At 45.5% G+C, this 60,948-nt stretch overlaps 1 protein-coding gene, 1 long non-coding RNA gene and 1 other non-coding gene across 3 annotated transcripts; 1 reads left to right on the forward strand and 2 right to left on the reverse strand.

The window, feature by feature from the left end:
- Positions 1-6,964: 6,964 nt before the first annotated feature.
- On the reverse strand, positions 6,965-30,578 carry LOC121142795. Its single transcript, XR_005879901.1, has 2 exons — positions 30,455-30,578; positions 6,965-7,583 (listed from the first exon to the last, which is right to left on the reverse strand). It is a non-coding gene; the product is annotated as an uncharacterized LOC121142795 (long non-coding RNA).
- Positions 30,579-44,375: 13,797 nt separating this feature from the next.
- LOC121143023 lies at positions 44,376-44,482 on the forward strand. The gene has a single exon (XR_005880160.1). It is a non-coding gene; the product is annotated as a U6 spliceosomal RNA (small nuclear RNA).
- Positions 44,483-53,640: 9,158 nt separating this feature from the next.
- Positions 53,641-56,178, reverse strand: Rpl37a (ribosomal protein L37a). Its single transcript, XM_005070511.4, has 4 exons — positions 56,060-56,178; positions 55,586-55,714; positions 55,125-55,207; positions 53,641-53,758 (listed from the first exon to the last, which is right to left on the reverse strand). Exons 1-4 carry the CDS (start codon positions 56,060-56,062, stop codon positions 53,695-53,697), a joined length of 279 nt encoding a protein of 92 aa, XP_005070568.1. The 5' UTR covers positions 56,063-56,178; the 3' UTR covers positions 53,641-53,694.
- Positions 56,179-60,948: the final 4,770 nt, after the last annotated feature.

Below are 60,948 nucleotides of genomic sequence, written 5' to 3' on the forward strand. Positions count from 1 at the left end.
ACCCCACACTTAAGGCCAACTCCAGAGTAGATGATCAACACAAAATGAACTCAATAGCATTTTTAGAGGTTCTTTGTCTTGTAAATGCATTGTCTGAGCTTTTTTTAACTTTGCAGGGTTTTGCATATATATTATAGCTTCCAATTGTGTTTTTGTGGGCTTGTGTGTGTAAATGTGTGTATGTGTGTGTGTGTGTGTGCATCTGTGTGTTTCTTGTGCTTTTTCTTTTGCTCTTTTTTTGTTTTGTCCTATTCCAGTTTGTTTGTTTTTATTTTATCTTATTTTATTATTATTATTTCTAGGTGCCAGATTGTTTTCTTTCCTCCTCCTCCTCCTCCTCCTCATGTTGCTCCTCTTCCTCCTCCTCCTCCTTCTCTACATCTCTCTCTTTTTTGTTGTTGTTTTGTTTTTGAGACAGGGTTTCTCTGGAACTCATCCTGTAGACCAGGCTGGTCTCGAACTCAGAGATCCACCTGCCTCTTCCTCCCAAGTTTTGGGATTGAAGGCCTGCACCTCCATCACCTGTAAACCATTTTTGTTTTCTAATAAGAGTGGGAAAGAAAGGTATAGTTTTAGGTGGGTGGGGAGGCGTAGAGGATCTGGAAGGGATGAGGGGAAACCATAATCTGAATGTATTGTATGAGAAAGATCTATCTTCAACTAAAAGAAATGAATGAATGAGTTGACTGATTTGAGCAGTTTGAGAGTGTGCTTGCTAATCAGTGGCGATGTGCACGCTGCAATCTCAGTCGTAATTGACTCTAGACGCCTTCAAATCTTTCAATCCAGTAAGATAGCCATTTTCTCCCTTGCTCTTGAGGAGGAAGCCCAAGGCATAGGAACAACATGCATCTCTCTTTTCCTCTCGATACGAGAAGAGTGAGGGTGATGGGCCAGGCAGTGAGAAGCTACAAAACAGAAGTCATCCCAAGGTGTAGTAACCTAAACAATGACTAAAAGCAGAACACTGGGCATGATGGTGCTTGCATGTAACCCTGGGCCTAGAGAAGTAGAGGCAGGAGGATCACTAGTTCAAAGTCATCCACAGCTACATAACAACTTTGAGGCCAGCTGGGGCTATGTAAGACTCTGCCTCAATAATGATAGATAAATAGATAAACAAATAAATCAAATAAAGAACAAAAACCAAATTTAAATCAAGCCAGCTGTGCATGTTGACACACACCTTTAGTCTTAGTACTCAGGAGACAGAGACAGGTGGATCTCTGAATTTGAGAATAACCTGTACTATATAGTAAGCTCCAGGTAAGACAAGGCTTCTTAATGAGGTGTCTCAATTAATTAATTCAAACCAATGGCAATAAAACTTTTTTTCTAACTTGTGTCAGTCAAGTTTCTCAAGAAGATAACAAGGTGGGGCTTGGATGCTGCTCTGACCATTCCCCACACATACACACACACACACGCACACACACACGCACTACACATGTGTGCACATACACACATGCATACATGCACTACATACACACACATACACATGCACTACATACACACACATGCACTATATACTCACACACATGCACCACGTAAACACACATGTACACACATGCACTACATACACACACGCACATATGCACTACATGCACACACACACACACACACACACACACACACACACACACTCACGCATGCACGCAAGCAGTTTCAAGCTCCAGCGAGGCCTCACTGCTCCTGCATTAGCCCTTTGATGTTTTTCTGCAGGTTTGCCTCCTGGAGGCAATTGCTGCAGTGCTCTTGGGTCTACGTGCTGTAGGGCACCAAAGCCCCCAGACTGACCCGCATGTTTGGTGTTATGGAATCTCAAGCCTCCCCAACGGAGCTTTGGATCTAAAAACAGCATCAGTTTTCCTTTGCCCCGATTCTGCCCCCTCTAGTCTGGCTCCTGCTTGTCTCTCTCTCCAGGCTCTTTGTTTCCTCTGTCACCTTTGGCTCAGACCTGACTCTGTAGCTAAGTTTTCACCGATATGGAAGTGTCTCACAGGACTACTGTGAGGCTGTTACAGGCAGGAGCTGATGCTCTCAGCTGTTAAGAGCCATGCTAGCTACTTCCCAATGACAGAGTCTCCAAGGAAATTAGGAAGCTGGGAAATCTCAGGGTGCCAGTGTGCCAGGCACTGAACATTCTAGTTCCACTTCTGTTGCTGTAAAAAAGCACTCTGGCTCAAAGCAGCCTAAGCAAGAAAGGGGTTTATTCGTTGTGTAATCCCAGGTCCCATTCCAGCACTGATGAAATTCAAGGCTGGAACTTGAAGGCATGCCTGTTTGTTAATCCGCACAGCATTACCTCTGACCAAGGAACTCACTCCGCAGCCAAAGAATTATTGCAGGAACCATGGAGGATGCTGCCTGCTAGCTGGCTCACAGGCCCGCTTACACTCAGCTTCTTTTCTTACATAGCTCAGGACCACCTTCCTAGGGATGGTACTGCCCATGGTGGATTGGGCCTCCATCATCAGATGACAGTCAAGACAGTCTCCCACCACCACCGCCACCACCAGGCCTGCCCACAAGTCAATCTTATCCACAGTTCCTCAGTTGAGGCCTGCCTCTCAGATGACTCCGGGCTGTGAAGTTGACAGTTCAAGCTACCCAGGAGACTCTATGTAATGATTTGAGTCTGAAATAGACAAACTGCCCCTACATACCTGGGAGCATTTCATATACTTCTTCCTCTGCTAGGGGAGTTATTCTGGGAGACTGTGGAACCTTTGGGAAATGGAGGCTAGTTGATGGAAATAGATCAGTAGGGAGCAGGTCTTTGAAGATTGTAGCACGCCCAGTTGTGCTCTTTGCCTCCTGGTCTACCACCATGTGAAAGGCCTTCATTCGCTGCAGTCTCCTGCCAGCACAGACGGAACAGCTATGCCGCAGTTTCTCTGCTGTGATGAACTCAGACATTCTAAACCAGGAGCCAAAATTTTCCTCCTGTAAGTTGTTTCTGGTAGGCATTTTATTACAGTGACACAAAAGTAACTACCCACTCAGTGGTTCCCTACCTGTACAAGATTGCATTTGTTTGCTAAAATGCACATATTGAAGGCAGAAAGGAATATGCTAGCTCAAACGTAATCTGAAAATGCTAGGCTCCAATACTAATTCTTAGATCAATCAGGTCCTGATCTCTCTCTCCTTATCACCATGTGAACTCTATTGGCTTTGTCTCAGACTTATTCTCCTCAATGTAGCCATGTGGTTGCAATAGTTCAGGCTTCCAGCCCTGATTCAGTCCTAATAATAGTACCAGAATTGATCTAGGCTATCATTGACCAGGAAATGACCCTGAACTGTTGCCAAGCAGAAGGAGTAGCCTCCACCTGGTTGCTAAACAGGAAAAGAATGCTGGAGAGTGAATCACAGCAAATGCAACATTACCATCTCAGGGCTGGGGCTGCAACTCATTAGTAGACACTTATCTTGAATGCTCAAGGCTTGGATTCAGAACCCAGCACTGAAAGCAATAACTTTTTTTTTAGCATTGTGAGCACTGTATATGCATTTCACTGTATATGCACTTCACTGATTAGCATGTGTCTCATGTGATGGTATTATTATAAATATTTCATGTTTTTTTTAAATCACTGAGGACTGTGGTAGTGAGGTGAAAATTGAAGTCTCCTTGTCAGAGTGATGGGGGATGTCTTTCTGTATGCTGTGGCTATTTTTTTCTCTTATCAGTTGATGGATAAAGCTGTTTTGACCAATGGACAGGCAGGCGACCACACTGGGAGGAGGCAGGGAAGAGGAATGGGGAGAAGAGCCGCTTGAGAGATGCCGAAGGAGTGACATGCCAGAGCATTACAGGTTAGCCACAGCCTTGAGGCAATATGTGGTTTAATAGAAATGGGATACTAATTAAGAGAGAGCTAGCCAATAAGAAGCCCAAGCTATTGACCAAACACTTTATAACTAGTATAAGCCTCGGTGTGTTTATTTGGAACTGAAGGGATTAGGATCGGGCTGAACAGAAACTCCATCTACATCAGAGCCTTTCTTACTCCATTTTTGTCTTCAAGTTATTCCAGTCTATAAACCCTTAGGGTCAAATATCTGGTGTATCATCCATTTCTTTGTTCCTTTTATCCCTTGCATCCAAATGTCATTGTATATCTATTTTCATTTCTCCACACACCTACCATATACGTCAGTCTTTATTTTCTACATATCTGGCTTGTCCTGCCATCCTGCCTCCCCTGGCCTAAGTGACTGTTGTCACCACTCTCCTCAAGGATGACAGTAGATTCCTGGTGGATGTTGAAGCCTCTAGGACAGGGATCATATGTTGTCAGGTTCAGATAGAACACGGCTGTATGCCTACTTCATTTAACATGATGGCTTCTGTTTTTTGTTTTAAGTTTGAGACACCATTTATAAGTCGAATGCTTTTTTGAACATATTTCCAGTCTGAAGAACTGAAGGACCTGGCAATACTGAAGCTGACAACATCACCCCACATGAATAACAGATAAAACCATGTGGCTGCCCCTAACCCATCAAAGGCACACACTTCAGTTTGCTACTATCCTCTCCTCTTTAAAAGTTAAATCAAAATGTTTGAATAAGGGCCAGTGAGACAGCTCAGGAGAGAAATTCACTTGCAAACCTGATTACCTGTGTTCACCCCTCTGGAACCCGCAGAAAAAGGAAATATCGGTCTTCTAACCTCTGCATGCACATTATGGCATGTGTGCACCCACACACGCATGTACACACACACAGAGAGAGAGAGAGAGAGAGAGAGAGAGAGAGAGAGAGAGAGAGAGAGAGAGAGAGAGAGAGCATATTCTTTTTTATTACCCACCCCCACCCCACCCCTGTCTTTCTTCATCTTGGTTTTGAGACAGAGTCTCCTGTAACCCAGGCTGGCCTGAAACTCACCATGTAGCCCAGGATGACCTTGAATTCCTGATCGTCTTGCCTTTACTATCAAAATGCTAGGCTTATAGGCAAGCACCATCATCATGCCTGGATTCCTTTACTTTACAAACACAGGAGCCCACTTGGCTCCCTTGCTGTTTTCTCTTAGCAATATCTCTTGGAGATTATTTTATGCATGTCTACATAAAATTTACTTGTGTGTTTTATAGTTGGAAAGAATTCCATAGTGGATATACTGTCGTGTATTTAATCCAACATTGTATTGGAAGACTTAAGGGATACCTCTAGACATTTGCTGTGGGAAGCATTATATTGACAAATAATTTATTATAAACAAATGTTACCTCATTATATTGCTATACTTGCATATATGTGTACACACATATAAGAATAAATGTAGAAGTGAATTACGGGGTCAAACCGTTTATGCTAAGGTGAAGTTTTCAATTGATTAAAGACAGCTCTGGTTGTGTGCTCCATCCTCCAGTGGAGTCCTGTTGGCTTATGGCACCGCTATGTGCCATCAGGGGCACCGTCTACTTACCAGTACATCCTTAGCACCTGCCATCATGTGGTAATAAGTAGCTGCTAAAGGAAAGGAAAGACTACCTTGAATGTAGAGTAAGACCTGGGTATTATGAACTTAGATGGGTCTTGACCACCCAAGTCTCTGGTTCTGTGTTCTCATAGAAGAAGAAATCCTCATGGGCTCAGTATTTAAGAGCAAGTATTGCTCTTCCAAAGGACCTGTGTGCAATGTTATGTGTGCACTGGCTTTCTAGTACCCATATGGTAGCTCATAACCATCTGTAACTACAGTTTCATGGTACCTGATGCTTTCTTCTGGCCTCCATGGGTACCAGACAGGCATGTGGTGCACAGACACACAGGTAAGCATGCCATTCCTCAAAACCCACATGGCAGATGGAGAGAACTCACACACTCACACACAACATACATGCATGGCGACAGTGCCCATATGCCCCCTCCTTCCACACACAAAATAAAATAAAATGTAATAAAAATTAGAGTAAAAGTATAAGAAGACATCAGGCTCTTTTTCTTCTGGTGTCTAATGTCCACCAGAAGAAGAAATAGAAAAAGCAATCCACTCTACTGTTGACCTGTAGGAGAGTAAGTGTGCCTCTTTCCGAAATAAGCAATCATCTTGGGTGCACTATCTTAATGAGGCTGGGTAAGGACCACAGGGTGGGAATTAGCTCTTCTCCACTCCAAGAAAGGAGAAAACTGAGCTGACAGGAGGAGGAATGTTCCACCAGGGAGTAGACAAACCAGCCCTGTGGCCCATTTTAGCTTTCCCTAGATCCACATCTGATCTCTAATCTGACAGAAGCAGCTGATGAATGACTATCTTTCTCCTTCAGATCCCCCCTCCCCCTCCCCATGACTTCAGAGTCTCCAGATGACCATTATCTCAACAAGATGAACAAGACCTTGGTGCTAACCCAAACCCCCTTCAAACCAATATTGAGACCGTGTGTTCTTTTTGGAAACAGACACAGTAGATAAGCCCTTAGTATATGTGTGAAATCTGCTAACACACAAAAAAGCAGGATTTGGGGAATATAGAAAGAGGGCACCCAGGGTTTGGGAACCCCTTGATTCCCATACCAGTAAGTTTGAGAGGACAGAGAATAGAAGAAAAGGAGAAAGGGGGAAGGGTGGAAGGGTGGAAGGGACAGGCTCCAAGCCGAACTGCCCTAGATTCCCCCGGGATAATGGCAGGAAAGCTGAGAGGCAAGCCTTCCACATTCCAGTTCAGGAGAAGGAGTGGAAAGGAAGGGAGAGGGGATGAGAAGGAAGCAGGAAAGGAAGGCGTGCAAGACTTCAGAACATCTTCCTCCTGGACAGGAGAAGAGCGAGCCTAAATTCCCTGAGCCTCCTCAAGGCAAAGGAACATCTCCGCGAAAGACTACATGATCCCCAAGAGGCTGCCCCTAGAGAGACTGTAGACACCAAGTCTGTAGGCAGGCAGACCAGAGAGCCCTTTGGGCTATGGTTTGCCCTGGTATGTGAAAAATTTGTCCACTTAGATAGTTGGCAAACATTTTAGAGGCAAAATGGAATTTATTAACAGAAAATATTTGTGAAGGATTGTTCCCTCCCTCCCCGCTTTCTTTTTTCTTTCATCTTCTTCCCATGGTGGAGGACTTCATTAACAAGATTCTTTCATCCTTGCTGGCAGTTTGGGTCATTAAGCCTGGCTTGAAAGAAGTGGGAGTTGGCTTTAAGGAGAATGCCGCTCCCCCTGAGTCTCTTTTCTAAACACGAGCGTCAGCTTTCTGCTTTGGGGAGTTGGGAAGCCTAGATAGAAAAGGAATTGCCTTCCCAATGGAATTCATACTGTTCGCCATAGGTGGCTTTAGGCTCTGCCATTCAGGCCCACAGACCTACCAACCACTACTTGTCGGCAACGTGGCTTTCATGTTTTCCGGCTTCCATGCCCGTAGGAGTCAAGTTATGAGGACTGGATGAGGCAATGTACAGTCAGTGTCTAGTGTGGGCTCCGTCCCAAATGACACTTCAATGGATGTCAGCTCTGTTCCTCCCGATGTGCGACGAGCCTGGTGGTTACCCATTTGTGGTCGCTCAAGCAGGGATTCAGTTGTGGCTGTTTCATGGCATCTATTAGTCAAGGTGAAGGGAAACCCCGGCATCTAGGAGACCTATAGTTAACCAGAGGTTGCAGAAATAGAAGACGTTCACTGGGGTTTACTGAAGGTCAAACGCTCTATATGTGACACCAGGGTGAACTTAGTTAGCCCTTCCCCACTCTCCTACTGTTATCTACACTGTTAGGGACAAAGTTAGATGGTGACTGTACCAGCACTGGGACCAGTGGACTTTCTGAATCCACCACTTTGTAGTGGAGGAAAGGCATTCCCTTCTTGACATGAAGGAAATGTCAAGACATAGAACAAGACAGTGGACACCCCCCCCATTTATATACCTAGGAAAAGGCACTGGGTCACATTAAGCTTATCCCTGATAGGTTGAAAGGTGACAGCTCAGGGGGAGCTGCTAGAACAAGATTTTCGAAGCCAAAGCTGGGCTGTGTGTGCAGAGGTGGAGAGAAGGGGGCCTGTGACTCTTAAGAAGTCAGAAAAGATACTTGCAATGAGTTCAAGAAACCAGGATTCCATTTTCCTCATCCGGGCAGAGCTCAGCCACACTTGTACACACTTGTACACAGCCATAGCAGTGCTTAATAGTGGCAAGCTTCTGCGTTGGGAGATAATTGTTACCCTGCATCTCACTCTTGCCCTTGGTCACCTCCTCTCTCCTGGCACAGGCAGATCTCATGCCGTTCAGCAACTTAAGACTTAATGTTTGCTGCCACACAGGGCCTCTGGGAAATTCCTGCAGAACCAACCAGCTATGGGTTCAGATCAGCTGAGGATCAGACTCATCCTTACTGTCTTAAAATGGCTTAAAGGTCACACCCAGGTGAAGCTACCCACAAGGAACATGAGGCATGTGGGTCAAATCAGGCAAAGGGAACCTGAAGGGTAAGTGCGAGTTAATGGCCAGGAGACATCCTCCTGCATCAAGCTAGACTTTAAACACAGGGTTCAGATTGATACAGATGCCAACCTCCCCTTCCCACCCCTCACCCTCCCACCCCCGCCATCCACTGCCCTCTGTAGCGGTTCCTGACTCAGACTCTGAGGACAGGTCCAGCAGTCACTATCAATAGTTCTTGATCTGCCTGATTTCATGTAGCCAGTGGTGGCTACCCAGCCTCATTGCAACATGGCAAGCCTTCTGCTCTATGTACCAGGAGAATGCAGGGCAGATCATCTCAGAACCCCTCACCCAGAAGCATTGCCCAAGATCTTCCAGTCCAGCTTGAGACCTAGAAGAGGAGGCCTTCTCATATGCAGACATTTGTGATAAAGATCAGTAACTTCCAGGGGATGGTGTACCATTTCTTGGAAAGGGTTTCCCTGTAGTCATCTCATTGACTCCTGTTTCAACAGAGAAAGAGCCATTTAAGGCGAGGAAGGAGGTAAGGAGAAGGCAGGCAGAGCCTACTCTCTCTCCATCCCGGCGTTGACAGGGAAAGTCTGGGGCCAGACCAGGGGCTGATATTACTAGATGAGCCAGATCTCACTTTGGGTTCCATTCTTGCCAGCTGGCTGCCCTTGGACAAGCTGTCTAACTGCTTATGCCCCATTTTTGTCATTTATAACAAAGATAGTCTTAACTCATGGTCCTTGTGAGGACGAAATGTGGTCATATACGGATGGCATCTCTCCATGTGACCACTAATTCTCCTTTTCTCTCATTCTGATAATGAAACCAAACTGTCTCCCATGATGCTGAAATATTTATAAGCCATGCTCAAGAGTCTTTTCTGCCATCCACATTCGCATCCCATATCTTGTCCTGATCTCTGCTTGCGTTAGACTCCCCACTCCTGTTCCTACCCTGGAACAAAGCTTAGGAGATGCCCCAGGTAACAAGGAAATGGCTCCTGCAAGCCAGCATTCTGAAGGCTGGGTTCTGAAGGTTTGTGCTGTGCTATCAAGACTCAACATGAGGCACTCAGGCCCAGGGGGACATGCCTATAGCTTCAGCACTGCAGACACCGAGGAAGGCGGGTCTCATGCCCAAGGCCAGCTTGCACTATATAGCAAGAGCGTGTTTCAAAAGAACAAAGAGTAGGGCTGAGAAACATGGCTCATCAAGTAAGGGCATTCTCTGTAACAGACTGGTGACTCATGTTTGAGACCCAGAACTCACTTGAGTGGAAGGAGAGAACTGACTGACTTCCAAAGTTGTTCTCAGACCTCCACATGACATGTGTGACATACCATATAAATGTAATACTACTGCTGCTACATAATAATAATAATAATAATAATAATAATGTGCATATTATTATTAAGTAACCAATAAATTGAAAAAATTAAAATGGTGAAAACACTAAAAATGTAAAGGTTCAAAGAAGTTTATATATAAAGATGTGACATACACATATGTGTATATTTCTGTATATAAAATATGTATGCATAACACAATCTAAATATCAAATAAATCCTATTAAACAAATTAACTACATAATTGAATAAGTTATTTATGCTAGGACAATATAAATAATTCTATATATGCTAGGGCAGTATAAAGTCATTAAAATCAGGCTTGGGAAATTATTTATTGAGAGAAAGAGACTCCTAAAATATAAAGGACAGCGAGAAGTCAAGAGTCAAGACTGCATTTATAGCAGAATCTTAAACACACAGCAGATGTTTAAATACAGATGAAAGCCTGGAAGTAAATTCATCAGAATGTGAAATTTGGTGAACCGTGAACATTGGCTTTGGAAGCTAGCCAATCTATGCCCACTGTAGAAAAATTAGAAAGTGCAGAGCAACATAAACAGGAAGAGTTAAAGAGAAAAATGGCTAATTTCTAAGTGATACACACACACACACACATACACACACACACACACACACACACACACACACTCCCTGAGATTCCACTCAGACGTGCAGTGAGGGAAGCTTGTGGGAGACTGAGGCTAAGATGGTTTCTGCTAGAAAAGGGGGAGAGGAAAAACTAGGTTGTGAGGGAGAAGCAAACTGAGAAGGGAGGGTGAGGGGGCTGCTTGATCATTGCACCTTCATTCAGAGGAGTGGGGATGCTTGTGCATCTGTTTGCCAGAGAAAGATAGCTTTACAGGATCTCTGGAGTAGGGCTGATTTAGGGGAAATGTCAGTACCGTTTATAGACCTAGAGGAACCCCAGGTTCCTCCTAGCCAGAAACCCCAGGTTTCTATTGCAGTTATAAATCATCCAGAGACTCAGAGACTAAGAGGATGACCGACATCTACTGTGTACACAGATCTGAAACCTGGGCTGGGCAGTCGAATGAACGGTTTATCTCTTCTCCTTGCCTGCCAGCTGGGGCATTTGACTGGGGTGGGATACAGGATGGCTGCTCTCATAGCTGGCATCCTGATCCTAGGGATGGCCAAGTGCCTGGCCAGGCCTGTAGACTTGGAGCGCCGGCCCTCTCCACACTGGCCTTTCCTCCCCATGGGCTGCCTTGGCATCCTGTCTTCATGGTGGCCAGGTTCCAAGAGTGTCTCAAGAGACAGGAAGTGGGGGCTGCCAGTTCTGGAGGCCTGGGTCCAGAAGTTGGCATAGCACCTCTTCTACCGTATTCATCCGTCAAGGAGTCTCAAGGCCATGTTCAAGTGGTGGGGAGGCAACTGCCACATCTCGGTAAAAGGAGTCAAAGAATTGGGGGGCGTATAGTAACTACCTTTCTCACTGCTGTGACCACACACCTGAGAAAAGCAATGTAAGGGGAAATACGTACGTCTTTCGGAATCACAGTTCACAGTAATAAGCATGGTAGCCTTATCAGCTGTCTGGTGACAGGAGGTGGCTTGCTCACATCTTGGATCAGAAGGAGGACAGGGACAGGGACAGGGATGCTGGTGTTCCACTGGATTTTTCTTTGCTCCTTTTTACTCAGGGAGAGACCTCCGTTTACGGTGGGATGGTCCACATTCAAGGCGAGTCTTCTATCTTCAATTAATCCTCCTGGAAACACCCTTGCAGACACACCATCAGAATCAACCATCACAGGAGCTGTGTTTTGAAAATGCCAGAAGGGGATGGGTAAGGCCGATGCTAGGGACATTGCTCTGGGCCATGTTGTGCACAGGAAGCGGGAGTGGGATGAAGAGAGGCCTGATTTGGCTTAGGAAAGAAAAGTCCAGTTTTTCTCTTTGGTCCACCTCCCCGGTCCTTGCAACATGACTTCACCCAGCCTTTTTGGCTCCTCCTTATCCCTCTTCTGAGCCTAATCGCTGAGCAAGCCCCAGTTCCTGAAGACCGAAGATCCCTAGGTCTGTGTGAGCAAACAGAAACTCCCATCACTTCTTAGAACTTCCTCTGGCTGGGACCTCGAGACACAGCTTTAAAGACCGGAAGATGTCAGGGTGTACTCAGGCAGCCGTCTTGTTCGGTTCCCCCAGCCTTCCTCGGAGGGCACATGTCCACTCAGAAAAGATGGCACATCACACAACACCAGGAGCCTGAGTTGGGAAGTGACCCCAAGAGTGCATGATTCTACAGCCCGTTTTGTTTCTACTCTGTGTCACTTCCTATGGGACAGCCCCTTTATTTTAAGGAACTGAGTCACTTTCGTCTAAGCAGCTGCTGAATGGAGCATATTTTGTGATCATGAAAACCTGCCCACCCTTCAGCCACCATCCTTGATAAGGCGAACCACAAAGCCCCACACTTACTCACAAAATGATTCCTCACTTTCTCTTCTTCCCAAGACCCCAGAAAGGCTGTGGATTCTATGGCATAGCTGCATCTCAGAAGAGAGAGAGGTGAGTCTTCTAGGAAACTCTATTACTTTAACCTCCTCAGGTTTCTGGGCCCTTCAGTTCTCTCTTTCATGAAACCAAAGACCCTACCACCAAAAAGACACATGAGCTTGAACCTCAGAACAAGGAGCATGGTGTCATCTTTAGAAATGTTGACAGCTTATGTCAGTTCTATGGTAAGGCCTCAGCAACCTTTATTTTCTAGAGTGAGGGCCTTTGGGAATCTAGGCCATGGAGACTGAAAGTGCCTGGGGTGGGATCAGTCCCCAACATCGTGTCTCTTTGTCTACAGTAGAAAGACCAAGAGGTACACCCAGGCATCTCCTGTACTGGCCAAGTACAGCCTAGCCTTTAGCATGTCAGTCAGCAAGTTCCAGAATGATGGGCAGAAACCACTTAGCATAGGCCTTGTATCTACCTTGCTGCCGTATGGAAAGCATTGGGGAAGAGTTGATGTTTGGACCTTCCCTTCTCAGTTCACGAATCTGAGACAAATTTTCCATCTACCTAATAAGGGCTTTCACCAACTTGTTTCCCGGTTATTTTCCCTCTCTTTTCTGTCTTTTCTTCCCCTGCACATCTTCCTGGCCTGTGCCAGATCTGAGTGGCCCCTTCTGCGTGTAGCCTGATACAGTGGGGGTTAGATTCACAGTCTAATGCAGAGGGGCCTTCTTCTCTTGAGCTCTTGGGAAATTTCTCACACCTGAGAAATCTAGTTAAGGCACATGTATTTAAAATACCTAAGTTCTGTTCCTTGAATCTATTTTGTGGCCCTTTCCATTTGATTATGATATGATCTCATGCAAGATTAATTACTGTATTAACTAGTTTTCTATCATGGTAACAGAAACCTTAGGCAGATCAACTTTTGAAGAGAAAGGAGTTCCAAGGGTTCACAGTTTCAGAGTTCTCAACCCATAATCAGTTGATCTATTGTTTTTGATTGAATGGTGAGGGTATGAAGTAGATGAAGATGTTTCATAGTAAATTTAGAAGCAAAAGATAGAGGAGGTAACAGAGTCCCAAGATCCCCTTTAAGGATATGTATCTAAAGCCATCCACTAGATTTCTTGTAGGTTTCCCCATCTCCCAACAATGCCACAGGGTGTGGACTAAGCCTTTAACACATGAACCTTTGGGAAACATTTATTCAAAGTAGTAGGCCCCAGTCTTGAGAGAGACACTCGGCCAATTATCATTTCCTCCACCTTGCTTGTCTAGTTCAAAGGCAGCATCAGACATCCCCAGGCCATTTCCTACCAAGCAACACTTTAGAAGAACTACTCTCAAAGAGACACAAATACACAACTTGCCTTTTGCTTCCCTGGGGAAAAGGAACGAGCATTACAGAACATCAATTTGAAACATAAGCTTTCAGGGTGTGATGAAAATAAACACAGAAGATGGCCTGCCAAGATGGCTCAGTGGATAAGATCACTTGCTGCATAAGCCTGATGACCTGAGGTTGATCCCCAGAACCCACTTAAAAGTAAAAAGGAAGAAATGATTCTACCACATAAATGTCAGAAAATACGCATGCTCTCTCTCTCCCTCCCTCTCTCTCTCTTTCACACACATACACACACACTCTCTCTCTCACACATACACACACACTCTCTCACTCACATACACACACGTAATTAATAATTTAAATAAACACAGAAGAATTTTATTCTAACAATGGTTCTAAACATACCTTCACTTCCTGTGTCTGATTCAGGGCATTTATGAAATACATCTTGGAACAAAGGCACAGCATAGTGAAAAACATCAAGCTGTCCTTGTTGCAAATCTTGGTTCAGTCATATCACAACTATTTAAGAGATATATGAATACTTTCCTGGAATTTCCATTCTTTATCTATATGACAGGAAAAAACATTCATGCAGAACTGTCACTTTATTGAAAAGACAACACTTAGTAGAATATAATAAAATACCAAGTAGATGCTTGGCATTGGAACTAAGCAAGGGCATATAGGGGACCATTCCCAGTCTGAAGATTTCCCAGGAAAGATGGGCTTCTGCACCCTGAGAAATTGGAACAGAACTGAAGCTGGCATTTCAGGCCCAAGTGTGTGGGGAACAAGCAGGCTGACACACTTACAGAAGTGCAGGAAGACAAGACAAGACTGGCTCAAGAAGAAAATTCCTGGAACAGAACATCACAAAATGATGTGACAAGGAAGGGACAGGGTGGGGCATGTGGATGCTAGAAAGCTGGGTAGAAGGTGGTGGCCGTGATTTCACTGGAATGTGGTTAGTGGGAGGCCCTGATATTATGAAGCTGGAGTTCAATGTCTAAAAGACTTCCCTGCCACGAGACATGAGGCAGGCCAGAGGCATCAGTGGGAGAATCGTCCACAGGAGAGGGAATAGTTCAGTGCATCAATGGCTTAGATGCACAGGGTATAGGAAACAGGAATCAAGAACGCTTCCTGGCTGATGTCAGGATGGTGAAGGAAGCGTACTGACATCACTGGAGAATGGCAAGGTAGAAAGGAATGGCCTGCAGAAGAAAGGACTTCAGTCTGCTCTGAAGAAGTTCACGTTAAGTTGATGGAACCAGAGCCCTCCATGCGCACCTCTGAGAGAGCCTGGCTCATCTTGTATTCAATCTCACCCCTGCTTCTCACTATATTCCAGTGTCAGGTTTCCTAAAACTTTGATGAATACCTAGCCAAGTCTTCCTGGAGGTGGAGAGTCTTGCAAGCTCCCCAGACAAAGCCAGCAGTGAGCTCATCGCCTGTATTTTCTTAAGTTTAACTTGGGTCCCTGAAACCCATCAGCGGTTCCCCCAAATAATTAGACTTCTCCATTCTGGTGAAAAGTTTTGTTTTGTTTCACTGTTGTTTGTTTTGTTTTAGATATAATTTCACTATGAATTCAAGCTGTTCTGCAACTCTTGATCCTCCTGCCTCAGTCTCCCAAGTGCTGGGGTTACAGTCATGTGCTACCAATACCCAGTTACCTCCAACTTTTTTGCAGAGAAAGGATGCAAGTTTCTGGACTGAACCCCATAGCAGGCAGTCTGTGACTTTAGGGTAATCAGTATTACAAAGAATGAAATCATCGGGCCCCACAGTCATTTTTGTAGTTCTTTATATGCTTTTAGTAATATCTTTGCTGGGTTAAATGAATTATTACAGATTCCCCCGGTCAGTGTCCTACTTCCTCTAATGTATGCTCTGATGAACACCTAGAAGTCACAGACCGGCCTCCTTGTCCATGAATTTGGCCTCCAAGGAAGCCTACCCTTATCCGGTGTTGCAGTTTAGCAGGAATTTGGTTGGCAGAGCCGTGTGGGTCTCTAGGCACCAGAATAGCAAGCAGGCTCAGAGGCAGCCAGCATCAGGAATTGAGGAAGGAAGTTCCAGACGGAAGCAGCGGAGTGTGAAGATGCTTGATGGGAGGCCAGCGCTGCAATGGGGGGGAGAGGATAGGGGTTTGGAATGCCCCTAAAAGGCTCCAGGCTCATGGAGAAGCTGCTAGAAAAGGCTAAGCATATCGGCACACAAACCCAAAGGAACGCCTGGTATTTAGCTCCTATGTTAATAAGATTTATGGAATTATAGATTCCCAGGGTTGAAATCATCCTCACCCTAGAAATCTCTTGTCCACCATCCAGCTCTCGCCAAGATCACCAAAACACTGTCCTTGGACAGAGAAGGCAACCTGGCACTAGCCTTGTAGGGCTTTCTTTGATTCCTGAACACTTAGACTGCTTTCAAAGCAATGTTAAAAAGGACCAGAAGTCCAGCTTCAGTTCTAGATGTTTTAAAGAAAATAGACAACCACAGAGGAAATGGTTATATTAACAAAAAGATAAAAATTATGTGACAAAAGGACTGTTACTTAGGAAACAAAAATGGTGTAAGATACATAGCCTCAGTATCTTAGTGAGCCTTGAGTTCTTTCATGGAAGGGACAATGACACTGAGCCTCAGTTTCCTGGTCGATAAAACGAAAAGATTCTTCCCTAACTCACCTTTGTTAACATTACAAAGAAGAAAATCCCTTTGAGACATCAACACCCACACATTGAAAGTATCTGTAGGTTGTCCTACAAAAGGGATGAGGGAATGAGGGTTCTTTGCCCTTAGACCATCTGTAAGAAGCAGAACTGTGTGCAATATACCCCCAGGGTATAGTTCGGGTTTGTTTTGTGTGGCTTCTTTCCTTTCTCTCTCTCTCTCTCTCTCTCTCTCTCTCTCTCTCTCTCTCTCTCTCTCTCTCTCTCTCTCTCTCTCTCTCTCTCTGGCACTCCACCTGATTTTTTTTAATAGTGATTTTCTTCCACCAAAAGAACCATGCATGTTTCCAGCACTTGGGGATCCCAAACATCAAGACCACCTCCTGCCAGCCTCCATGGAGGTGTGCCCTGCTGCAAGAGACACAGAGCAGCAGTGTGTGCAGATAGAGGGAGAAGTGACAGCTGGGGCACCGGCTCACAGCCAGGCAAGCCTGAAGCAGCCCCTCAGCCTGCGGCCCTGGAGATCCCTGAAGTTCTACTGAGGTGAGCTAGTGCGAGACTGAAGGAAACCAGCAATGACTGGGGTCTCCCAGCCCCATCTTGGCCAAAATGGCTGGGATTTTTACTGCAATTGAATATGGGTACCATATATGCTTTTGTTTACAGAAAGGGATCTGTGTCACTAAAATGTTTATAAAACATTTTTCTGTACTAATAAATTTTATAATGGAAACAAAGCCTGGAGAGGAAAAATTAATCATATTTAAGACTTCTTTGGAGTCGAATTTCAAATCCAACAAAAGAATTCTACCGGGAAAGGTGCCCAAGCTATTGACCCCAAGCTAATGAAACATGCACTGGGTTTCTTACTGTGTGTCCTTACTGCTCCTTTCTTCAGCCTTCTCTATTCACTGAATCCCTAACACTGCTAAACAGGTGGGGATGCTGGTGCTTAGGACCGTGTCCACTGTGTATCCTCTGTGAGGTGCCACAGATGCTCCTCTCAGCTCTGTTGGATGCATCTGCCATGCTTGATACGCTGTGTTGCTGGTGTAGCTAGAGTATGAGCACCCAAGGGCCAGGTAGCAGTTCTAATGTCATCAATTTGGATGATCCCTGTCAAACATGGTGCCGAGAGAGAGAGAGAGAGAGAGAGAGAGAGAGAGAGAGAGACAGAGACAGAGACAGAGACAGAGAGACAGACACAGACACAGAGAGACAGAGACAGACAGAGTCAGAGACAGGCAGAGACAGAGACAGGCAGAGACAGAGACAGAGACAGACAGAGAGAGACAGAGACAGAGAGAGAGACAGAGAGATAGCATGAAAGCAGGAATTCTCTGGTCTCTCTTCTCTAAGCAAACCAACATCTTTCTACAGTTTTTCCTTCAGGTCACAAAAGGCTAATGCTATAAATTCTCTCTGGAGAAAGCTAGGCAAGATGTACTTGGGAACATAAAACAAAAAAGTAGGTTGGCATTAGAGAAGAAAAAGCCAATATATTTGGCTGCCCGTGGCATGCCAAGGCCTTATTGAGACAGAAATAGGCGGTGTAGGAGGAATCTCAATTAAATATTTTTCTAAGCAGTCGGTTCTGGGCTTTGCCTGAACATGGACTGGGGTGAAGCTCGGGACGGAAAACCCAGAGGATTTGAACGTGGCTTCTAAATCATCTCAGGACTTGAATGCTGGCAATGCAAGTGTGGTGAGCACATAATGGGGACAGTGAAAGGGTTGATCCTCCACGGTCCAGAGGCCAGGACCTCCTTGCAGGCACTTTCCAGGACCTCCTACATCAGAGAAACCAGCGGCTCCCCTCACACATACTGTGTGGTGTGGTACCATTCCTCTGAAATACACTTCCAGGCTCTACTCAACCATTTCCATTAGGCAACCATCCATGAGAATTCTGCCTCATCTAGAAAGGCCACTGGAATTATTTGAGGGGGAAACAATGATGCTTTGGGCAGGGAACCATGTCACACATTCTGCTTGTCTTTCCTCTGTTAAAACACACAGCATCTTGGTCCAGAGGCACTGATGGGGGCATGAGGATGGATTCTCACACCAGGCAAGGCAGAGATGGAGGGGTCCCTGGTAGCGGTGCAGGTGGTCTAGTCCGGTTGTCTGCTAACGCGTGAAGGATCACAGGTGCCCTCCTTTCCCCGCATTTGGGCTCATGCTGTTCTGGGAAGAGCTTTTCCCACTTAAGAACATTTCACTTACACCCACATGTAACTGAGCATTCTTTTGCCAGGTGAATTTTCACATCTATAGCGTGCAGCCTCCTTTGGGAATCACATTTTCTTGAGTCACTCTTCCAGATGTTAAGCATGTAGATTGGTTCTTGCTGTTAGCCTATTAAAATGACCACCCCTGGGGGTGAGGGCTGTGTTTTCCCCCAATCATTTCACGGGCAGGATTGTCTGGTGGGTAAGAACGAAGGCCTTGCAACTGTCCCTCACTTCAGCCTCCATGTCAGAATTCCTTCTTAGACTCAGCTCAGTTGGCTTAGCTAGACACCTTTTTGAAGAAAGGATATTTATCTTTTGGGGTTGTTTTCTTTTGTTGTTGTTTTTGTTGTTTCAAAATAGAGTTTCTCTGTGTAATAGCCCTGGCTATCCTGGAAGTCACTCTGTAGATCAGACTGGTCTCCAACTCAGAGATCCTCCTGCCTCTGCTTCCCGAGTGTCGGGATTAAAGGCATGTGCCATCACTGCTGTGCCTTTACAGAGTTGTTCTAAAAACTAAATTGGCCATTGGTTGAGAATGGACTGCCTAAACTTTGATGGTTGTGTTTTCTGAGTCATTATCTCCTTGGAGAATTTCTGGGCCAGCAAATTTGCACTTCCTAAACCCTTTGAACCACATTGAAAATGCCGTTGAGAAGGGTCACACCAATGTATATCCTTAAAGCAATTTATGAAGACACTGGGTTTCTCATGATCTCCTAAAGCCCCCTTTGAAATACTCAAAGTGTTTGTGTTTGACAGTCTAGAATTCTGTGCAGCAGTAAGATTAATTCCGTTGACCGGATTTTCTGGAATCTCTTCACTCCTGGTTTTTCGGTCCCTGCCTTCTGTATTCTTGTTATATGCCTCTACTGTCTCCTGCCTTTAACAGCTGCTTTCCTCGGAGCAGATGATCCTGAGGCAGCCGAGTCCGGACACCAGCAATCTCCTCTTTTTGTCATAGGATCCACCCAAAGTTCCCTTAGCTTTCTAATGGACACCTCTGGTTCTGGCTTGTCACTAACTTCTTCATCGCATATGGATGAACTCCATGTGGGTAGCCCACCTTGTCAAGTCTCCATTCTAAAACCAAATGGACCTGTCCTACTCAGCTGAGGTTGCCTCGATTGCAGAGCTATCCAGATCAGTGTGGCCCGTGGCCACAGCTGTGAGGAATTAATTTGTCCAGCAGCACCATCCCGAGCAGGTGGGCCCGAGCTATATAATGAAGCCAGCAGAGAGCAGAAGCCAGACAGCAAGCCAGTAAGCAGGGCTCCTCCATAGTATGGAGGTTCCTGCCTTGCCTGGGTTCCTGCTCGGACTTCCCTCAAGGATGGACTGTAAACTGTAAAGTGAAATGAACCCTGACCTCTCCACATTGCTTTTGGTTCACACAGCAACAGAAAGCCAACTGGCACACTACTCCATACTGATTCCTCTCATCCACCCCTAGCCAAGTGTGTGGTTTCCATCTTTCTAAAGCCAGCATGTGAAACTTAGAAGTAACCCTGGAGAACTTCTCCAGGATCTCAATAGCCGTCAGACCCAATGGTATTTTTGCTCTATGTCTCCTGAGCGGTCTGTCTCGCACTTTCCAGTTCTAAACTTGTCTCCATATTCAGACTTTTACCATGGAGCAAGTCCTGTAGCCAAGCAGTCCACCTCCCACCCCAAATCAGGTTGAATATGGGTGTCCCCGTGCTCCAAGCATCCTCCAAGACCTCACACCCTGAATCCAGCCCACTCACGCTCCTCACAGTGGTGCCTAAGGACTTCAAAGACCTGGCCCCCAGTCTTTCTTCTAGCACTTTCTTCTGAACATGTTTTCATAACTTGGAATGTTCATTTGTTCTACATTTTATTTGTCCTTCAAATAATTCTCCCTGAAGGCTTTCCTGACCACTGTAGCCCATAATTACCCACTGTAGTTACAACAGTTGAGTTATAACTTGTATTTCCAGAAAAGACTAGCTTAACCCATTGTGACAGGAGCTCTGTAGACAGGCTCAAGGGGCAGTCACAAACACAGCTGCAGACTTCCATCTAGTTCCCTTTCCCTTGCATAACAATAGCTCACCTTTGTTCAAGTGTTCATAGCCATAGCCTTCAGGGAGCTGGACCTCATTTATAGCCTGGGGAGAAGTTAAGGGCACAGGTACTGGAGTCAGAATTCAAAATTGAGTTCTGTTGCTTACTAGCCCAGCAGCCACTGGGAAAAGATTTAAACTCAGAGTTTCAGTCCCCTTGAGGACCCCTTCTAGAGCACTATTAGAGGTGTTTAATGAAATAATAAATGTAAAACGCATGACCAGTATAGCCATAACCAAATCCGTATTAACAGGCCATGTGCTGTTTCTACCTTGACTTGACTAACACAACCATGGAACTCCCACGCCCCTTTTATCTGCCTGGTTTAGGGTAGCCACAGATCCAGTGCTTCCTGTGTCCCCCTACCCGCACTTTCCACCCCTACCACACAATCACAAATGTCCTGAAAATCCTATCTTAATTCTTGAGGAGACCTGATATTGTCTATATTTTCTGAAGTCGAAACCTAAGGCCTGTAGGGAGTGGGGCCTATTGGTGGATGATGTCACCATGGACCTAGACTCTCATCTCTCTGTTCATGCCTCTTGCCCATGTGACTTCTCTCCTGCTTTCTCCTTGTCCTCCTTCTTCAGGAGGAAGAGTCTCAGTCCATGGTCTATTACTCCTGGGCCTGTGTTCAGATGGAGCATCATGGCGGGTCCTGCCAACCTAGTGGCAACTGGGACACAAAGAGAAGGCCATGCTGGCTTCCTCCAAGTAGCAAGTTAACCACACATTCCCAGACATCTTGTCCCAGACACAGGAATAAGCAGAAAGATGGTGTTTGTCCTTGCTGTGCAGCAAGTGCCCCTCTCCCTAAGCAGTAAGGACTGCTGAGAGATGCCTGAAAGAGACGCTCTCCAACCTGTCCACCTGCATGCAAGTTGTGAAATGCACTCCAAGTTTCCAGCCTCCATGAGCTATCATCCATGCTGGTGTTGGCTTGTGGTGGTACAGCTGTCTTTTGAGTCACTTCTGTTCCCAATAGTAACACCTCACTCATATTCCTGCAACTCCAATGAAACTCATTGGTTCACCAAGTTGGTAGTATCCTTTGATAGTATCCTTACTTTGGTCTGTCATTGGTCCCTATCTGGGATGAGTAGACATTTGTTCCCATCTCCCAGGAATAGTTTCAGACAACAGTTCTTTCCTGTGGCAGTCTTTAGGAGAGAGGATTTTTTTCACAGTTTACTCTGAAAACTGCCATTTATACCTAACTAGCTAGAACTATTTCACATGGCTTTTCTTGAACCAACATATGGTGCAGGAAATGGGATTTCCTGTAGCCCGCCCAATCAGGGTAAGCTTGGCAGTGGCAGCCGGGTCATCATTCCTGAGACAGGATTGCTCATTCTTGAAGAATTCCTACTGGTGTCTTGGTCCTTGGGCAAGGATTCCATAGGGAGCTGGGCTCTGGCTGCCAATGCTGCTCTCCGACTGAATGCCTTTGAGACGGTCACCCAGTCACCCTTGTAGCGTCCCCTTGTAAGAACCAAGAAGATTCGGAAAGCACTTTGTCAGTTTGGAGTGGCCATGCAAATGGAAACTGCTGAGTGTGCTTAGGGCCTACTCTCCTCCCTCTGAGGGACGCCATATCCCCAGTGGCAGTTCTAGAGTAGTCAGGCAGGGAATCTCTGGACTGCCAACTGCCTTCTCTCAAACCCATTCCTCCATCAAAGCCTGGCTGTGGTCCAGTATCTCGCCACCTTCTATTGTCATAGATCTCTTTTAAACAGAAGACTCTCAAAAAGGAAAATGCCCATGCCTCTCTGATACCCACTTACCAGCCCCAAGCCTCCCAGTCAGAAGCTCTGGGATGCTATCTTTTTTTTTTTTTTAACCCACACTCTGCGGTCTGTAAAGGCCAAGCAGGAAGATTTCAGAAAACAGCTGTCCAGAGCCTATGCTCCAGAATTTGCCTCAGCGTTATGATCTGAGCGGTGATGCTCAGTAGGTGGTTGATCTGAGGCAAATCATCTGGCCTCTGAGCTTCGGTTTCCTTGCCTTTAAAATGAGGAGAAAGCTATGTGCTTCAGAAGGCTGAGCTGGGAAGAGGACAACATTCAAATACTTGACACAGTGCAATGACAAGGAGCAAGAAGTAGCCACAGAGGCCAGGGCCTCCACTGTGTGTGTGACAAGTGCTGAAGAAATCCCAAAGCCCCCAAGCCTAGCTGAAAAGGTAGGAGACTTGAGAAGAGCCTGGGTTCCAGAGCTGGTACAACCATGAGTTATAACTTTCTAGTTCCTTGTTTCTTTTTGTGTTTGTTTGTTTTGTATTGTTTTGTTTTGAGACAGGCTCTTACCATATTGCCCTGGCTGACCTGGAACTTGCTATGTAGACCAGGATGACCTCCAATTTGTTGAAATCCTTTTTCTTCTGCCTCCCCAAATGCTGGGGATAGGCCTGATTCTATAACATTTCCTTGTGTATAAAGTGGCAGGGGCTGTGCAGAGTGAGCTCTGAGCTCTGTCTTCGGGTTAAGTGCTCACAGGCTTCCTTCTGTGGCTTCCTTCTGTGGCTTCCTTCTGTGGCTTCCTTCTGTGGCTTCCTTCTGTGGCTTCCTTCTGTGGCTTCCTTGCCTTCCTATGACAGGACTTCCAGGCTCTTCTCCTGTCTCTGGTTTTCATACGTGGCTCTTGAAGCCTGTGTGCCTTCTGCCACTCACTCCCAGGGGTCCTCGACACCCTCACTTTCAGTAGGTCCAGCCAACACTTCTCCATGCAGGTGCAGTTGCTCCTTCATCTTCTTCTGGGGCGGCTCTTCCGTTTCCAGGCCCCCTCTCTCTTGTGTCCTGTGCAAATTCCTGGCTCCGTGGACCAGGTAGGAAAGCAGTTTCGTTGGACCCAAGTTGGCACTTCCTCACAACCTCCCCTGCCTCTGGCACATTCCTTGTATTTGGGCAGGACCCAGAGAGCTGGAGAATTCCTCTCCTTCCTTAGCGTGGGTCCTCGTGTTGGCATGCCAACAGCCCCAAATATTTAAAGCAATCATGAAAATGAGCTCAGAGTCCCATGCCAGAGCCTTGAAAGGAATTAGGCTAAAAACAGGACAAAGGAAGAGGTGAGGCCAAACGGAAAAAGCCATGAAAGGCACTGCCCAGCATGGCTGGGGCCCAGGACTCTCCTCACTGGCTCCATTCATCTGTAGCCAGGCACTGTGCTGGGCCCTGCGGAGGCAAAGTTGAATGAATGGCTATCCCAGCACTTGAGGAGCTCCCAATCTAGCCAGGGAAGCCTCAGACAAGCACACTACAGTGTGGTAAGGGGAGATAAGAAGCCACCAAAGACACAAAGGAGCCATCACAGTAGCTCATCTCCCAGACTCTGGCCCCAGGCCTTACTTAGGGCAGGTGTCCCCGCTGAGGACAAGATGAAAGATGCGTTGCTTACAAACAGAAAGGTCCTGGCAGATGTGGAGGTATGGAAGCACACACACACACACACACACACACACACACGCACGCACGCACGCACGCATGCACACAGCAGCTTGGGAGGAAGCCTGTACAAAGCCCCAGCCTCTCCACAGGAGTGTTTATGCACATGTGTAACACACAGAACAGAACATGGAATTAGATTCAGCTTATGGTTTAAGATTTCTAAAGATGATGACAGAAATGCACACTTGAAGATAAGGAGCAAGGTTTTGAGCAGAAAGCCTTTCTCGAAAGATGCCCCCACTTCCCTTGCCCCACTCCCCCATCCCCCCACTCTCCCCGCCCTTCCACCCCCTTACCCTCCACCCACCCCCAACAGGGAGAACGGAGCAGCGGAATAGCCGCACCATCATGTGAGTAATCCAAGCAGCCCCCCTGCCGGAAGGGACATGGGTTCCCTATGTCACAGGAGTGAAGGAAGAGTATAGTTGGCACACTGGGTAAATTGGCAGCACCCTAGGCAGCCAGCACATCACCTAGGAAGGTGCCAAGGTCAGAGACAGATGCCGGAGTGAAAGTTGTAAGGAAGCCTCGGGTTACCTGGTTACCCAGAAGAGGTGGAAGAGACAGGCATGTCTAGTGCCTCACTCTGCCAGAGTACATCATAGTCCTCAAGACGGGGTGGAGGATGGCATCGACCTGAGTCTGGGATGCTGGGCAGCCACAGTCAAGCCTCATGGAGAAAAATGAGCTGATGGTCATCAGGTGCTGTAGAAGCCCATTATGATGAAGTCACCCAGTACTAACTGGTGTTCACCATCATGATCACTGACTTTTTTAAATTAAGTTTCTTCAAATGCTTCTAGCATTTACTGGGCCCTAAGGAGGCAAACTATGTTAAACCATACATGTGCTTAATTAACACAACAACTCGAAGAAACCAGAATTCTTGTTAATCCCATTTTACAGAGCAAATGATCCCCAGAAAAATCAAGATTTGGGCCATGTGCATTTAACAACAGGAGAATGGCAGGTGTCCCTCTGTGTCCCTCACAGAGTCATATGTTAAAGTCCTAACCACTAGCACTCATGGTATGGTGGCCTTTGGAGCCAGAAACTTAAGAACCATTAAGTTAGAAGGCTGTCCTTATAAGAAAAAAAATTATAACAGAGACAAGTACATAGAGACCATGTGAGCACATTGGTGTGATTCTGTCATCTATAAGCCAAAGAGACAGACTCCAGGAGGTGCCATCTTGCTGGCACTCTAGGCTTCAGAACTGTAGAGTTGGTTTCTGGTGTTAATCCCCTCAGCTGGGCCCTCTATTACAACTGTCTGTGCAGGTTATCAGGGAAAGGGATAGACAGGAGTGCCATAGAGATGGGGGAGCAGGTCTGCAGGGAGTAGGGTACCCACAAAGGACTGCCTACCAGTGCTCCCTTATTCTCAGCTGTCAGGAGCTGGAGGACCCTTACAGTCTTCACCTGGATCCTGGGAGAGGCAGGCCCAGGATGGCTTGGAGCTGGACGGCAATAGTTCCATGGTATCTTCTTTGTTAGAATCAGGGTTTGAAAGCAATGGCTTCAGCACTGGGGTTTCTAGAGATAAAAACTCAAAGCCTAGTGCAAGACAAGACCATTATAACCTTTCCACTGTGTATCTTTGTTCATTCAACCACCACAAGAAGTGAAGTCACAGGGCTGGAGAGATGGCTCAGAGGTTAAGAGCACTGACTGTTCTTCCAGAGGTCTTGAGTTCAATTCCCAGCAACCACATGGTGGCTGACAACCATCTACAATTCAATCTGGTATATATGTAATAAATAAATCTTTAAAAAAAAAAAGAAGTGAAGTCAGGGGCAGGTAATGTTTCTACCTGACTTGAGAAGTCAGACTAATGCGCCTTTCTCACATGAAGTGGGCCCTATCCTGGAGGATGAACCCTCATGGGGGACATCATTAGAATGGGTCCCTCCCTCAGTCAGCAGCCATTGCATCTAGTCTCTTGGGCTCCTCTAACCCAGGCACACATCTGGCAGAAATCGCATCTTAAGGCTTGGCCAAACTAAAACTGGTCTTCGGAGTGGGGTGAAGGAGAAGGTTCCAAGAACCCTGACCTGACTTCACTTCATACCACAGAGTGCCAGGTTGCCTTGAGGTCTTCGGTCAATGTGGAGAGGTAGTTCTGGGTCTGAAGACATGGGACAAAAGCATCCTGCTGCTTTCAAGAATTTGCATTTCTGTGATGAGAACACACTTCAACAGGCACAGGCCACTATGATAGACAGCAAGGTAGCTAAAGATGTAAGTACTTTCAGGAGGGTCCTCAGGCTCAAGGGGAAGGATATGACTCTTTCCATAAAGAATAGTGCATACTGGGGGGAGCATTGGGATAAGAATCGGGACAAAGACCTGCTGGATTTTCATTCAGAACTGTGGTACTGAGATGCAGTTCAATTGATATACGAATGTCCCATGTCTGTATTTCATCATTTCCATGCTCCCAGCTTACCATCTGCACAATGTCCAGCCAAGGGACTATGAACCAAGAGGAAATTGCACTGCTGTTCTGCATAATCTGTCTGATCCTCCGGGATATTAGTGGAGACATGTGAGTCTTCACTCATCTGAGCAGTAATGTCCTGATGGTCTCTCAGCAGGAAGTTTCTCATTTCATCTGGCTAAGAGGCAGCTCTGCGATGAGAAGAGAGTGGTAGCTTTCCGGTCTCACGGAGCTCCGCTGATGCACCTAAACCCGACCGCTCCTCAGTTGCTGCGGATGACTCTCGTGTGCTGACAGGTCACGCATTTCAAGACAAGACACTGGCCGGAGTGAGTTTGCAGTGGTGGGACGATGAAGTGTGACGGATGTTAAGTGGCAGGGTCAGGAGCCCACCCGCCCACCCTCCCCACCCCTCTCCCCTCTGCCCTGGCAGCTTCCCTCTGCAGCCTTGGAGGGGAGTGGCACATCTTAGGCAAGTCCCATAGGCTATGCAAACCCATGCTTCTTCAAAGGAAAATCGGCAGACCCAGACAGAGCTGCCCATTTATAGCGGAAGAATGGCATTTACAGGAACGAAGGCTCCTCACACAGTCCTAGGTACACAAAGAACCCTGAATGGTAACAATAGTGCTTACTAGACGCCACAAGAAGTATGCAGTATTTCAGGTACAGTAACTAACTGAATAGTCCCAGTCCTGGAAATCCAGCCTCCATCCCTGTTGTCGTCCAGAGGAAGAACCTAAGATACCAAGAGCCCCTATCACTTCCTGTGCTTGCAGAGCTGAGCTACTAATGACTTGGCCTCAGAAACCGAGTAAATAGTGAAAGCTGTCCGTCTATTGGTGGATAGACGGACAAAGATCATGAACTCCTATGAACCGCTGCAACCCAAAGGCTGGAAATGCTCATCCAGGCACCATGATGTCCAGAAAACACAGCTAAACATTTAACGCTGCTACAGAGTGCCCTTGTCTCCTTAAGTCGGAAGTGAAGTGGCTGGCCTCTCTTGCTCATCCGGCCTGGTATGCCACAGCTTGAAAGGACAGATCTGAAAGATCTACAAGCTACCTAAGTCCTAATTATACACTGAAGGAACTGAAATGAGAGAAACGACAGAGCACGGCCACACACATGTGCTGGGACCAGAGCTCTGCGCCCAGCACTGTTTCCATTCTCTTACCACTCTGCCTGTATGTCATACCATGAAAGTTGCTTCTGGATGTAGAGAAGGAATTAAGAACATAAATGAAGATTCGAAGGGTCCATGATCCTACACAGAAAATTCTTTTTCTTTCTTTTTTGTTTGTTTTTGGAGACAGGGTTTCTCTGTGTAACAGTCCTGGCTGTCCTGGAACTCACTTTGTAGATCAGGCTGGCCTTGAACTCACAGAGATCCACCTGCCTCTGCCTCCCAGGTGCTGGGATTAAAGGTGTGTGCCACCACCACCCGGCCCAAAAATTCCTTCAAAGTGAGATGGCCTTACTTTGTTACGAGGACTTTCCTACTTATGTGTATCTGACAGAGTCATTGGACCTGCCCTTCCCCTGTCTCCTGCCTGAGTTCAGATACATAGGTATCTGGGACAAAGGGCACAACTGTGTGGATCATAACCTATAGATGGACCAGGTGGCTACCACCGTTTCCCAGGCGTGCCTAACACATTCCACATCCCCACCTAGTGATATTGGCTGATGCTGTTCCCATACCTGAATCCTATCCCTAGCCCTAGGGTTCACTGAAACCAGAAGGAGGACCAGAAGGAGGCCTCAAAGCTCAAGGATCACATTGGTAGTGGGTAAAATTCTGGCTGCTGTGTTGGCCAGGCAAGGATCTCTGTGTTCTGTTCATGAAAGTATGTTTGCTGATTGCCTCACCAGTTTCCCTGTCTCCATTTCCAGCTGACCAAATGGGAATCATGATAGTCCCCTCCTGCCAAGCTCGGAAGAGTAAAACTGGAGATTCGGATTCTGGAACAAATGCTGAGTACTAGGTACAGGCCTGTTACAGATGTGACATGCTCCAGATGCCTTCATCACCCACACTTGTCCTCAAGCCACAAAGCTCCCCTATGCTCCAGACATCCTTAGACAGCATCTATATAGACAAGAGTATGTCTGCATAGGAAGACTTCAGCACAGCACTAGCTCTGTAAAGCTGGGTGTCACAATCGCCTCCCTTGGAGATCTTATGCCACATGCTGGTTTGATTTATGGTAGTTTAGATTTCATCTTAACTCTGTTGCTAAGGAGATACAGAGGTTGGCAAGGACTATGTCAGGTTCACCTTTCATCGACACATAGGAGCACATATTCAAAGACACAATACAAAGTCAAGGTAGGTGTCTTAAACCAGGGGTAATCAGAAATTTAAAAAGAGAGAAAGAGACAGATGTGGTGGTGTGCCGGTAGATCTCCGAGTCTGAGGCCAGCCTGGTCTACAGAGAAAGCTCCAGGATAGCCAGGGCTACACAGGGAAACCCTATCTCAAAAAAAATCTAAATAAATAAATGAAAGCGAGAGAGACAGAGACAGAAAGAGACAGAGAGATGTCAAAGCCTGTGGTGTCTGTCTTCATAAACTCAAATAGTTCATGCCAGGGGCATTGTGCTCTCCATTATGGTATACTATAAGTAGACACCGTTATCCCTGTATATATAGGAAAAGGGAGGAGCAGGGAGGCTAAGGTACCCATCAGAGGTCAGATGCCAAGTTTGTATCAGAGCTGAAGTTTGAGCCCAGGCCCACCTGACCCCCAGCTTTAAGCTAGGGACAGGCACACTCCCTTCTACTGTCCGGCCAAGACCCATGTTTGGTATGGTCTTAAACTAAAACGGAGTTTTTCTTTTAAGTAGTTGAAAAAAATTCATATCACATATAATTAGATCAAATAGTTTTAGTGTTCACAACTTCTATTGGGACCCAGCCCCACTTGCTCATTTATGCCGCTTCTCTGCCTTCTTGTGCTGGGAGACAAGCTGTAATGATGTCTGCCCAAGAGAAGGCATGCCCCTCCGAGCCTGGAGCCTGAGTTCTTCACAGAGGAGTTTATAGCATTTGCTGTGTGTCACACCGACCCTTCAGACAAACAGGACGTCTTCACAAGACTTTCTTACTTCAAGGAAAACTTCCACGTCCACAAAACGCACGTTTCTAAAAGGGCACACATCACCACTGCGGTAAGGATGGACATGGGGACTCTGACTTTTTCTATGTGTGCCGAACCATCCCTAATTTTTTTTTTTTTTTTTTTTTTGCCATCACTGGCTCCCAAGGGGGCTCTGAAGGCATTGCCGGGGGAAGCCAGCAGCCTCTGGGAAAGGAGGTATGACAGGCCAGAGCAAGCCTAGAAGCAAAGGCAAAGGGATTTAGAGCCCGAAGCCAGCTTAACTTCACGAATTCCTTTGCCCCTTGATTCATGGTTTCCTGCCACATCTTGTTCAGCTGTGGACATGCCTGGGCCCCAGGCAGGGACAGACAAGCTGGGATGATGAAAGCCCAGGACCTCCAGGCCTGGATCCTGAATCCTGCCTCCACCCTGACAGTTGGCAGAGCCCCACCTCAGCAGAGCCCTCCCACCAGAGTCCTCGGGTTCCTCATACGGAAAGTGAAAGGTCAGCTCAGGTGTTCTGATGTGGACACAGTGCCAGAGCTGGCTTCTTCCCACGAATAGATACTCTATTGATTGGGTAACACATTAGGGCCCTCCATTGCCTGTATTCAGGTGAGTCCAAAAAGCAGACTCTAGTCCTTCATCTAGTAATAGCTCTTGAGGATCTGCCTGTGTCTAGCTCCATAGAGATACAAAGGGAGAGTAAGGTGACCTTCTGAAACTGTTTTGGGAGCTACACAATGACCCCAGGCAAGTCAGGTCCCCAGACAGATGCTGAGGACCCAGATTAGACTCAACATGCTCCTGGTGCCTTGATTTCCATGCTTTCACCAAAGCCATAAAGCAAACCTGTGGCCCATTTTACAGGTTAGAAAGTGGAGACTCTGAAATGTTACCTGGAGGCCAAATAGCTGTTAAGAGCAGAACGAGGCTTTCAAGGCTGGTTCCACTGGTTCCAAGACTCTCCACTGGTGTCTTCTAGCATAATGTCACTGGGTGCCTGTGTGGGTACAGGGTAGACATGCTAAGATAAAGTTTGCAAAAGAAAAGAAAATATAGCCCTTCCACAGCAGCGGAAAATCTACTGAGCCAGTAATAAAACCATTCTTCTAGGACCAGCGTTCTTTACGAGCAATGTATCTCCAGATGACTCCTTTTCTTGCCCAAGTCTCAGTTTCCCTATCGTAAAACCACAGTGAGGGGCTGGGCAGCCTGACTCTGGAACACCACCAGTGTTCACAGCTCCTCTGAGTACTTGTTCATGAGTGCTATGTTGGGGTGCAGGAGTCATGTTCAGCTGCAGCCCTGAATCACAAAGCTCAACTCAGAAGACTTTGTCACCAGAACCACACAAACACAGAGAAACCCTAAGAGAACCCAATAGCCGGTCCACACTGGTCCAAACCACTAAGCTAGATTTTAAGGAAAGATGAAGGAAGATTCATGTAGATGTGGGGGTCCTTTTCTCATCCCATCCTACTTCATGTTGTCACATTTTGACACTCAGGTTTCTGTTTAGGCTTTGATTACATTTGAGTATTCCAAGACTCTTGGGACAGGATCATCAACACTTAGGAGTGGCTTTGGACGGAAGACCAGACCCAGCCTTAAGGATGGAAAGGATTTAGACAGTGTTACAAGCAAAGATTCAAAGAACTAGAAGACAGTTTAGGTATCCAGTGAGGCCAACAGTTGGTTTTGATAGGAATTATCAGGAAGTTAAGGAAAGCCAGGAAATATGAGTATCCTGAGTGCTGTCAGGAAATTTAAAATGTAATTGACCAAACAACCCCAGCACTTGGGCATGACAAAAGAGGATCATGATTTCAATGCCAGCCTCAGCTATGTAGTTAGTTCAAGCCTAGCTAATGCTATATGAGATTCGGAGTTTTTGTTTGTTTTATTTGATTTTTTTTAGAAACAGCTTTTCTCTGTGTAGCCTTGGCTAACCTGAAACTCACTCTGTAGACCAGGCTGGCCTTGAACTCATTGAGATCCACCTGTCTCTGCCTTCAGAGTACTGGGATTAAAGGTATGCACAACTATCACCTGGTGAAATTCTGTTTTGTAAAACCAAGATAAATAAAATAAAATGAAATTTAATATTCCAGTAGCAACTCAGATCTATGTTTTGAATACTAATAACAAAACAAGGGTTTCCTGCAGAAATATTTGACCCTAGTAGAACCATTAGTATACAGATAACCTGGAACAACTGTAATGTCAGAAAATAAGGAAGCAATTTTTAAAATTCTCAAAATTATCAAGTCATTGTGACATTATGGTATATATTTTATTCTATGGTTCTTACCTCATAACCCCCTCTTTAAAGAAAGCTATAGAAACTAGGATTAAGCTGGGTGTTGGTGGCACATGCCTTTAATCCCAGCACTCAGGAGGCAGAGGCAGGCGGATCTCTGTGAGTTTGAGGCCAACCTGGTCTACAGAGAGAGTTCCAAGACAGCCTCCAAAACAATACAGCGAAACCCTGTCTCGAAACACCACCCCCCAAAAAATCCCTAACCTTTGCCACCTGCCTCAGAGGTGTCTACAGAGAAATGATCCGGCCCACTGTGTTTGATGCTAGACCAGAAGACCCTGATTCAGAAAGAGTCCAGCTGCATGGGACAAATGCAGCATGAGGCTAACGAGACTCTGGACAGGCAGTTGCCAGGCCTCCCTTTTGTCCAATCACATTTCTCCAGGATCATCCCTGCTTCAGTCATACTTACTCAGGTGATGGCTCCACCACAACCCAAAGGCAGGGTTTAGAAAACTTGGCAATAGCTAAACATGCCGAGTAACCTGGAGGGTTGTACACCCCACAAATAGAAGTTCCCTGTGCTGTCCCTTACACCCATCCCAAAACATCTCTTCATTTGCACCCTGTGTAAAGTGAGGATGTCTCTGAGTTCTGTCAGCTGTTTGATTCCTCAACCCCTGGGGGCTGACCAGCTCCAGGAGGGATGGTTAGGACTTTACTGGGCTGTCAGCGCAGCTGCTGTCTGCTGCAGGTTTCATTGCTTAACCATTGGTGGGGAGACACTTCACAAACTGAGAGTCACTGGCTTGATTTTTTCCTCTATCTCCTCCTTATTGTCAAAACAAGAAAAGTCCAAGAAAATGCCATGCCTGAGAGGAGCCTGAGGAGGCACGGCAAATAAATGTAATATGGCTTCCTGGATGTGAGACTCACGTAAAAAGACAAAATTTGATGCCAGAAAAATAACATGCAATTCTTTGATACTTTAACACCAGTCTTTGCTGGAAGAAAATACATTTTACGGCCTTTTTCCAGGGCCGAAATCCAGTTATTTGTGCTTTGCTTTCAACTGTGTATATGTGACAATTACTAACATATGGGACCCATGAGCCAAAAGGACGCTGGGAAAAGCTAAGGAAATCTGAGTAAACTATGGATTTTTATCACATAGTGATGTATCAACCCTGGTTCATTAACTTTGACAACTGTAGCATACTAATGTAAGAGGTTAGTAATGGAACAGTATGCAGATGAGGGGACACACGAGAGCTTGCTATACTATCCGCTTTAACTCTCTTTTCATCTCAAATTGCTCTAAAATCTAAAGCCAACTAGAGTAAAAGTAAATTTAAGCCTGTGGCGAACCTTAGCAGACACTTTGTTAGAAATTCAGGGTGAGGCTCCTGCATCGGAACCTGCCTCCCCTGAGCCACAGATGGTGTTTGCATAAAAGAGCAAAGCCAGTTTGTACTGGCCTCAGGGACTTGCTCACAGTGAGACGATGGGCAGGATCGCTCTGTCCTTGTGCCCGTGCACACAGCCTGGCATAGAGCTACCTAACTGCGGGCTTCATCTGCCTTACCTAAGTTCCTCCGATCCAAACATCCCCGTCTGAAATCCTCTAACGCCCGAAAAGTTTCGAGTGCTGTGATGATACCATGAGTGGAAAATTCCACACCTGACCCCACGTGACTGGGTTACAGCTGGGGATAGTGGACAAGATTCCCTTTGAGTGGTGGATGTAAGGTCCAAGGTGAATATGACACACAGATTTCGTGACTCATTTTGGGTCCCATTCCCAAAGAGCTCCTCGTGTACCACTATGTGCAAATATACATAAAATACATGCACCGAAAAAGAAGTAGGGGAGGAAGGGGAGGACAGATGAAGATAAACTGTGCCCAGGAGAGAAGAAGTGGAGTTTCCAGCTTAACATTTTCACGGGAGAGAAAGCTCTCGGGCTGTTGGCTTTGTGGGCTTCGGTAGCTGTCCTCCCGCAGGCTCTGCATGATGACAAACACGTCTAAATGCAGGCATGTTTGGGACTTTGAGGTAGTGGGCACAGTTTGGTTCCCAGTACCCATGTCAGGTAGCTCACCACACCTCTGGGTTTCATGGGTATCAGCACTCACCTGCACACATCCACAGAAAGACACAAACACAACCTTTGTCCACACAGTCTCTACAGCATACTTCCAACTTAGCTCTTCAGGTTTAACTTCCAGTAACTTATGAAACATTTGGTTGCTGTCTAGGCGTAGTTGTATATCATATGCCTTTCATCCCAACTAAAGATGAGCAGAAAGACTGTGAGGTCCAGGCCAGCCTATACTACAAGCAGGACCCTATCTCAGCAAAACCCTGGATTTATAGTTGATTAAAATTCTTGGATGCACATTTGTTCTTTGTGATTCCTGAAAAAAATTGAAAACCTCAGCTAAAATATTTATGGAAAAAATATAAATGCTAAATGTAATAATCAATGGAGACGTTTAAGCTCAGCATTTTTATCCATTTTGATCTCATGATTTTCTTGTGGTTATCTTCTTTCTTCAGGACTTGGGTTTCTGGATCTGGGAAAGGCTCCTAAGAAGCAGGTTCTGTGGCCAGTGACAGCAGAGGCACAAGCTATACCCTCCACCTCCCCCAAACAAGGCACCTGCAGAGAACATCAGGGAATGGAGACATATGTCTCCCTGACCCCCCCCCACACACACACATCCTAGCACTGTCAAAGAACAGAATCCACCCCAAATGCTTGTGATGATGGAGATGACAGGAAACATGAGTCCCCCTCCTCTGTCTCAGGTCCAGAGATAACTCATAACTCACTGGGAAAGGCTGCCCCTCCCTCTTTCAACACTTCCTACCAGGCTTCTTACAACTCCATCAGTCACCAAGGCTCTATGCAAAACCCGTTCAAGGGCTCCACAGAGAACCATTATCAAGTAAAACAAATGTTTGTGTGTGCTCCTTAGAAGCTACTCCAGGCGTGATCCAAAAGAAGAACCTAAACTACAGAGTGCCGGGCTGATGCCGAGACAAACTTTGCTTTTAAGAGTGCAGCGCAGTAACTTTCCTGCAGCTGCCTTCGTATAGCCTTTGAAGTTGAACAAGGGAGGACATGTAGACATGGGTTGAAGTTGGGATGGTGCAAATGCATAAAGATGAGTTGAGGCTTGAAGCAGCCAGATGGCCAGTATGTAAAACTCATGATCACGGTCACGCCTTCCCTTCCCCTCTAGGGACCCAAGAGAGGATTGCAAATCACAAAGAGTCTGGTTTACGGGACAGGAAAGAACACTGACTACTGTGCGACTGCCCCCCACCTTCCCATCTCAGACAGCACATAGGGAACAGAACCACCCAATCAGATGTGTACCTGGTCTGGGGGCCAATGCATTATTCATTGATGGCATCTATTTAGGCACTTAATTAGTTCCTGTCACACTCAATGGCTTATGTGTATACTCTGTGTGTGCGTGTGTGTGTGTGCGCGCACTTGCATTCATGTATGTGAGTATGACACATATGTGGAGGTTAGAAGACAATCTCAGATGTCAGTCCTCACCTCCCTCCCTGTTTATTGTTTTTCTACTGTATATACAGTCAGGGTAGCTGGGCTGTTCCCATAGGTCCAGACATTTGAACACTTTCCCTAGTCAGTGGCACTGTTTGGAGTGGTTATGGGAAGTTCATCCTTGCTGGAGGAAGTACATCACTGTATGTGGGCTTTGAGAATAAAGCCTCGATTTCTGTTCCAGGTCCCAAAGAATATTAAATACTGTAACCAGTCCTCCTCTGTCTGCAAATATATATGTATGTATATACACATATACATATTCTTTGACAATTTCATACATGTATATGTATGCAGAGCATCTTCATCCTGAACCCCCAACACATCTCCCTCCCCACTTGTTTTCATCCCTCTTAAATAACACTTCTTACACACCTGACTTTTTATGTGGGTTCTTGGGATTTGAACCTGGGTCCTCCCACTTGCACAACACTTTTACCAAATAAGCCATCAGTCCAGCCCCCTTGGTTGTCTTTTGATTGTTGTGACAGGTGAGGCGGCATCCCTTGCTCATGCTCACCACAGAATGACACAGAAGTCTTCAACTGAAGTCCCTGTGCCTCTATCATGACTCTGCACACCCCTGTGGGGCTTTCACATGCAGAAGCCAGTGCTGACTCACCATAACCGGTTCCTAATGTCTCACAGCAGCCTTGTGGCGTGGAGGGTGGGGACAGGCTTTCTGTTCCCATTCAGTCAGTGAGCGAGCTGAACCTAATAGGAGTAAAGAAGCTTGTCAAAGGTCACTGCAAGAACTTACCGAAGGCTGTGGCTCATGCCCTTAGTTGCACACACCAAGCAGAGAGGGAGCTGGAGGTGAGGCAAGGCTTTAAACTCTCAAAGCCCAGCCCCAGTGATTTACTTCCTGAAACAAGGCTGCACTTTCCCAAGATCTCTCCAAATGGTGCCACCAAGGGACCAAGTGTCCAAGTGCCTGAGCCTGTAAAGGACGTTTCTCATCCGAACCATCGCAGTCTCAAAGGTGGATTTTGAAGAGGTACGTCATTTCTTAGTGATGGCTTATGATCTACCTTACACAGTCTTGGGCAGGTTGTCTATTCTCACTCCACTGTCCCCTAACTGCAAACCAAGGCTAACCTGTAAGAAGATCTATCCCCACAGCATTAGAGGAAAATCAAATGAGACAATCTGGGTTCTTTGTAAACACTAAGGCAACAGAGAGATGTCATTATCTTCACTTACTAATCATCTTTATCCCTAATTGGCTGTTCTTCATACAGTGGGTACCAGATTCTGCCATTAAATTGTTTTATTGGATGAGATGAAAGGGATGAAAGGCAACAAATGCACATGTTTGTGCATGTATACACACACACACACACACACACACACACACACACACACACCTGTTGGCCTTGGAGCAATAGTCCTGAACTGAAGTCAACATCAGCCTCCAAAGAGAAGTGTCAACTTCTTCAACCTTTGGACCATGCTACAAAAGGGCATTGGCCCTGACTCAAAGGGAACACAAATATTTTTTACTTCAATGTGTTTCTTTGTTCAATATACTCTTCCTGTTTCCTGTTACAGCTACTGTTGAGTAGCTTTCAAACTTGGGATGTGATTTTAAAAACATCTCATAGGCACTTTTTAAAAAACTTCTGGGGATTTTGATCTCACAAATCTGCATCACACACAAGGTCTCCGTGAGACTCATGTGTTCTTTGGGATTCCCGTAGGTCTTAAAGAGAAACCTATTCTTTGACAACTTCTGCTTTACCTTAGTTAAGAATGTACATTGTCCAAAGGGATTAAGACTGGGCTGGTTTAGCCCCCCAGAAACAGCTGACCTGACAAAGGTTAACTCTTGAATCCCAAGCATCAGCCTAGGAATCCAGCATGGGACTGACCAAGACCCCCCTGAATGTGGGTGTCAGTGAGGAGGCCTAGGTAATCTATTGAGCCTTGGGCAGTAGATCAGTATTCATCCCGAGTACACACACGGACTTTGGACTCCCATCCAACAATGTGAGATGCACTCTCACCCTGAACTCTTGGGGAAGGTCTAGGCCCTGCCCTGGATGAAATGACAGACTATGGACACCCCCATAGAGGGCCTAACCCTCCCTGGGGAAATGAGGGGATAATGGGGGGTTGGGGAGAGGGCACGGGAGGAGGGGAGGGAAAGGGAGAGGGACCTGGAACTGACTTGTGAAGCAATCTTGTTTCTAATCTAAATTTAAACTTATAAATAAATAAATAAATAAAAAAGAATGTACATTGTCAATACCCAACATGCAGCAAAGGCAACACTAATAATCGAGACCTGAGAAAGACTGAAACCACCTTCTAATCGCTGGAGTGGTTCCCAACATCACTTTATAATTTCAATAAGACAATTTACACCTCTTAATCAATGCTAGAAGCATTATCTTTCCTAGCTGTCTTTTCTGGACCCACCAGACTAGACTAAATGACCCTTCCTTGTGCTTACCCCACTTACAGATCACACCAGCACTCACATCTATTTGTGGACTTTACTATTAACCTTTCCACTGGAGGCCAGTTTCCCCTTTTCCCAGAACACAGACTGTGTCACCTCTGCTGTTTTCTCTGTCTGCTCTAGATCATAGGTTATCACAAAATTAGCAGAGTTCATGGAATGAACCCCGAGGAGACTGGACTAGCATAAGGTCGGTGAGAGGCTCTTTGAGATGGGAAAGGAAAGATGAGCCCTCTGTAGTGTGTGAGGGCAAAGACCTTGTCCTAGGTTAGCCATATATCTGTGAAGCTTATTTTCAGTGAGTAGGAATTTTTACTCTGATTTAGAGTATTTGGGAAATCTTTACAAGGAGTGGGCATCAGAGATGTTCTTTCAATGCTGTAGAAGGGACAGTTAGTTCTTTATACTGATGTTGACATCTTGAGCTTACATCTCATGCTAAGTTTTCTTTGCTGATGCAGCAGATTATTATAAATTATATTGCTCCACCAGATAGCTATCTCCTTGTAAGAAAACCATGCTCAGCCACATTGTGGAACTCACAACCATGTTTGAAGGGTGGGCAGCAGTGATTCCTAAGAGTCAGTTGTGTATGTCATCTGCTGACATCATAAAACGAGGACAAAGGCCGGGCGTTGGTGGCACTTTAATCCCAGCACTCGGGAGGCAGAGGCAGGCAGATCTCTGTGAGTTCGAGGCCAGCCTGGTCTACAAAGTGAGTTCTAGGACAGCCTCCAAAGCTACAGAGAAACCCTGTCTCGGAAAAAAAAAAAAAAAAAGAGGACAAAGGTAATAGCAGAGCCCATGTGGATATAGAATGTGTGGGCAACAGACATTTGGAAAGTGTTACTAAAATGTAATCTGGCCTTCCTTGGTTTATGTTCAGATGCCCACATGGCCACTTATGTTTAATCAACGAAGAAAAAAAAAAAAAAGACTAGTTATACTGACCTATGTTTGCTAGGTGTGTGTGTGTGTGTGTGTGTGTGTGTGTGTGTGTGTGTGTGTGTATGTATGTCTTCTTTAATGCCTATGAAGTGAATGAAAGAATAATATAATGATAAAAATGTCAACTAGTAATGAATGCTTATGGGCCAAACTCATTACTTTCAAAAATCATCTCATTTATCCTTATAAAGCCAATTAAGAGGCAGATTATTATTAAGTTCATCCTATAGTCCAGGAAATAGACATGGACAAGTAAGGACACCTGCCCAAGGATATCACATATACTTTGACCCTAACTAACTTAAAAGGCTGAGAACTATTGATGGAATGTGGGTGGTTGCTGACATGGGAGCCCAGCCTTTTGACGTCTCCAAGACCTTGTCTACCTAGAGTATGTCAAGATTCTGTGGCACGGCTGTGTGGTCAGTGACCTCTTGTCTTCAATTTTGAAAGTAAGACACATTTTCACCACTGCCCTGGTCTTGCGGGGTGAAGAAAACCCTGTAGGCTGTGCTCTGAATGCCTCAGAGGAGGGCCCCAAAGAAATGGAGGGTCTGTCTAGTCCACAGCAGAGGCTGGGCCTCCCTGCTGAGGCAGAGGCCCACTCCAGCTACATTCCTCCACAGAGTCACATCTTACTGTGAGAGAAATGTGCAGCCAAAGCACAAAGCCTTCCCACTCTTGCCAGGCGGCTTCTCTAAGAGGATGAAAATCACCTGCTGGAGAATGGGGGCAGGCCGGGGATGGAGGTAGCTGTGACGTATTTCTTTAGGGCTAAGGAATTTTGTTCACTTTATCCCCTTAACACTCACAGCAGGCACTGAGGAAGGACAAGGGACAAGAATGGCCCCAGAGTGGATGTCTGCTACTGTCACATGCAGCACAAGCAGGGCGCCCACAGCCTTCTCGTGTCCTGTGCCTACTGAGGCCCTTCCATGCTAGCTCCCTCTTCCGCCTGTCTGTGACAGACCATTTGTGCTCCCCTGTGAGCTCTCTGTCCCCCTCCCATCAGCCTTTTGGGAATGAAATAGATCGGAGTCCTACTGACCAGAGAAGGTACTAGGTCCTCAAGAGGAACAGAAATGTCAAACTAAGGAAGGTTCCCAGGACCTCTCAGTTCTGGGCACTAACTAGCCCTCATCCTCATTTCTACAAACTCTCCTGACCCCTGAGTCCTACTGTAGATCTCCCCTGTATTTAGTCACAGAGAAACCTCAGGATGGAAAATCTGTCATCATTGTCTGGTATGGCTGTGGGAAAGTCACTTTCCAGCATCTCCATTTTAAAATGATAGAGCTAACCACCCAGTACGATGGCACATAGCTTTAATCCTAGCAGGTGGGAGGCCAGCCAAGTCTCTATGAGTTGGAGGCCAGCCTGATCTATATCGCAAGGCCTAGGCCAAGCATGGCTACACAGTTAGAGCCTATCTCAAAATAATAGACTGATAGACGGATAGACAGATAGAGCTGAGGCTGGCAAGATGGTTCAGGGGTTAGGAGCTGGCTAAGTGCCTGGTGATCTGAGTTCAATGTGGCAGTCACAGTGGAAAAAGATAACTGATTCCCAAGACTTATCCTCTGACTTCCACACCCATGCTATGACATGGACACACACACACACACACACACACACACACACACACACGGAGGGAGGGAGGAGGAAGGGAGGGAGGGAGGGAAGGGGGAAGGGGGAAGGGGAGGAGGGAGGGAGGAAGGGAGGGAGGGAGGAGGGAGGGGTAAGGGAGGGAGGAGGGAGGGAAGAGGGAGGGAGGGAGGGAGGGAGGGAGGGGGAAGGGAGGGAGGGAGGAGGGAGGGGGAAGGGAGGGAGGAGGGAGAGGGGTAAGGGAGGGGGGAGGAAGGAGGGAGGGAAGAGGGAGGGAGGGAGGGCGAGCTAGATGAGAACAGCTATCTGACTGCAGGGTCAGGTGGGACAGCAATGGTATAACTGTCTTGCAAGGCTGTTGGGAAGAGCTGTATCCCATCTGCTCTCATCCTATGTGTTACTGAGTGGGCTCACTTTTCTCTCCCTACCTTCCAGCCACACACAGGTCTCTTCCTTTTCTCACTACTCAAGTATACCACGGATAAGGAAGTGAATGCTACTCTCCACTTGGTTTTGATTCTCAGTAGTCCTGGAAAAGTGGCGTGCCTGGCCTGTGTTTGCAGGCGTGTGGAAATTGTACTCACATGCCTTCTCTGTGTCTCCCACTGAGGAGTTCATAGAGATCTGGTTCCATTTTGTCATCTTTAACAGTGTGGAGTATGGGGCATGACTGAGAATTTTCGAGACCGTTAACATGATTTGAGTAAACTTCCAAGTTTTCCTACAAGAAAGGGTTCCCTTCACACCACAGGCCAGAGGTTTCGTTACAGCAGCCCCTTGCCCACGCTCTGTGGATACACACAATCCCTCCACTAATGCCTCACTACCATGCCTCCCTTTGAGGCACAAAGGTCTTACACCCTCCCCAGTCTCCCCAGAGTCTCCCTCCCGCCCAACCCTGCTCCCAGCTGATCTTGGCCTTGACTCATTAGTGCTGACTCAACAAAGAACAGCAGCCCCCGGGGCAGCTGGACAGTGGACCCAGGCCAGAGCCTGCAGGAGTGGGCAAGAAGGCAGGCCAGAGGCGGGGAATCCATCAATCAGCCTGTCACCAAGTCTTTGCTGAGCCCCCCTGAAGACTTGGTCCCAAGCCGAGCTGCACAATGGGGGTCCAGAGAGAGAGAGAGAGAGAGAGAAGACAGGAGCCTTGGCTTTCTTCTGTAACCGCTCAGGATTTGGGGGTGGAGCTCCTTGTATTTGGGAACCACCAAGCACAGCGTCCCGCCCACTGTCATACAGAGGTGGAGGTCACACACTGGAAGGAAAAGCCAGCTCTGGTGTGCTGTGTGCAAAGGGAAGACGAGAAGGCATCGCCCAAGGAGGGTCTTGGTGCTGTGTTTGCAAAGGTCATGTTAGCTGTTTATCACTGTGGAAGAGGGCTGAATGGAACTCCGGAGATTCTAAAGCTGCAAATCACTACTAAGCTCCACATTCCTACCTTGTAGGCCTGCTAGGTGCAGGGCATTGCCTTTAAGTTAAAGCAATGTGTTTCCACAGTGTTCTTGCCCAAACGAACCTGCTCTATTACTCTGAGAGCATCTTTTTAAAAGATGTCTTTGTAATCTTATGAATGGGAGAGTTTTGCCTGTACCTAAGTAGACCACATGTGTGCAATGCCCATAGAGGCTAGAAAAGGTCACTGGGCCACCTAGAAGTAGAGTCACAGGCCGTTCTGAACCACCACACCAGTGCTCTTAATCTCCAAGCCATCTTTCCAGCCCAAGAAAGTAGTTTTTAAGCCCCACTTGCACATGCAGAACAGGGAGAGGCCATAGGGATACAAGGGTGTGACAGGGACTTGCACGAGAAGGAAGGCTGCATTTGGAATCCTAAAATCCTAGAAATGGGAATCTTCACACCTCTCCTCGTACACAGCTGGCCAGTCATTCGGGCTTTGCTACCCTCAGGTCATGAGGAGAAAGGGCAGGAAGCCGTGCTGTTGGTGTGCTGGGGTCATTTTTGTCAAGAAAGTAATGTGTGTGCCCTGAGCAAAGTTAAGAGGGGGAAAAGCTGACAGTCTAGGATCACCAGAGAAAAAGCACTCACAGGCTTCCAAGTCCCCTAAGGCTTAGCAAGGGCGCCCCCTGCTGTTTGCCACCTGTGCTCCCTTCATGTGCTTTAGTTTGAGGACCGGAATGTGCTTGGCCCAGCAGAATTCTATTGTCACTTCATTAAAAGCATCTCATGGTAGGGGCATTTCCTCTCCATCCTATATCTCATGGTAGGGGCACTTCCTCTCCATCCTATTGTAGTTTTTTAATGTTAGATCACCATCACTTGCTTAGATTGGCCTCCAACCATCAAAATCCCTCACCAGATGCTACTCTGTACCTTGGTGTCTTCGTCTACAAAAAGAGAACAAAGCTTTTCAGATGCCCACGCTAGTAAGCAGGGAGATGAAGCTGAAGGACATAAGTCACAGATGAAGGTCATTCTTTTCCCATTCAGTGACTCCCTTTTGAAGTGGAAAAAACTGTAAACAGAAAACTGTAGACAGAAATATCCTATCCTGACTGCCTGGTCCCAAATAACCAGCTCAGAGACTGAATATGAATTATAAATGCTTGGCTGGTGGCTCTGGCTTGTTGATAGCTAACTCTTCTACTTAAAGTAACCCATATTTTTATTTATGCTTTGCCTTGTGGCTTGTAGCCTTATTACCTCATTTTTTACCCATCCTGCTTGCTCAGCGGCTGGCTGGTGCCTCTCCTGACTCTGTCCTCCTTCCCATCATTCTCAGTTTGACTTTCCCACCTAATTTCCTGCCCAGCTACTGGCTGGTCAGTTTTTTATTAACCAATGAGAGTAATTCATATTCAATATTCACAGTGTAAAATAGGATTGCTCCACAGGGGGTAAAAAAACAAAACAAAACCCTTAGACAGAAATCTGAAGCTCTCTACGAGTTCTTGTCATCTATAAAATGGGGAAGGAATCACATCCTTTTCGGGAGTTTCAAGTAAGGTAGAGAGGAGAGAGTGCAGGAGAAAAGGAAATGAATGACAGAAAGGCACTATAAATCTAACTACTTGAGGCTAGCCTGGTCTACAGAGCGAGTTCCAGGACAGCCTCCAAAACAATACAGAGAAACCCTGTCTCGAAAAAAACAAAACAAAACAAAAAATCTAACTACAGTACACTGGATCACAGAGCATGTGGCTATAGCGTGGTCGATGCTTAGGGAGTAAACGGAAGATGGCAGCAGGTGGGCGGCCTACAGACACATGCCTCATGTCACAAGAAGCTCTGTAAAGTGCGACTCTACAGTTACCCAGAGCTGAATGTTAAGCAGGTGTATCTTGCTTAAATCCTTAGAATACAGCCTGGATGATGCCATGTGGATGCATTAGCTATTCCTAAGCCTTGCCCACAAAGCCAATTGGAACCTAGAGAATGCAACAGGGCAGTATACCAGCAGAACAGAATTGAGTTGTGAGTTGACAGCAATAGTTGCTTGGTTGAATCAGGGTGTAGTGGAATACGCATGCAGCTCAGCACTCAAGAGGACTGAGAGGCAGGAAAATCAGTTCCCAGGTTAGTCTGGGCTATAGAAGGAGGCCCTCTGCAGTCACCACAATTTCCAGAAAACAAATATGCAAACAACACCTAATTAAGTGACAACAAAACAAACCCCAAGGAAATTAGAACATCAAAAAAGAGAAGACCCACATGTAACTCCAATAAATCAATATAGTACTGGCCTTAACGAGGGGACAGTTTCATGTGTGCTCATTGATATACAAACTCAGAGCAGAAACAGCCAGAAGGGCTCCCTTCAAGCTCCCTTCCACAGAGCCCAACTCTAGCTCCACCAGAAACAGGGATTCCTCCCAATCACTGCAACCTCCCGGTGCCCTTTTGGGGGCCAGAATTTTGCTTAGCTTTCCCATTTTGCCTTTGTCTTCACCACTCAGCTTATGTAGTTACAAATGTCAGAGGACAAAGTAGTTAAAAACAGTGCTCGCTTCGGCAGCACATATACGAAAATTGGAAGGATACAGAGAAGATTAGCATGGCCCCTGCACAAGGATGACATGCAAATTTGTGAAGGGCTCCATATTTTTTTAAGATGGCAACAAAAGATATAACAAGAGTGGTTTAGTTATAAAACATTAAATTTATCATGATAGGATAGGCAATGGAGGATTTTCTCCAAATATGCCAAATGCAGATGTACTGAACATTGTTTTTTCATAGTAAATTTTATTTTGGAAACAAACAAACAAAAAAAAAGTAGTTAAAACCATCCCTCCAGTACTGATGTTTTCTTCGTTATTTATTTATTTAATTATTTATAATTTGTTTTTTACTGATGTTTTCAAAGGGAAAAAAATCTGATGATCCTAACAATGTGGACCAGGGCATCTTGATTTGAGAAACTATTAACAAATCTTATTCCATGGTGCATATTTATTTTATGGTGTATTTTCACTGCAAGAGTTTTTATAATTTTTAAATTCTTAAAATCAAGGTTAAATTTTTTTTCTAACTAGCAGCTCTAGAAAACACAAGATCATCTTAATTGCATGTTGGTGGTGCATTTTTCCCAAAAGGCCTATGATTATTAACTCCTTTGAGTGTACCTCTATACCTTCGTTGGCTTGGTTACATTCTGACATCGTGGAAATCTAAAATGGATGTAGCACTTACCGGCCTGTAACTCTACACAAGCTAACTGTTTTGAGCATGAACTTATGATCCTCTAATCTTTTTCTGAGTTCTAGAGTGCTGCACCCCTTTCCTTTCCTTACTCTGTAGCACCCCCTAGCGTTCTGTATGGTGCTTGCAGTCAACACATGACATTTTCCTGCTTAGCTGAAGGGAAAAACATCTGTATGTAGGTAAGTATTTGGGGTTTACAGAGTCCCAAAGAATTTATGTAAAACTTCTAGGTTCCAAGGTCAAAGTGCACCATATAAATATTCAAAACCTAGAGGAATTGCCATCTGTACCATGACATGTTAGGAGAGTAATTTCCAAAGCCTGCTAACAAAGTAAACACATTGATGCATACATAATAATTATTGACTTTTACTGTTCAATTTTTCATGCATGCCTCAATGTTCAATACAAACATAGCAAAAAATAAAGAGGAAAGTCACAAAGCTGGAGGTAGCGCTAACCCAGCATGGAAAAAGGCTTCCGTGGTGAATCCATGGCAGCCACTGTCAATTGCTGAAACATATTAATACTTTGCTTTTGCTATGTTTAGAAATTAACTTGCAAGCTGGACAGTGGTAATGCATCTCTTTAATCCCAGCGCTTAGGTGGCAGAGGCAGGCAGATCTCTGAGTTTGAGACCAACCTATTCTACAGAGCCATTTCCAGAACAGCCAGGTAAAAAGAGCAACCCTGTCTCAAAAAAATAAAAGCAAGTTAAAAAAAAAAAAAACAAGCTCACTTCTGGTTTTAGATTACAACTGTCCCAGTTTGCTGGCTGGTCTTGTCCTTTGGCATCTGCTGTTCCACTGCTCTGAGCTCTTTGGCTCTTAGGAGCAGTGTCAGAGACATCGATACTTACAGTATTTCAGGTATTTTCAGAAATACTGAAAACTATGCAGGTGCTTTCTATTGCTTAGCAACATGAAAGTCCCTCTTTATTATTAATGACATTGTGATGTTTAATAACAGGATCATCCCAACTTCCTATTTTCAAGTTCTCTGTATCTATGCTTAGAGTGTTCTTATGGTCCTTAATTTACAACTAATTCCTTACACTTTAGGTCTTTATTCAATATATACTTTATGTAATTCATTCACCTATTTTTAGCTTTTAACTTAAGCATTTATTCTATATATAATGTTACTTGACTCATTAATATGTGTTCTTAGTTAGGATTTCTATTGCTGTGATAACACATCATAAACAAAACGTAAGTTGGGGAGGAAAGGGTTTATTTGGCTTACACTTCAGCATTGCTGTTCATCTCTGAAGGAAGTCAGGGTGGGAACTCAAACAGGGCAGGGTCCTAGAGGCAGGAGCTGATGCAAGAGACAAGTAAGAGGTAGCCTGCTCACTGGTTTGCTTGCCAACCTTCTTATAGAACAGGACCAACAGCCCAGGGATGGCACCACCCATCATAGGCTAGGCCCTCCCCCACTAATCACTATATAAGAAAATACCTTGCAGATGGATCTCAAGGAGGCATTTCCTCAGCTGAGACTCCTTCTGAAGAGATCCTAGCTGCTGTGTCAAGTTGACACACAAACCCAGCCAGTACAATATGCATGTATATATGCAGTCTACACCTTGCTATGCCCTACTTGGCCCATTAGTTTCTTGCTTTCATGTGGAAGACAGTGTTGGGGTTTGAGCCCAAGGTGTTGCCCATGCCAGGCAAGCACTCTGCCACTGAGCTGAGACCTCAGCCCTCTTTCCCTCCTTGAACTCAGAGCTGTTAATTCTGCTTCTATATTGAGTTATAGATGTTCTAATAATGATTACTAGAGATTATGTTTGATTTGTAGTTTGATCCCTTCCTGAGTACATGAAACTTAGAACATTTTGACATTATTTACCCTTTCCAAACCTACATGGTGTCATTTCAACACATCCTAATATTGCCCCTTCAAAATTATTGCTATTATTTTGAGGCAGAGTCCCTCTATTTATAGCTCTGGCTATCAAGGAACTCTAGACCAGGCTGGCCTCAAACTTACAGAGTCCACCTGCATCTCCCTCCCAATTGCTGGGATTAAAGATGAGCACCACTAACTATGTCTGGACTATTTTTTCTTAAATAACCATTTTTAGATTTACTTATTGGAAAAGGGAGCCCTTGTGTTCCATAATGTGCATAAGGAGGTCACAAAACATCTTGGAGGGGTCTATTCCTTCATTCTACAATGTGGTTTCCAAAGATGAAACTTAGGTCACCAGGCTTGGCAGCAAGTACATTTATCCAGTGAGCCATCTACCTGGCCTGGTGCTTAGTTATTTATATCTTAATATTCACTTGTGTACTTAACTTTTGGCTGACTTCCATTACTAACTGTATCGTCCAGGGCCCCTATGGACTGTTGGTTTTATGTGAGTTGTGTAAATGTTCTAGTGATGTGATCTATTTTGTTGTTAGAAACTTTTGCGGGGTTGGGAGTGGTGGATGGGGGTGTTTCTGTGTAGCCTTGGCTGTCCTGGAACTCACTCTGTGGACCAGGCTGGCCTCAAATTAAGAGATCTACCTGCCTCTGCCTCCTGAGTGCATCACACTCAGCCATTATTGTTTTTGACACAGAGTCTAATGTAGCCCAGGTTGACATCAAACCTGCTATGTACCTGAGAGTGACTTTGAATTTCTGATTCTCCCACCTCCGGTTCCCAAGTGCTGATGCTGAGATCACAGGCATACACCACTACACCAGTTTAGAATCTATCAGGAAATGGATAACCTGTGTTAGAGCTGTTACATACTGCTAGTATCATGCGTGTGCTTATGTAACATTTATGGGTTTTGTGACTTGCTGTCTTTCATTGCTTTTGAAAGATCATAGCCATCATTTTTCCTTCCCATTCTTCAACTCCAATCTCATGTGCCATCATCACAGCTCCTGTGTCAGTTGTGAGCTGCCATATGCATGTTATTAAAATCTTAAATACAAAAATCATCATTTAGGGGGCTGAACAGATGAGATGGCTCAGTGGTTAAGAGCACATACTGCTCTTCCTGAGGACCTGAGTTCAATTCCCAGCACCCACATCAGGTGTTTTACAACCTATAACCCCAGCTCCAGGGAGATCTCACACCTCTGACCTCTATGGGCACCTGCATTCATGTGCACATACCCCCACATACACATAATTAAATTAAAAAAAAATACTCACCATGTATGGTGGTACACATTTTTAATCCCAGTACTTGAGAGGCAGAGTCAGGCAGATCTCTATGAGGTAGAGGCCAGCCTGGTCTACACAACGAGTTCCAGGACAGCCAGAATTATATAGTGAGACTCTGTCTTTACAAAAAAACAACAACAACAACAACAACAGTTTATAGGAAGAGTAAATACTGGATGAGAGGAGCTTGAATATTCTCATATAACAAAATAATGCTTGAGGAACTATGCTTTCTTCCATTACACTGTATAAACTTTTTTTTTTTTAGTTTTTCGAGACAGGGTTTCTCTGTATTGTTTTGGAGGCTGTCCTGGAACTCCCTCTGTAGACCAGGCTGGCCTCGAACTCACAGAGATCTGCCTGCCTCTGCCTCCCGAGTGCTGGGATTAAAGGCGTGCGCCACCAATGCCCGGCTACACTGTATAAACTTACATCAAATTAACACACTGTCCTTACTGTAACAAAACACTTGGAACATTCAAGTTAAAGGGCAAGATTTGTTTTGGCTGGTGGTTTCAGGACACCATCAGTGGTCCAATTGTCTTAGGCCCATGGTGAAGCAGTACATGTTGGTATGTATTGTACAGCAGGGCAGAGCTGCTCACCTCAGGGCACAAAAGAGAGGAAGAGGAGGGGTGAGGATGCCAATATCCATTCAAGATCCATACCCAAAAAAATGCCACGGGCTGTAGAGTATGCTGCTTTTATCGAGTGGGCACTTGGGGGCAATGAACAGTCATCATGTAGGCGAATGCGGATACAGGGGTGACTGATACAGAAGACACCACTAGTGTAGAACAGTCTCCTTAGGGCAGCCCCCCCAAGGAACAGGGATGTCTCCTCTTGTCTGCTACATCCTCTACTGAGAAGCCAGAAGACAGAGGGACCTATTGGTACAGTCCAGCCAAGGCAGAGGATCTCCTGGAACACAAAGACTGCTACTGGAAAGATCACCTTTTCTGCCTGTGGATGGTACAGTGAGCCCCAAATTTCAATTGAAATACTATTTCAATTTAAATATAACTAAAGTAATGTTCTCTAGAAGAACATCACTTCTTTAGATGCTAGGTTTCAAGCAGGGGAAACAAAAATGCCTACAGTGCATCAGCTGATATAATTCTCAGTGGATTGGGTTCCACCTCCATCATTTGATTTCTCGTGTATCCTGGTTTGTGGGTAGACAGCACCACATACTGGTAGATTTTTAAGATACTTGCTTAATCTTGTAGAACAATATCTTAAACAGAGAATTAATCCCAAGCTGGTGCTATCATTGAGCCTCCAGAAAAACAGTAAACCTCCTGAAAGCAAGTTATCTGTATAGGTAGGAGACACACAGTAAACGAATCCTCTCCCTCTTGAGTGTGAGTCTATTGCAATTCCTCCATTATACTGTATACTATCAAAGTGATAAGCCCTTCAGTAGATATAATGCAATTAAGAAAGGCAAATCCAGCTGGGCAGTGATGGTGCACATCTTTGATCCCAGCCTCGTGTACAGAGTGAGTTCTAGGAGAGCCAAGGCTACACAGAGAAATCCTGTCTCTCAAAAAAAAAAAAAAAAAAAAAAGTAAATCCATACTTGCAACACATCAAAAACAGCATACTCTTTGGGGTAAGCGGTCAACACTAAGGAATGAACCTTGGGCCTTGTAGATGCTAACCACTTAAACACTGAATTACATATGTGCCTCATCTACCAATAAGAAGGCATGCTGCTGTCTTTGCATAGTAAAAGACATCCAATGCAATCACTTGACCAGATGATACCCCCAAAATGTTTTGTTAGCAGCTGTCTGATGAGACTCACAAACAGGGTCTATCTATGCTATCATGCTTGTTTTGTTCCTGGGCCCTAAGAACAAGTGGTGGGGGTGGAACGGCTGACATTTTCAGAATGAGTCCTTTAATGAGAGCAATGGTCTTGCAGCAACTTACTGTTGGGCATTACATGAGATTAAATATTTTCCCTCTGCACTAAGAGCGTGCCTACATTCCTTCAACAGCCTTGTCTTCATTCTTAAATCCAGTCTTCCATTCTCAGCAGGCACTGTCTGAGTCAATATACATCTCTACTTCAAGGAGTCTCTTTACATGCAGTGGACACAGCCTCAAATACTGCCTCAGTGAACTGGAGGACTTTGTTTCTCCTCTTTCAGAGTTTTCTCTGTCCACTTTCAGCTGATGCCAACAGTGTATAGATTACAAAGTCCTTTTCTTTTCCACTAGCTGTCAAAAAACTCCCTAAATGAAAACACGGCTGAAGGGAAAAATAGGCAAGACAAGCAGACTTACACATATATTCCATAGAAATCTAAGATGCCATGGTAGTTTACTTGCAGTTCTAGACCATACAACTCAACAAGAGCCATACTTTCTTGCTTTTGTGTCTTACCTGTCCATTTCTCAGGATATCAGACGGCTTAATAAAGCTTATAGTCCTGTGACCTAAAAGGTCCCTGGTCCAATTCTGTGTGACATGTCTACTTTACAGTGGAATGCTGATATATTCATCATCTGATTTGATGACTTTATAGGTCAGGGAGCGGTATTTCCATGGCATTTTGGATACACAGAAGCTTAATGCTGTGTTCATACTTTACAGAGGGGCCAATAGCAAACAAGCAACTTTTCAAATGCTTAGTTGATGTTAACAGGTCACTAACTCCAGATCCCTGTGTTGGCTGTGTACACAATGTTAACTCTGCCAGGCTGTGGTGGTGCACACGGTGCAATGCCTTTAATCCCAGCACTCGGGAGGCAGAGGCAGGCCTGGTCTACAGAGCAGTTCCAGGACAGCCTCCAAAGCAATAGAGAAACCGTCTCGGGAATGAAAATAAAAAGCTAATTCCTCCAAAACTCAGCTAAGTTTAATTTGCCATGTGACAGTAGAGGGGAACGTGAAGAGGTGCTAACATCATAACCCACCTTTACTGAATAGTAATCACTTACTTTCCCTTGCACCAAAAAGTGAACAATCTGACTTCCGTACTCACTCAAATCTTTTTCGACATAATTCACTGCTTTCATCAGTTTTTCCTAATCCCTCCTCTTCTGTCCCCACCACCACTCCCCTTCCAAAACACAGCACCAATGCCTTACATTTGTTATGTGTGGAGGTCAGAGGGCAACTTGCAGGTGTTGGTTTTCTCTTTCCACAATGTGTCATGGAACTTGAACTCAGATATAGTCACACGTGAGGAGAAGTGCCTTTACCTGTTGGGCCATCTTGTCAGCCCCACCAATGCTAATGCTGTTTAGCCTACATGTGTCTATGAACCTCATGTGCCCAGAGACCAAAAGGCACCAGAGACAATCACAGAAGGTAGTGACTGAGCTGCCATGTGGGTGCTGGAACTGAAAAGGATCCTCGGGAATAAAGCCTGTGCTCTCAACCTATCCCCAGCCCCTCAGTGGGTTTAACAAAGTGTCACTTGTTTCCTAAAACCTAGCCTCTCTAGTTGAGTAATCTAGATCCAAATTTCCTGTTGGGAGGGGCAACTACCAGATGAGAAAGGCAAACTCTGAGGATTAACTTGTCCAAATACTGCCTACTACGCTATACTTGCTCATACACTCTCAACTTTGTTCCCAAATTATATTTAAAAGCGTTTTTTGCTGAGTTCAGGAAGGAAAAGCAAATTCTGATTAGAATTCCTCTTACCCATTAAAATGCCTATGTCTCTATCACCCACAAAGCTGTAAACTATCCTGACTTGCTCTGAGTGGCCTACATGCTTATGTGTGGAGTTAATGCCATAACCTTTGACTCATTCATATACCAAAACAAAATTTTATTTCCTATCTACAAAATTAGGGCTGAAGTGCTGAGTAATAAAATCTGTTTCCCAGCAACTACAGTAAAAACTACTTAACTTTGATTCCAATATATTATAATAGCTGTTGCATTATTTCCCATCTTATTTTGGCTCATTCAAAATCTTTCCTCCAGCCAAAACCTACAATAATCCTTTAAATCAAAACTTGCCATAAATCCCTGGCTCTCTACATTACTCAACAAGACATTCTTTTTAAGGGTATATAAGATGGTCTGTAAGCCTAGTCCTAGTGACTCCACATAGCATTGCATAACTGAATGAGTACCATGAAAAGCACAAATGTAATGAAGCCAGGGTGTTTCTGAAGCGCCTGCTACACTGCATTACCACCTCCACACCTCCGCAGCTGAGCTCCCAAACACGACCTGCACTGATCGCCACACACCAGCACCATACAACTCAGACAAGGCTGTTAGGAATTTCAGGGTTCACATTAATTTATCTTTGGATTAGTTACATCATTGAGTAGTTGGCTTAAGTTTCACTTAAAATTGTTGTTCCACACTTACACAAATATATCAAAATATCCAAGATTTTACACTTATTCACGTGTTCCTGCATACAGGAACACACACAAAATAGAACTTCTAGGAGAGGTTAATTCTCTAACCTACTGCATGAGTCTCAGGAATCAAACTCAAGCTCTCAGGCTCGACAGCAAGTGCTCTATACCCACTGAGTTGCCTCATTTGACCTAAGATTTAACTCCTTATGTGAAAATGATCATCTCATTTGCATCTGTTCTTGTAAATGGAAAACAACTACCATTAAAATTTCCCTACAGCCAGATCTGAGTTCAAGGCCAACCTGGTTTACAAAACAAGTTCCAGGACAGCCAGGGCTGTTATGCAGAAACACCTCAATCCATCCCCACCTATTCCCAATAAATAAATAAATAAATGAGTGGAAAAGTAAGTTCTGGTCTGATGTGTGCCTTGCTCATTTTTAAGGATGTAAGACTTGCCGGGCGTTGGTGGCGCACGCCTTTAATCCCAGAACTCGGGAGGCAGACGGATCTCTGAGTTAGAGACCAGCCTGGACTACCAAGCGAGTTCCAGGACAGCCTCCAAAGCCACAGAAAAACCCTGTCTCAAAAAAATAAATAAATAAATAAAAGGATGTAAGACTTTGAACAGCACCAAAGGCTGAGAAAAATCTGACATTCAAAGCCAGCCTGACAGTGCTGGCACATGCCTTTAATCCCAGCACTTAGGAGTTAAGCAGTTTTGTGAGTTCAAGACCAGCCTCCAAAGCTAGAAACCCTGCCTCAAAAATACACCAAAAAGCCAGAGTTTTCCAACAGCAAAAATGTTTTTAAACTGGAAAAAAGAGCCGGGCGTTGGTGGTGCACGCCTTTAATCCCAGCACTTGGGAGGCAGAGGCAGGCGGATCTCTGTGAGTTCGAGACCAGCCTGGTCTACAGAGTGAGTTCCAGGACAGCCTCCAAAGCCACAGAGAAACCCTGTCTCGAAAAACCAAAAAAAATAAAAAAAACTGGAAAAAAGGTAGCATATGCCGAAATGTTATAATTTACCACAAACAAGTAAAGTTACGCAAATTAACCCATTTATTAGCGGCTAGTCAGGTCTCAGGCAATATACTTTTACTGGTCCTTCAGTTCCTTCAGTCTTCTGATGGCAGACTTCACTGTGACGGCAGAAGTTGTGCTGTTAAGAGAAAGTTCCCAACACAATTAAGCATGCTAACATAAAAACGAGTAAACCTGCCTCACGTGGCTCCCCTGCAACCCTGACGTTTTGACTTTCTCCTGGAAAGTTACACTGATAGTGTCCTTCAGCAATACCACGCCTCAAAGAATCCCAAGTCCTAAAGACTGCTCAGGAGTCTTAAAACCACGCAGGCACTGGCAGAACTCTAAAGTTCTGGTAAATCTGATTTCTCTAGCAATTATAAAGAAGCTGACCCAAACTCCATGAGACAGATAAGTTTAAAAAAAACTTAGGGTGTGTTCCTTTGAAGATAGGATGGCAAAGGCAGACACAAGTTTCAGGGTACACCCCTAAGTCGGGCAGCTAGCCCACAGATTATATTGTAAGCATGAGCATCCTGCTTCTGTTCTTCCTCTTGCTAGCCTAAAACTCAAAGTGCTTAAACACATCCACTCAATTCAACGCCAAGACCACTAAAAACTGTGACCAGTACATGCCATTTCTCAGCAACTAGCCACACACCACAGGAACACCCTACTCAGGGGCCAGCATACAGCCACAGGCCCTCAAGACGGCTTGAATTCTGATGCCAAGTTCTAAGGACAAAGCAATGACAGACAAGTTTCTTTCGCCTCAGCCACACCATGAGGCCCTGTCAAGGCCACAGCACTAAATATGTCCAAAGCTTGTTTTTTTAAAACAACAATAGCATGGCAGCCCAAATAGCCTCAAATTTTTCTATACAATCCCAAACCAACTAGCCTCATTTAAAAACCATTTTATAGAAACAATCTGTCAGCCAAGGTAGAGCATACACTCACATGCCAATAATGGACAGAGAGACCATAATTTTCAAAAGATCCCATGACTACAATACAGAGCAATACCACCCAAATCCCAACTCTTCCCCAGCAACGTGGGAGCCAGAGACAAACTGATCTCCGTGGGTTCGAGGTCAGCATGCTCTACAGAGCCAGTTTCAGGATAGTCAGAGCTGTCAGAGAAGCCTGTCTTTCAAAAAAGCCCCAACTTTCATCTCTTTTTTTTTTCTTTTGGTTTTTCGAGACAGGGTTTCTCTGTGGCTTTGGAGGCTGTCCTGGAACTCACTCTGTAGACCAGGCTGGTCTCGAACTCACAGAGATCCGCCTGCCTCTGCCTCCCAAGTGCTGGGATTAAAGGCGTGCACCACCAACGCCCGGCTTCATCTCTTATTTCAAAGAGCTTTCTATCCCAATTTTAGTCAAAAGAAAACCCTAAAACCCGTCATAAAAATGAAAACTAGCCCGGTATGTGCCAGACCACGAACACGGGCTGTGTTGTGTGGTCCATACACTTCCCCCACAGCACAGAGAAATGCACTCACTTGTATGTCCAGGCCCCGCCAGCCACTGTTTTCATGCAGGAACCACAGTGCCAGATGCCAACGGCTCGTCTCTTCATCTTGGTCTGTAAGTATTGTTTTTTTAGTCTTGATATGAAACATGTGAAAACATAAACCTCTACAGTTTCCAGAGTCTAAACTACATTTAAAATAAAGCCAGTTATCTATCTGCTAAACAATCAATTTCTAGTAATCCAAGCAGGACATTAGATGCAGACTAGACTACACAGTATATGTAGAAGTGTTAATAGAGCAATCATTTCCCACTGAGCCGTTCAGGATTCCACCTTTCCCCTCTCCAAAACCAGTTATCCTTCGTTTCCTCAGCTATTCCATATAATCACGGAATGCTTCGCAAAATTAACCCCAAACCCTTATGCTGTCCCACCGCGTACAGACCACCTTAAGTCACAAGCCATCCTCCCCTCCCGAGGCCAACTTACCTTGCCGCAGAAGGAGCAGGTGTACTTGGCGTGCTGGCTGATTTCAATTTTCTTCACCATTTTCCGGAGGGAGGCACCATAGCGGGTCCCGTACTTCCCGACGATCCCGACCTTCTTGGTGCGTTTAGCCTGTGAACAGAGTAAAAGACGGCGACATTTAGCGATGGGAAACAAGTCCGTGCGCGCAGCACACACACCGCTGTGCACAGATTCAGCTAGGGACGAGTTTTCGCCAAGCTCAGCCCGCAAGACCAGCGTGCACGGGGCGAGCGGGGCTCCGGAGCGGCGCCTTCACCGCCGAGCTGGGCCAAGCCCCGCCGAGCCGCCTCCGGGGCTCCAGACGCGGCGAGGACCCCAACAACAGACAGCACGCGAGACAGCACACGCTGCTCGAAGCGGGTGAGGAAGGAAAACCGGACAGAGAGCCAGATGCAAACGGATAGCGACTTCCAAAACAGCAACGCCGAGACTCACCATGTCGCCGGAACCTAAGCCCAAGCCCGGAGAGGAAGAGCCGCACTGCGCAGGCGCGGTTTTAGAGAGCGGGCGGAAGTGATGTCACGGCCCCTCTAGGCCCTGAACTCGGTGTTCTAGAGGTTTATTCGCTGTCCCCTGGCGGTGCTTTGGGGAATGTTTAGGTGGGCTGGGGTCTGATCTCTTGTTCACCACCGGAAACACACCCTTCTTAGCTTGCACATACACAAAAGGTATACAAAGCTGGTGTGAGTTTTCTTCCGTTCTGATCGAGAAAAGGCAGGTTTTAAAGTGTTTAAATCATAACGTTGTGACTGAGTCTCATTGCTTTCCCCACTCACTATGTTATACTTTGGAAAATCATCAGGATCCGCTCCCAGGCCAAGTTGCAGTTCAGCTGGGAAGACAGTTGCATTCGTCACAATTAGGAGTTACGAAATGTTGCTGATCAGAGCTCTGGGGGTAAGGTAAGAAAGAGGGGCCTCTCTCGAAAAAACCAAAAAAAAGAAGAAAAAAAAAAAAAGAGGGGCCACTTCAACCCAGACCTTAGAGCAGGGTTTCTCAGCCATGGGTCAAGACCCATTGGGGTGTCTAACGATCCTTTCACAAGAGTTGCCTAAAACCATTGGAAAATAGATATTTACGATTCAGAACAACAGTTGTGAAATAACAAGGAAAATAATTTAAGGTTGGGGATCACCACAATACCAGGACTGCCCTAGAGCCTGGAATTCTCCCAGGAAAAATGTGGTTGGGTTGGAGACGTGGCTCAGCGGTTAGGAGCACTGACTGCCTTCCAGAGCCTTAGGGTTGAATTCTCAACCCCACATGGTAGTTCTCAACAGCTTGTAACCCCAGTTCCAGAGTCTCCGACGGCCTCTTCAGGCCTTTCTGGGCACCAGACGCGCATGTGGAACACACAGTTGTTACATGAAGACAACATTACACATAAAAATTGATTAAAAGGAAGAAGCTGGGCGTTGGTGGCACACGCCTTTAATCCCAGCACTAGGGAAACAGAGGCAGGAGGATCTCTGTGAGTTCAAGGCCAGCCTGGTCAACAAAGTGAGTTCCAGAACAGCTCGGGCTGTTACACAGAGAAACCCTGTCTCAAAAAACAAACAAAAAAGGTAACAAATTTCAGCCAGGCTGTGGTGGCACACACCTTTAATCCTAGCACTAGGGAGGCAAAGGCAGGCAGATCTCTGACTTCGAGGCCAGCCTAGTCTACAGAGTGTGTTCCTGGACAGCCAAGGCTACTCAGAGAAACCATGTCTGCCTGTCTCAAAAAACAAAACAAAACAAAACTTTCATGTGTTGCACAGGCTCTGTAACTGGAAAATCAGGGCTTTTCTACTTACCAGTTACAAAGCTTTTGAAAAGTTCTGGCTTCTCAACTATGAAATCTGCATAAGTATAATACCTACTTCATAAAGTTGTGAAGAGTCAATGAGCTGAATGCATACAAAGTGTTTATCACAGTGTCTGGAACATAGCAATACCATACAGCTGTAAATATCACTGTCTAGATGAAGAATCAAAGGCCCAGAAGTTAAGAATCTTGCCCAGTGGCTGGGCGTTGGTGGCGCACACCCTTAATCCCAGCACTCAGGAGGCAAAGGCAGGCAGATCTCTGTGAGTTCAAGGCCAACCTGGTCTACAGAGTGAGAGCCAGGATAGGCTCCAAAGCTACACAGAGAAACCCTGTCTTGAAAAACCAAAAGAAGCCGGGCGTTGGTGGCGCACACCTTTAATCCCAGCACTCGGGAGGCAGAGGCAGGCGGATCTCTGTGAGTTCGAGGCCAGCCTGGTCTACAAGAGCTAGTTCCAGGATAGCCTCCAAAGCCACAGAGAAACCTTGTCTCGAAAAACCAAAAAAAAAAAAAAAATCTTTCCTAGTGTCTCACAGCCATGTAGTGGCTAGAATACAGTTTCAGGCTGACTGATCTCAAAGTCATTTCTCTTGAATGTCAGCAGGCACTAACCCACGTCAGAGTAACACTGAGAAAAGAAAACATAAATCAGGCAGGGTACAGGCCAGATTCTGTAACTACCTCATGGTATGACTTCAGGTGAGCCGCAGTCCCTTGTATAAAGCACCACTCCCAACTTCCCACAGCCAACATATTTACAAGTGAGGGACTGGGCCAGATAATGGCTAAGGTTCCAGCTACCTCCTACCTTTTGTGGGTCCAGGGAGTTTCCAGACACTGAGTGCTGTTGGGACAGTGGCTGACTCTGTAGTTTATGCCATCGCTGCCTCGTAAAGTTTTATGGAACAAAAGCAGTTCTGTTTTTATCCTCCCCGGGCATTGCTTGAGCTTGGTTGTATAAATTCAAGGAAGAGGAAAAGCAGAGAGTGTACTTTTAGGATACTGGGTTGTGGAACTAGTTAAACGGATTTTTTTCTATGTACATTTCTTAATATTTTCCTCATGAGCATGAATGCCTTTCATAATCTGAAGAAACTGTCACTTAAAATAATCCCAGCCAAGGTGGATATGGTGGCATATGCCTGCAACCCCAGCACTTGAGAAGTAGAGGACAATCGGTGGTTTGTCATCTTCAGCTATGTAGTGGGTTCAAGACCAGCCTGGGTTACTTCAGACCCTGTCTCAACTTTTTACAATCAACTCCAACAACCCCAGTGGCAATAAGGACACCAACCACTCAGATCCTGGTTTTTAATATCATCCCCCAATAGGAAAAATAAAAAGCAAAACCAGAACTCCCTGTAGAAGCAACAGACTCTAGCACTGTGGCAGGAAATGTGGGAGACGAGCCTGGAGCCAGAAAATACGGAAACGTCTTCAAACGCAGAAAGTCCAGTAATGATGGAGGAAAGTCATGGGGATAGAAAATTTTGAAGAAAACGTAAAATAGTATTGATTTATAATCCAAAGAATAAAATTAATATCCGTGAGTGCATAGAAATAATTGGATAAGTGTGATAAGAAAAGAAAAATCTTGGCTCTCTTCTGCAGGTATACATGCAGACAGAACACTGTATACATGATAAATAAATATTAAAAAAAGAAAAATCTCCTCTAGAGCAGTTTTAAGTAATCTATGCCTCCCATTAAGCAGGAGCATAACTGCCAGTCTTTGAGTATCGGGGGTACAGAACTTTCTTCCGAAGAAGATGTCAAATCCGGAGAAAGGGCTTTACACCAGAGAGGCCTCACAAGCACCACCTTGACCAGATGATCGAGGGCAAGACTAGCAGTGATGTCATATTGGTGTATTGTGACTACCATGTCTAAGTACAGCCTGCTCCTGGAAACCTGACCTGGGTGACAAGAGAATGAGGAAAGGACAAACACAGACACACACATGGAAAATCTGCTTTCTCTGATAGAGCAGAACCAATTACACAACAACCGGAACCTCAGTGCACTGCATACAGAAAGGGAAGGACAGGTTAGCTAGTCGGTGTGAGGGGGCTCTGTAGGGAAGCATTCTCAGGCTGTAAGCATCCAGGAGAGGGAAGTGGTGGTGGATACCTTCTTTATGCTTTGTCAGTATTCCCACACAGACCAGAGAAAGGCTTTGCCAGTTCTCTGATCCTGACCTGAGGAAGGCTTTGTCAGTTCCCATGGGTTTGGGGCAGTGGCTCTGGTCATTAGCACACATCCACTCAGGACTTATCCACTCCTTATACATTCACTCAAGGGTTCCTCTGGTCACCATATGTGATGGTCTTCCAAACCCCAAATTTATAACCACATCATGCTTCTGGAGATGTATTCGTGGGTCTGGTGTGTATGTGTATATACGCATGTCCGAAAGGACATCAGAAACCTTCCTTCATCCTTCTCCACTTAATTCACTAGGGCAGGATCCCTCAATTGACCACAGACCTTGTAAACACATATTCTGGTAGCCAGCTTATCTAAGGGATTCTTCACCTTCCTGGCTCTGGAATTACAGGTGGTTCTACCATGTCCATCCTACATTTATGTGGGTTCTAGAGACCCCAACTCGTCGTCAGACTTGAATGACAAGCTGAATCATCTGTACAGCCCAATAGCTCTGTTCTAACTGTGAGAAAAGCATCAGAGGTTCTAAGAGAGAGGCTCCTAAAAATGTTTTACTGGTATTTTCTCAAAATTGTCAAAATCATCAAAAACTCAGAAATAATGCTGAGAAAAGCCTGAGGTAGCATGATAAGTAAATGTGTTACAGAACCTACGGAACTGAACAAAGGACGTCGTGAAAACCAAGATCTGAGTGCACAATGGAATTAAATTCATTAAGCTATCAATATAGGTTCAAAATCAGGCCAGGCAGTAGTGGTGGCACATGCCTTTAATCCCAGCAGTCTGGAGACAGAGAAGGCAGATCTCTATGAGTTCAAGGTCAGCCTGGTCTACAGAGTGAGTTCCAGGACAGACTTCAAATGCTACACAGAGAAACCCTGTCTTGGGGGAAAAATGCAAAAATATCTGCACTACTTCATCAGTTTTTGTATAAATCCCAAACTGTTGTAGACACAAAGTCTATTTGGAACCACCATAAAGGGCACGGTAACTAATGAGCCCAGAGTTATGTTGATCTTTGCATCCCGTGCACTAACACAAAGCCGGGCATGCCAGAGTAAAAATATTTGCTGATTGGGACTTGTTCTTGTGCATATCATGTGATAAGTTTATAAAGAGTTTTGCAAGTTTAGATTTCCTTGCTTTCCAAGGTCGATCCACGGACTCTAGAACTGAGTGTGATAGGAGGCAGGGTGTTCTAGACAAACTAGAAACTAGCATTGAGAGAGATTTGCCTGAAGTTACACAGTTAGTAATTGAATTCTAGACTTCCTACTGTATTTGAAAACTCAAGTCATTGGGTTTGCTTCCTCTGCTGTATAGAATACCATACACTCTGTAAGGGGGAAG

Source organism: Mesocricetus auratus, unplaced genomic scaffold (assembly GCF_017639785.1).
Source record: "Mesocricetus auratus isolate SY011 unplaced genomic scaffold, BCM_Maur_2.0 Super-Scaffold_100010, whole genome shotgun sequence".
Taxonomy (NCBI): Eukaryota; Metazoa; Chordata; class Mammalia; order Rodentia; family Cricetidae; genus Mesocricetus; species Mesocricetus auratus.

Excerpts from the sequence above, each read along its gene's own strand:
- Rpl37a (XM_005070511.4), bottom strand. Across the intron at positions 55,208-55,585 it reads CCTGCTCCTTCTGCGGCAAG|ACCAAGATGAAGAGACGAGC; the intron begins GTAAGTTGGCCT and ends CAATACTTACAG. Across the intron at positions 53,759-55,124 it reads GGCGGGGCCTGGACATACAA|CACAACTTCTGCCGTCACAG; the intron begins GTGAGTGCATTT and ends TTCTCTTAACAG.